The following is a 69,948-nucleotide window of genomic DNA, read 5'->3' as shown; positions in this document are numbered from 1 at the left end:
TCGTTGACTATCACTTAACACTTTGATTGCTACAAGATCTCGGCAGGCCTATTTGGATGTTGCTACCGTTTAACATTGCACAAAGGCCTTGTTCGGGGGCCCACAGCAAAATGTTCTCTTATAGCGAGAATCACACACATACATCAAAAGAAAGCTGAACTTGTCCACTTCAATTAAAAAAATACATTTTGATTTGACCATGTTCCATTCTGGAGATATTGACCTTTTTGCAACACCTGCATTTGCCTGGAAGTGGTTATCTTGAACAGCGAGCAGAGTTATGGATGGTTTAAAGTCAGAGACATTGACAGGCAGATATAAAATTGAACCCAATAAATATCCTATACATCCTATACACCGAATGAAAGCCCTGAATGTGTACTTTTACGAGGAAAACAGTAAACATTGATCCCATCTACAGTTAGACAGTAATTGGTTATTGAATGCAGCTTGTGCCCACCAGATAACTTCAGAGAAGACATGGACGTGAACTCCTCAATATTCACAAAATAAGGCCTATAGCGACATATAAATACTATATACCGTATGAAACAGAAGACTCTCTGCTTTCATAAGAAAAAAACTTCTACTGTAGTAATAATAAAAATCACACCCATGTGAAGTGAGTGGTGCAACTCTGTCCCATATTCTGTTCTCTGCTTATTCAATACAGCTCGCTATATACGGACTGAGGCAGAAAGTCATGTAAACCTTTTATTTACAGTTTGGTCTGTAAACTTCTACTGTAATAATAAAAATCACACCCCTGTGAAGTGAGCGTTGCAACTGTTCTGTACTTATTCACTACAGCTCGCTATATACGGACTGAGACAAAGTCATGTAAACCTTTTATTTACAGTTTGGTCTGTAAACTTCTACTGTAATAAAAATCACACCCCTGTGAAGTGAGCGGTGCAACTGTTCTCTACAGTTGGGTGCAACTGTAGAGAACAGTTGCACCGCTCACTTCACAGGGGTGTGATTTTTATTATTACAGTCCTACTCCTACAACTGGCTTTTGTGTGCAGAAAAAAATGAGCATGGTTGCTATGTTCAAAATAATTTCTGACGTAATTAAATCACACCCGGGTGAACTGGATGACCGTAGCAACCATGCTCATTTTCTCTGCACAAAAAAAGCCAGTTGTGAAATCACATCCAGGTGTGATTTCATTACGTCAGATCAGAGCTGATCAGGCTATATAATACCTTACCTTATATAATACCTCACATCGGACAAAAACTCCAGCTGAATCAACTTCATGGTCACAAATCATCACATCAGAAGACGAGTCTACCTAGCCAAAGATCTTTAACGTCGGACATTACGTCAGACCACAGCTGATCATGCTATATAAAACCTTACACCACTCAGTTCACACGGGTGTGATTTTTTTCTTATGAAAGCAGAGAGTCTTCTGTTTCATACGGTATATAGTATTTATATGTCGCTATAGGCCTTATTTTGTGAATATTGAGTTCGGGTCCATGTCTTCTCTGCAGTTATATCTGGTGGGCGCAATGTGCAATGTAACCAATTTATGACAAACTGTACATGGGATCAATGTTTACTCTTTTCCTCGTAAAAGTACACATTCAGGGCTTTCATTCGGTGTATAGGATGTATAGCATATTTATTGTGTTTATTGTTATATCTGCCTGTCAATGTCTGACTATAAACCTTCATAACTCTGCTTTCTTTAGAAGATGATGATGATGATTGCCTCATTGTCTTGATCGCAAAACATTGGGGGGGGGGGGGTTCATGGGCACATTGGGCAGCAAAAGTCTTGATCCGTACGGCTATAAAAAGTCCCATTCCACCGTTCGGTTCAGAACTATAGTATAACGGTGAGACGCGTTGTCATCATCAGCTGATTTTGTTTTTCAAGCTAGTGAAGTATATTTACTAACAAGAGAACATGCCTGGGCATGCAGGTTGGGGGCGATGGAGGAAAAAAAAAGATTCACCCGGCTGTGATGTCGACGACAACGGATCACAACACCACGGTTTAGGACGCGGAAAAGTTCGTTATACATTACACCCGGGTCGATTACGTCCCCGATGCGTTCATTGCGGTCTTATCACTACAATTATAATGAATAAAAAAGCGTTACAATCACACGTCCGAGCGATCTCCGATTATGACGGCTCTGCATGGCGATACGTGATCCACCAACGGCACACTGTCTGTTGTCGTGGCGGCCCCTCGATACTGTGTATGTTCGTAGTATTGTAGGCTCGGGGATCGTTTGGTCGCTACAGTGTAAAGAAGGAAACATGCATCTGTCCATGTGTGTTGCAGACGATATGCAATGCAATGCCGATCGGATCCGGTGCATATGTGTTTAGGCAGCGATCCGTTCATGTTTTTTTCCGAGAGACAGAGCCAGGACACTGGACAGAGCCCCCATCTCGCAAGGCCCTCCTCCTGCAGGAGAAACAGGAGGGGAGGGGGGAATCGAGTAATATAGTGTTGTGTGAAAGCCAATAGGTGGAGGAAAGCCTGGTGAGGAGAGGTTAGGTGAAATTTGATTCTTTTCACACACCGACTGGATCATTCCATGGGCGCGTCCATTTTACACTGGCTTAGTGGCTTCTACACGTAAAGCGGCCCGCCCTCCTGTTTTCAGGAGGGGAGGGTTTTTTTTTTTTTTTTTCTGATCACGTGAGCGGGACTAAGCAGCAATGATAGGGGGGTGGTTCTTCATTGTCCGGGTGGGTAAAAAGATGAATGAAAGTATGCTATAAAAAAGTGATTAAAACGTATGGATACGTGGTTCGCACCCGACGTTTGATTAATTGATAACGTACTGATACGCGATTCGCGTCGGCTGTGTTAATGGCCCATGCGTACCACCTGTTTTGAATGTGCACATAATGCAGGAGGCAGCAGGAGGTTGCTTTACTGATAACGAGCGCTTTCAAACTCTGATACTGAAAATAATCATCTGCAAGGAATTTCTTGACAGGAAGTAGCTCATTTTATTAAACAAAAACTTTACAGAAAGAGGATAATTCAAGCTTTCCCTACAGCTGTAATGTTGGTGACTTTGACGTTGTTTAATATAATTAGAGAGGACGTTTCTGTTCCCCCGTCTATGGGAAGTATCACCTAGGTAGCACCTTGCTGGCAAGATGGCTGCGGTCTGAATATGGCCAATAGTGAAGGCTAATAACCGGGCCATGTCATGCCCCGACAACCTTTTTCACTGACGAAAACAAAATAAAAACTAAGCCACCATGATACAAGTAGAGAAGCGATCCAGTGTATGGTGTACTCTTTGGCCTGCAGAGTGCAGTACACCAACCTCCAGTTCTAGGCTAAACAGAAGTTTTTTCATTAACAACTCTTATATATTAATGACAGTTCAATGTTGAAAATGAGTGGTATTCCTCTTTAATACAATATAACATACAATCTCACCTAGACACAGGATCCGACACACATTTTGAATTTCGCATAGCAGCATGTAGGCTACTTGATATTAGAGTGGGTGACAATATTATCACACGAAAAGATGAAATTACTTACCTAGGTTCCATCCTGGAGGCTAATCTTTCCGGTGATAAAATGGCCACCAACGTAATCAAAAAAGTCAATCAAAGAACAAGATTCCTTTACAGGATCTCCTCACTGGTCAATAAAAACACCTTGAAGACCTTAACAGGAGCCCTCGTACAAGGTTTATTTGACTATGCATGCACCTCTTGGTACCACAGCACCTCAAAGGCCCTTAAAACAAGGCTCCAGACCTCCCAAAACAAACTGGTCAGGCTCCTACTTGGCCTCACCCCCCGAACCCACCTCACCCCTGCCCACTTTGACAGGCTGGAATGGCTTAGGGTCGACGACAGAGTACAGCATCTTGCAATGGGTCTGGTCCACAAGATTCGATACACGACCAAGATACCCATGTACCTGTCTAAATACTTCCTTAATGTTAACGAAGTCCACACCCACAACACCAGAGGGAGTGCAACAAGCCATGTACAACCAGTTTTTGCACAAACAAGGGACTAAATTATTTTTGCTCCTATGCAATATGACCAACAGTCATTAGGACATGTGAATCCCTTGACTCCTTCAAAACCGCTCTCAAAGGGCACCTACGGACGGCTGCAATTCGAAACTGGCCCCCGTAAAATCTGAATCCCCCCCCCCCCCTTTTCCCCAACTGTATATGTTTCTTTTCCCTTTTTAGCTCCTTCATGATGAATTCCTGTTCTGTTCTTTGACTACATAGAAGTGTCTATTTGTACGTCTCTAAATGTTTTGATGAATTGAACATGGTGGACCCTCTTGTAAACAAGTGTAATGCTTAATTGGGTCGTCCATTCACAGTTAACAGTCTTTGTATTGAGTTTGTACTTGAAATGTACTGTAATTCTGCAAACTGTTAATAAATATTTCAATCAATCAATCAATCAATCAAAAGTTTGATTAATTAATCTACTTTATGAATGTTTTCACCCCAACAGGTGTGTAAAGTGCTTGTCCCCTTCAGTACTGAAGATATACACAACAAAGGAAGGCCCCACCAGAAGAATCTCAAAAAAGCTACTTAGTTACCAGTTGTGCTCTTTTTTTTTTGTTGTTACATTATTGTCATGATGCTCTGTGTTCTGTAACATGCATGCCCAAATATGGAGTGTTGTGAGGTCAGAACAGGCCAGCTCCATATATGGACCATGGGCAGAGGCCCGGTCCGGAGCCCAGGCCTTTTCGCGGCGGTTCTGGACAACCGTTGGTCTGACCGACTTGACACTGGGCACTGTGGTGGGAACGCATGTGTCGAATTTGAAGCCAGTGGGGCGAATGGTTTTCGAGTTACGTAGTTACCTTGCCATGATGTAACTCCAAATGTGGACAAGAAATCAAAAATAATTTCTCCAGTGATTAGAAATTGATAATTCAAAATATGCTCCTCATTGACTTACATTGTACGCTGAAACAGCTCTCAAAGTCACTCTTTTAGTACGTAAACAAACACAAACAAAGTTGTTTCAGACAATATAGAGCAACACCAAAACTCATGTGGTTTTATTTCTTCATAAAAATGGTAACTTCCTGTTGATTTTACTATATGAAGATCTGGATCCGGATCCATGGATCCAGTCCGGGTTTTCTTCTGAATAAAAATGGACAAATCAACAGGAAGTTACCATTTTTATGAAGAAATAAAACCACATGAGTTTTGGTGTTGCTCTATATTGTCTGAAACAACTTTGTTTGTGTTTGTTTACGTACTAAAAGAGTGACTTTGAGAGCTGTTTCAGCGTACAATGTAAGTCATAGATTGTGTTGTATTATGGTGTACATTGTTGATTTATATTTTTTGTAAATATATCTTGTACCCTCACATTTGTTGCCTCTCCTTTCTGCCGAACATTCGTGTGTGTGTGTGTGTGTGTGTGTGTGTGTGTGTGTGTGTGTGTGTGTGTGTGTGTGTGTGTGTGTGTGTGTGTGTGTGTGTGTGTGTGTGTGTGTGTGTGTGTGTGTGTGTGTGTGTGTGTGTGTGTGTGTGTGTGTGTGTGTGTGTGTGTGTGTGTGTGTCGTTTACAATATGTAGGCTATATAGGCTACTCCAGATGATCCGACCATCATACAAAATTATTATGCATATGCCATGTTAGCTACAGTTTAATTTTGAAGTAGGCTATTTATTTAAACGAGATGAAGAAAGTCCCCACTCGGGTCCAGTTTTAGGTGATAAGGTGACCACCACTTTCACTGAAAACTACAACATGACGTCACTGAGCTGCGGTGAAGAGCAAACCAGCGCTCTCCCCAGCCCCTCGCTCTAATTTGAGGAATTGTTGGCCATGGAGGTTAGGAGATAAGAGCACGGTGATCAGGGTGATGGACTACGAGCGCCGCCATCAAAAACACCTAGTCCAGCAGGAACGTCCGTCCGCTTTCCCCGATACTCTGACCCCAAACTGTAGTCAACAATGTCACTGTCCCGACCCCCTCTGTGTCTCCCCAGTCCCCTTATTATAATACACAACAACTTGAGTGATGTGACAAATGACAGCAGAACGTGTATCCACAGAAATCTGACAGTGTTGTTGGTTGGTTGACTCATAGATGTCTATGGGTTTGACTTTTTCCAGGGCCTCTCTTCTTGTCTTGGGAGTTCTTTGCTGACTGGGCACAGCCTGGTGCTTCCACCTGCTGTAACGCCACACTTCTTTCTGGCATGCATTCAAATTGTCTAAAATAAAACATTTCCTGTAAAATGTAATTGCGTTCTCTATCTTCGGACGATACAATCTCCATTCACTGTGTGGTGTTCCAGGTGGGTGTTCTGAGGTACCCAGTTGGATTATTGTTAGAAAGGAGGTAACTCTGCATGGCAAACATGGTCATGTATAGCAGTGGTTTTCAACCAGTAGTCCTTGAGGGGGTTCCAGGTGGTCCCCAGCTAAATGATGGAGAATTGGTAACCAAATGAATCCTAAAAATGTATTCTTATCAAAAGCGTAAAATAAACCAGACGGGTCCATTTGGTTTACTTTGACGATTTACTTTTCACGTTAAATTGTTAAACATCTACATTAGGCTACGTAATTTACACAATTGGGGAATGTAGAATAATTAATATTTTTATCAACGTTTGCCTGTTGTCCCATATACCAACATAAAACATGGAATTGTGGACAAACATTTCTGAGAGGCAAAATCTCTGGTTCAAATGCCGATTAATGGACCTTGACATGAAAAAGGTTGAAAATCACGGATGCATTATGTAGCGTTGTAGCCTATAGGAATATATAATACAGGTATACTGTGTAGATAGAGTATGGTGTATCAAGTAGGCCTATCTCAAACTCTCCTAAAGTTGGTGTGTCATAGACTTGGCCTCCAACTTCTCTGACAAACGTCTACTGCCATAGTTATGTCATTGTGTTAATATTATATAGCATACTGTACATTTAGTGTGATAGATAAGAGTGATACACTTTTTAGATTCTGTGCAAAACTATTCTCATCGTCTGTCGGTTTTTGTGTGCAGAATTCATTTCAAAGCACCTTGCATATTCAAGCTCACCCAATATGAAGAAGTCAGGCATAGATTTAATGTATTTATTAAACATGAAATGACCTTTCAAGGCACACCAGACCATAATGTCTGCAAATTGTTCTTCACGAATGTCTTACAAATAATTTGCGAACAGATAGTTTTAGTAAATGTTTTGTCTGTTTTATGTCTGCAATCATGAAAGCCAGATAGTTTGCAACAGGTAAGTAAAAAGTCTACATTAACAGAATGATGAATTGTAAAAGAGTTCCTTTTGATGAGGGCTGGTGTACAGAACAGACAACCAAGGATGCAGATTAATGTTTCAAATATAATGCTGTTCACAAAAAAGTGTTTCAAAAAAAGTTATTAAAAAAAGGAAAACACTGAACTCACTAGGCTTTAAGCATGGGAGTTAGTGATGATCTAGTAGTGTTTTGTCATTCATATATGAAAAAAGCTTACAGCAACTGGTATTTCCAGGTGGTCTCCCATCCAAATACTAACCAGGCCGGACCTGCTTAGCTTCCAAGATCAGATGAGATCGGGTATGTCCAGGGTCATCAGCAACAGCAGCAGAGGACGGTATGGCTCATGTACAGCAGATGGCAGTGGCCGCGTTCATGAAAAAGTTCACAGCACCTGGTATTCCCAGGCAGTCTCCCATCCAAGTACTAACCAGGCCCAACCTAACCTGACTCCGCCAGATGGGGCAGCAGAGAGTACACTGTGCCGAACCCTGCTTACCTTCCAAAATCAGACAAGATCAGGTGTGTTCAGGGTGGTATGGCCATAAGCCACTGCAAAAGTGGCCGGTACACAGTAAGGCTGATGTACAGCAGATGCGGCCATGTAGAGCCATTGAGCTCAATTTTCGTCCATGCAAAACTAGTTATGTAAAAAAAAAAATCAAAATAGTAAAGCAAAGGCAAAGAAGTTTAGTTCTTTGCCTTTGTTTTACTATTTTGATTTTTTTTTAATAGTTCAACTAGCCGATCTACATCAACACGTTGTGAGCTTGTAGAGTGGCTATTTTAACTATTCAAAAATAGTCTTCAAAATAGTAAAAAAAAAAAGGCAAAGAAGTTTAGGCATAAGGGGTTTAGCATGGACCAAAAAAAGAGCCCATAGTATTTTAACTTAAATAATGGGCTGTCTGGAGGTGTGAAGTTCACTCCTGTGGGGGAAGGAAGGGTGGCAGGGGTCATTAAGACCAAAGAGGAATAGGCAGAGAAGTATGCTGAAATTAATATTAGAAAATGTTTCAGATAAACAATTTATTTTGATTTTTATTTGAATCAAATATTTAGGAAAAGTCATGGACCTTCTGAGAGCTTCACAGACAAAGATAATCAACTTCAAAAACTCAAAATGGGTCAGAAAGACCTCACAGACACTCTAAGCTTACAGAACCTGGAATTCCCAGGCTGTCTCCCATCCATGTACTAACCAGGCCCGACCCTGCTTAGCTTCCAAGACCGGGCATGTTCAGGGTGGTATTGCCGTAAGCAACAGTCTGCTACAGTAGATGATGACACTTAATTTCTATGACAATAGAAACATTGTGAAAACAATAGAGAATCGCAGTCCTGCCCTCTTCATGACGACGAGCGGAAGAGGATTTCCAATTCATTTTCCCCAGCTGTTAGTAGATTTTTTGAGGAGGAAAAAAAGGGCAAAAGAAAGCTTCCAAGCTTAAAGACATAATTATGCATATAGAGATAACATGGAAGTTAGAAGCAGCTACTTTCTTCTATAGCTTCCTTGGTCTGAATAATGCATTATATTCTGCTCTTAACACCATATAATTATAGTAATAATCATAAAGACATTACATGCCATTTTAAATAAGTAGGTAGATTTTGAAAAGGTGTATCCTTGGAGGAAAATAGGGGTTGTTATTGTTGTTATTATTATTATTGTTGCTGTTGTTACCATGATATGACATTTAACATGGTATGAACTATAAACATTAATTATTGTTATTGTTGTTATTATTATTATTATTATTATTATTATTATTATTATTATTATGTAAAAAGTGGGTAGGTAAAGAAAAAGTCACGTTTTTTATATCAGACCTGGATTAAACAAGTGATAAATCCAGTGAATCACTGTGTGTATAGAATGACCCAAAGAATATAGAACAGAAACAGTTTCAACACCAAAACGTGTTATTTCTTCACTTCAACATTACAGAGCTGTAAACATGAACCATTCCACTAAATAAAAGCACGAGATTTAAGATTTATACAATATTTAAATGAGGACATTTCCTTCCAAATAGCCTAAGTGTGTTGATTTTGAAGCTCGGATATATAGGCCTATGATGACAATAGAAACACTGCAGAAACAGAACACAGTTGCTTTACATTATTTTCTGTATTTTCGTTATAGAGAATTCTTGCAAGTACTGGTTGAAGGTTGTTTATGAAATATATGCAATCACAAATGTACATTTCAAATGTTAACACATAAAAACATAGATATGGAATAAAAAATATGGAAGTATAGGAGAATGCACGTTGAATGAATGATTAATTAAACAAATATTATTATATTGTGGCGGGATTGTGTGTGTGTGTGTGTGTGTGTGTGTGTGTGTGTGTGTGTGTGTGTGTGTGTGTGTGTGTGTGTGTGTGTGTGTGTGTGTGTGTGTGTGTGTGTGTGTGTGTGTGTGTGTGTGCGTGCGTGCGTGCGTGCGTGCGTGTGAGAGAGAGAGAGAGAGAGTGACCGTCGCTGTTCATTCCCTGTGGTGCTGAAGCGTGCATTTGGCTGCTTTCCCCAACATGTATTTATAACTGACTAGCCAACATATAGACGTTTCCCTGAATCCACAGGATTCGGAGATAAAGTATAGCCTAATAGGTTTAATATCCAAACGAGCTTTCACAACCACACACTGGCCTAATTGAATCAAATGCACTGTCAGGGATGGATTGGAGTTTGGACACATGCGTTCTCTAATGTAGGGAATCTATTCTAGCGCCGATACTTATACTAATATGGTGGTCTCTGAACGGTGTGCATGACACAGGCTTCACTAGCACATTCAGTCCACACAATAACACACCCCAACAAACAAGCCAATATAATAAGATCTCATGAAGGCACTGTAACGTCAGTTCCAACTGTGAGTAGGTAGCCTATAGGCTATATTACAACAATGAATGTAGAAACACACTACATTGAACAGTGCAGGCGTGCGTCATGATGCACTCCAGTGCGTAAAAGATAGCCTATAGCGCTACACTTCAGATTATAAGCAATCAGTGTAGCCTACCTGATGTTGATCCATGTTGTGAAAAAAACATAATTAACTCCACGGTGTATTTTCGGAGCGATGGACCGCCAGAACGGATTTCAAACGAAATCTCTTTGACACAACATACAGGTCTCATTCACACAGGTTTAATAGTAGGCCTAAGTCATAGAAGAGGGTCCATAGAACTTATACTACTTGACCAACCAGAATCAAGCATTAATTCAACCGAGCAGTGAAACATGTGAAGCTTTTCTTGTTGACTGTTGTGTTGTTTAATGATTCTCACTGCTGCATATACGTCACTGCTACCCAAATTGCCAATTAACTTACTAGCCAATCAGAGGCCAATATTATTCCTTATGTAAATTTGGTGTTTCATCGTGGGTAAACTAACAATATTTGTTGGAAAAGGAGTTATAACAATCAATCAAATGGCTTTCCAAGTTCAAGTTAAATGTTTCCCTTTATCCAGAAACAACTATTTGCTTAGTGAATTATGATCATTGTTTTTGAGTCACACCATGACTGTACATGCTGTCCCAATGGGACCTGTATATAAACTGTGGACGTCCATGTGTTTATAGATTGGGAGGTGATGAAGACTGTAGACAGTCATCCTGCCAGTTGTTACAGCCCTGGGTCTGTTCTCCTGTTGACCCAGTATGACTCTGACAACCCTGGTCCTATCAGGTGTAAGGAGATCTGCTGGGACCCTGATGGGGAACAGCAACTGGTTGTGAAATTGACTGAGAAATAAATCTGATCCCATCTAATATTTTGTGAAATTAACAGAAAACTAAACTGATACAACCTTTAAAATGTACGTATTGATTTCCTACTCATGTTTGTTCATGAAGTTGTAGGCCTATATAGATGTCTTGTATTTTATATTTTATATTGGTTGAAAATTGTTTACATGAATGCAATCACAAATTTACATTGATCATTCCGTTGTGGCAAAGATATGTCGTGTGTGTGTGTGTGTGTGTGTGTGTGTGTGTGTGTGTGTGTGTGTGTGTGTGTGTGTGTGTGTGTGTGTGTGTCTGTGCGTGTGTGTGTTATCTGAGAAGCAGGCTAAGCTGCATAAAGGCATTGTCAGTTGGGTTATAAACAGCGTCAGTTTTTCACACCTACAGTAAAAATCACACCCGTGTGAACTGAGTGGTGCAACCCACCCCCCCCCCCCCCCCCCCCCCCCCCTCTCTCTCTCTCTCTGTAATTAACAGGCAACAGTGCAATACTATCTCTCTGTCTCTGTTTCTGGCACAACAGCGCCCCTACTGGTACTCATGACACTTGGAAAAATGCAATTAATTAAAAATGCAATTTGTTATATCTCCATATTTTAACTATGTATATATTCTCGTAAATGAATGCCCTACTTTCTCGCTCAAAGCTTTGATCTACACGTTTTGAGCCTGTAGATCTGTTATTTTAGTGGTAGGCCTAGTATGGTTGGCTAAATATAAAGGTGTCACTGGGGAATATATATTGTTTTAGGCAATATAAAAAATAGCACAAAATGTACCATTTATGATTTCTGATTGGGTGGGCAGCATTTTTAGAGAAATTTACACCCACCTGAACACGTTTGCCATCATTGCTGCTAACCCTAACCTGTCTTAAAGGGCCACTTCACCCTTTTTTAAAGGAATATTTCAGTTTTAAAAAACTGTCGGTCATTTTATCATCTCAGGCATTTGTGAATGCCTGCAGTTTGTAAGTTATTGATTGATGTAGATACAGTATTCGATATTCATTTTAGCTGCCCTGTAAACTTCCTATATACAAACCCATTGTAACTTAAAACTCAATTTTAATCATGATGGATTCATCAAACTGGGGTGTTCACAAAAAGCCTGAGTTGATGTATGAATTACAAAAAGTAATTTTGAAAGTGAAATATCCCTTTAAACATTGAAATACAATGCAGATGTGCAGAGATGTCATTGAATGTGAGGTATTCTTTTTAGGTATATGTTACTTTATTCATGAAAAACCAAAGGGGGTATAGTCTGGACTAGAGAGGTATTACTTAATTCTAATTCCAATATATTATTTTATTATTTATGGAAAAACGTCAGAGGTTTATAATCACCTAGAGATTATTCAGGCGAGTGAAAAACACAAGGGGTTATAGTCTTGCAAACTCCAGACATCAAAATGCAGTACATATTTAATTAAGCAAATTGCAAGAGCTATATAAACTGGGATGAATTAATTACTTACTAAGGTATTGCTCAGACAATTATAATGGGTATAACACAAATGATTAACACAGGTATTGTGGTCCATCTTGTTTTCTCCCACGGGGTAGAAAAGCCTGTTTAGAAGTAGAAAAAACGAGCACTCAATACAAAAATGCAGATTACCGGGTGCACGGCTCACGAAGAATCACTGTTAAAGAGAGAGACAGCCAGCACTCCAAAGTCCATTAATGGTAAATTTATTGCATATTGTGCAGCACGGACAATCACAACACGGACAATCACAACACGGACAATCACAACACGGACGCGTTTCGGCGTAAAGCCTTCCTCAGCGTGTATCTGAGTATCTCTGAATATCTCAGATACACACGGAGGAAGGCTTTACGCCGAAACGCGTAAGAAAAGCCTGTTAGCAGAAGATCTGAAGACCTCCTCACTCCATAGCCATATTGATAGATCCCTTGGTTCTCAGGCTTTTGATGATTCCTTCAGCTCTGGGGACGTTTATCTTCCTTTTTTCCCCTCTCTTTTTTTTTGTTTTCTGGGCTCTTATCTCATGACGTGATCTACAGGCAGGCTCATCGTGATTGGAAGCGTCATCTGCGTCATCAGCACTAAATAAAGAGTATAAGATCAGAGTTCCGTTGGCCTACAATATAGTTTATGATGAGTTTGATCATGGCTACAATTTCTTCACTGTATTATGATGAATTCCTGTTCTGTTCTTTGTCTATATAGAAGTGTCTATTTGTACGTCTCTAAATGTTTTTGATGAATTGAACATGGTGGACCCTATTGGAAACAAGTGTAATGCTTAATTGGGTCGTCCACTCACAGTTAACAGCCTTTGTATTGAGTTTGTGCTTGAAATGTACTGTAATTCTGCAAACTGTTAATAAATATTTCAATCAATCAATCAAAAATTATAAATTCTATTGATACATACAGTGTAACACATCTTCACCTGGATTCACCAGCCAGCTTAGCCAGCAGCTGATTGGCCTTCAGTATATTATCTGGCTCCTTCATGCGATAATGCTTTTCTGCCACTGTAACGGTATGGGTGAGGTAGTCGGCCACCAAAGACTTGTCTATGTCGCTCATACACTTGGTAGCAGTCTCAAAGACTGCGTGTCTCTTGGCTCGTAATTGACCGTCTTCCGGCTCTAAAATGAAAATTAAGAGAGGACATTTTAATAACATTTATCTCGACACAGCTCACCTGAAACAGCTGTTAACCCATGCTGAACGGGAACCCTTGTTGGTGTTTTAAGCATTATGTTATACTTTAGCTAGTGAAAAATAGCAGATCTACAAGCTCGTAGCAAGTGCCGTGCTACGAGCTTGTAGGTCTGCTATTTCTGAAAAATCGTGAAAATGTGGCCAAATCTTTGAATGTATATTCTTCCACAACGAACATTTTTAACTCAAATCTTTGCTTCTGGGGGTGCCTGGAACTACATATTTTCAGATGGGAGTCCACGGCCAAATACAGATAATTCTAGGGGTCCTTGACATGAAAAGGGTTGAGAACCACTGATCTAAATGGGTTAATAATAGATCATATCGGGGGTTCTCGTACTTGTTGTGCAGACGTTTCAGGTCACTGGTGGGATTGTGGATCTGCCTCCCTGTGGTGGAGATGAAGAAATAGTTTGCATCGCTGGCCTTCCGCTTGCGCTTCCTGTTGTCAGGCTTAGCGCTTAGGAGTATCGGCCTCACTTGGTTGAAGTAAATGTCAAACCACTGTTGGCGGAGAATTAAGAATTAAGATCAATGTCTCCCTTTGAACAGTTTTCGATTGGGTTCCGACAGGAAATCTGATGAACATACCAGCTCCTGCTTCGGTGACAGGGCAAACATGGAGACTTGTTGAGCTCCGTTCTTGTGGTCCTTTACTCCAATGATTGCATGGCCCGACTTGGTTGTCTTTCTGCCAATCCACTCCTCCACCTGCATAAAAAAAGTCACAATGGCAACTAGTAAGGTTGGGTGATATATGCCATACATTTGTGCTAGAAAAGTGCCAGTGTCAGGTTTCTATACGAACGTGACTGCACGTTGTCAATGAACAAACCAAGACGAGGCGACACGACTGTATTTCTGTTGCCATGCACCAATCTCACTCTCTCACTGACAAATAACTTGTTTAGGGTGCAGGCTATTACATATATTGGTCCGAGTGTCATGAATTAATTTCGTTTTTTTTCCTTCTCTATCTTGATCTTTTACCTGAGTCATAATGCATCAACATTTATCAATGTTTCCGGACTTTGCACTGCAGGCAGGTCTGTTCAGCAATATATTTGGCTTAATTGGCTATAGGCTAGTCCCAGCACAATTAAAATAAAGACTTCTTTAAAGATGGATTGGTCGTGGTCCCTCTAACTACGTATGCACGATTTTGTGTTGGTTACTTGGTTTACTGATAATCCATAATGCTCAAGATTGTGTTGGATAGGCATGGACTGCAGCCGTAGAGCAATAGGTGTATGCTGGAAGTCGGCATTTATTCATTTTGAAAACAGTAGCCTGGCCTGTAGTTGTTTAGTCTTTCAATTCATTTGTGACCAACTAGTCACTACCCAGGGCAAGGAAGGACACAACACAGGGCAGCTTCCTTAAGTTGAACGTTTATTCCTCCATGTGCAGGGAATTATACACAATAATATTAATACACAGGAGAGCAGATAGCTCTCCAGTCTCCACCATCCGGACAGAGGCTCTCCCCTGAGTGTTTGTGGAGATGACTGATTTATCCTGTTGTGCCTTGATCAAGTCCATGCACAACAGGTGCGCAGCCACACCCAGCTCTGAGTCCAGTTCTAGTTTGACTCAGGCCAGGTGTGACTGCTTAACTCAGTCATCCTCCCTCTAACATCATTATTTCATTAATAAGTTCACTCTCTCGTTTCATCCGGACGCATTAATAGCTGTGCATTATTGCTTGCTTGTTTGCTGGTGTGAATTTGGGGGAAGAAAAACGGAAAAAAAGCCGCCAGGTGGAAATGGGCATGGCAGCATGTCATGAGCCAAGAAATCAGGCAGTAATAAAACAGAGTGTGAAGAGACTGTTATAGGAGAGGGACGATTCACTTGCCTCCCAATTCGATACCATATCAATATCTAGGGTGCCAATTAAATTTATATTGCGATTTGATTTGATATTGCAATTTTTTCCAATTTGTCTCCTAAGTTACTTTGCTTTTACAGTACTAGAACGTTTGAAAATACATAAATAAATTATTATGAACTTTGCGATTCCATCCATGTTAATATCGTGGCCCACCCCTACTGTTATAGTGCCACCATAATCTGAACGATGTGGGCGTTCCTCCTTGGCCCACGGGGAGTGCAGTGCATGCAAGTTTCATGTGGATCGGTCCAGCGGTGCCTGATATCAGCTGTTCGCAGACACGGCCCGGGATGAAAACACATCATCGGATATAAATATCGCAATCAATAAAGAATAATATAGTAATACTCACAGTCATGCCCTTCACCACACCTGGTCGTTGGAGGTGTTTGAGGATCACCAGTGCCTCCAGATACTAGTAAAGCACGAAGGCACACTCAGCCACATGCAGGGTTGTGCTTTGCTCTGGGTAGACCTTTCCCAAAATGATCAAGAAGTCCTTCTTTGAAGCCCTCAGCACAGCAAGGCAGTCTTTTGGTGTCAATTTGTTTTCCTCTATCAACATGTTATACCTATATGAAAAACAAGATATACCATGTAATCACTTGAACCATAGTGTCCCTTTCCTCAGTGTCCTGGGGTGAAAATAGACAATCTACAAGCTCACAATGACCGGTTGAGAGCTTGCACATCAGCAATGCTTTGGCAAAGATATTCAGAGTACAGGAGGGGATGGTGCTTGCATAGTGGGTAAAAACTAGGGATGGAGCTCGATAACCGACACCCGGAAAAATACGATAACAAGCTTATTGAGTCCATGAAGTCATGTTTAAACAATCAAGACAAGAGGCGATCAAGAAATAAATGTAATCATCCATGCTGGCACAAACATGTCGGTCTAAAAGTGTATTGATACCTGCCAACCATCGCTGCTCGGGTAAACAAAATTACGCTTTAAAAGTGACGGTACACATATTAACCAGTTAACAGTTTCTGTAATATTATTTTATTGGTAAAAAGGTCAATTGCCTTCCATCTAGTAGGCCCTAGTAAAAGATACTAGTTCTCTTCAGAATGTATTGTCATCTCCCGTAGGCTCGATAAGAACCTGGCTCGATAAGCCTGATCGATAAGGTGAACGTTATCAATAAAAACTAATGAGTGGGGGGACTGGACTGCAGGAGAGAGAGAGTTTTCTTCGTGTGGACTTTTAAATTATTTTCCCAGAGTTTTGGCCAATTTGGCCAATTTTCAACAGCTCACAGCTAAATACAACCAATGATCGCATTTACAAATTGTATTTTCCGGGTAGACTATGTAAATCACTCCGGATGCTCGGTTGGGCACTTCTTGCATTGGTTTTACTGAGAATAAGGTTAGAAATAAGGTTTTTTCATAGAAGTGTATATTGTTACGTCTTTAAATGTTCTGATGAATTGAAAATGGAGGACCCTGATGTAAATACATCTTAGTGCCTTTTCTGGTTTTATCCCCAGTTTTTGTAATTATCTGTACTTTCGTTAAAATGTACCCATTCTACAGACTGTGAATACCATTTTTCAATCAATCAATCAGTTTAGATGAGGCTGAGCAGTTCTGCCGGCTGTACGCCGAGTTGGTAAAAAGGCGACCTCTCCAGTATTCGTGTAAACAAGTCAACTCACTTCTTTTTGGTGATCTCTTTGCTCACTTTCTTGGAGGAGCTATTCTGGAGAGCTCTGATGAAATGAATGAAGTGCTCATAGAGTGTCTCATTCTGAAGCCTCAGGTCGGTGGTGTACGTGTGGTACTTCAGGAATCTGTCCAAGGAAGTACAAATATTTGATGGTGTTATAAGTGATATTTCTGGTTAAATCTAAATGTTTTGTTAAGACATTCAAATGTTTAAATTCTGATAATAATTGCAATAAAGTGTTTGTTACATAAAAGGGGTCTTCCCGTCTCTCAAACGCTTTAATGAACAGAAAATACATTTTCAGGCCGGCATATGAATTTCACTTGCACTATATAAAGCGTGGGGTCGGCAAAAATAACCCCTGCTCTAAAGCAATCGTTATTGGAAGAAATTGCTATTTAAGACTTATAAAATAAAAAGAGATTAAGGTACAAAATATCAAAGATTAATCAAAGTCAATGAAGTTCATATACCATATTAACTGCAGGTCTCCCAAGTTATCACAAGAGGGGGCCAGTAATTCACACCAAATACTACCAACCTTTTCACGTTCTTGATGTAAGTCAGCTGAGTTTGATGTTTCAGTTTTGCATCATCGAGCTCACGGAGGTACTTTCTGGTCTTTTCCTTGTTCCTGACAAATTCAAGGAACACTTCCCGTGGGTTCATGTAATAAAGGAAACGGGCCACATTCTGAACCTGAAAATAAAAGCATGTTACATTGGTAGCTTCAGAAGCTGCAAGTCAGTCAGTTTGTAACTTTATGTCGCTGGCCTCCATTGGGACAACAGTAGGGCTGATATGGGAGTGGGGGTCCGTGCAACTAGGACTGAGGTGAGATGGATTATGCTAATATTCCTCACCTCCTGTTTATGATTAGACCTATCGATGTCCACCTTCAGGTATGTGCTGAAGCCCTTCAGCAGTGGATGTTCCAGAGAGTGCTTCTTGTACAGACCCTTTTCTGCCATCAGCTTCTTGGGCATGGTCTTCCACTTCACGTCCAGGCAACTGCAAGGTGATACGGTATCAGATGTCATGCACATGCTCCACAATCCACAACGAGCAAAACATGTGAACATCAGTGAAGTAGTAAAAGTGTCACTGCTGCTGAGAGGTGGAGCCAGGTCTGTGGAGTTCTCGCTGGACATCGGTCACCACCAGCATGCAACGGCGCTGCAGCTCCTCAATCATACTTGGTAAATGGTGCATTTATATAGCGCCTTTATCCAAGGCGCTTTACATAGATTGTGCATTACATTCACCCATTCACACACCGATGGCAGCGGAAACCATGCAAGGCAACTAGCACATCGGGAGCAATTAAGGGTTCAGTGTCTTGCTCAAGGACACTTCGACAGTAACTCTGGGGGAGCCCGGGTTCGAACTGGCAACCTTGCGGTTGCCATCCAGGCACTCTACCCCTGAGCCACCGCCGCCGCCGCCGCCATACTTGAAACAAACAATAAAAATAAATATTTGTATTAACAACATTATGAATAAATGAACTGATGCTGACCAAAGAACATGGTTAACATAATAACATTAGCATGTGATGTTATTACAAATATGGCCATCTGTGCACAAATCAAATATAATTAAAGACTAGATATATTAGATGGCCTCAAATGTGATTACAAGCCAGGATAATAAAGTGCTTTTGTTTTTGTTTTTTAAATACATTTTTATACCACAACATTTGCAACACATTTTTCACCCAGTGCCAATTGCCTAAACTGCAATCCTGGGCGCTACTCTCCCTCTGCCAACCTGGGGAGAGCCCTGAACTGAGCATGAGGAGTGAGCAGGCCGCTTCTTATTACGCATTTCCCAGGTAGGACGTAGTGAACACATTATTCCAACCAGTTCCTTTCCCCTCCATCAGGCAGCCCCTGACTAACCAGGGGGAGGCAGTATAGAGACCAGGATTACTGTATGTTTTTCGTGAGGGTACGTACCCTAGGATCCCAAAGTGGGGTCCGGGGACCCCAGGGGTCCTTGAGGGATTTCCAGGGGGTCCTCAGCTAAATGATAGTTTGGAACCAAATGGACTCTGAGAGTGTACAAATGGAAGAAAATGGACCCTAATGGGTCCATTTGGTTCCATTTGTACACTCTGAGTCAAATTAACATTGATTTTACAATATAAATTGGGGGTCCCAGAGATAGAAATGCCATTAAATGGGGTCTGTAGACTAATATGCATGTCAAACTGGGGGTCCTTTTTTATATAATTTTAATCCCACGATTTTGCAACCCATTTTTTCACCCAGTGTCAATTATCTAATGTAATCCTGGGCGTTACACTTCCTCTGCCAACCTGGGGGGGCAAGCAGACAAGCTTCCTTCTATGCATGAGGAGTCCAAGGTGCTTCTTTTCACCTGACAGGGGGGAATTTCCCCGGCCGGACGTAGCGCGTGGAAGGAACACGTTATTAGTTGTCAATAATTAGTGTCAATTTGGGGGTCCTTGACTTAAAGTTCGAGCCGGGTCCTTATCGAGCCCACTATCGAGCATATGCTATTATTTTGTGGAAAGACGGGAGACAATTAATTCTGAACAGAACCTTATTTGTATTGGCCAGTTGTGAGTTTGTATGCCAATAAACAGTTCTAAGGTGTATACACAGTCACATGCACACGCACGCACGCACACACACACACACACACCAAAAATAGCCAATCTACAACCTCACACCGCATCTGGTTGCACTGCGATGTGAGCTTGTAGCTCTGCCTTTTCGGCAACAATAGACTGAGAAGTTGCACATTGAATACGTCACGTATATGTGAGACTATTCAATCGATCCGCGGGAGATACAGTATTATAACTCTATGGCAGGGAGATTAGAGTTTCCCAAACGTATTATTATGAATTGGATTAATAACTTATGGCAACGTCTTACCGTGCTTGGGCAGCAAGCACGGTAAGCATAACATGCCTTGGATGGAAGAGCAGCAGCTGATGGCTCCCGTGTTGTTTCGACTCGGTGCAGACATGCAAACTGCAAAGGTATCACATTTGGGTTTAATACAATACATTATGGACAGATGTCTATGCATTGTCGAAATGCTCCCTTTCGTGCATGCAACAACTGTGGTAGGCTACATTATTACATTTAGCTCCCCTCTTGTCTTTACCAAACTTTCACGGCAAACAATGACGAACCACGCAACCACCCGTCGCGTCCCAGCCCCCTTTACAGCGAGCAGCCCATGACGTCAGCCGCTGCGGCTATACCCGATAACAGGCTCGACAAGCCAAACGCTTATTGATACTCGGACCGAACCGGGTTTGTAATGGACCCGATTTTTGGGCTCCATCCCTAGTGACAAGGACAATATCAGAAATGACTACAATTGAGCAGTGTTTCCCAAACTTTTAGCTTAGGACACAAAAGAGAAATTAGACGTTTGCCTGGGACAAAATACCAGATCTACAAGCTCACAAATACTTTTTTTGTATGTAGGAAGCTGTTAAAATGAGTCCACGACTCAAACATGGGTCCCGATCCACTGTCTGGTAGATAGAGCAGAGGAGAAATTACAGTTGCATTGTGGGAGAAGGAGATGGAACCCCCAGGTAAGAGGAGGAGGAGGAAGGCCATTGATAATTCAAAATATGCTCCACATGGACACTGGGCTCACTTACTTCCTGGACTACATGTCGTCTCAGTAAGACAGCCCTCCCCCTATCCACAAGGATTATGGGAATTGTAGTCCAGGAAGGAAGTGAGCCCAGTGTCGATGACATCAGAGACACTGGGCTCACTGCTAAAATCTAAAATATGTAAAACCACATATTACACACATAAAGACCCCCAGGAAAGTGTTCTACATCTTCTAAACGTCATTAACATATGTTTTTAGCAAAAAGGGCCAAGTGTCATTTTAACTTTTAAACTCAAGGACTTCCTCTTTCCATGTGTTGTGCGTTAGTAGTCCGACATACGTGGCCGGTTAAGACTCACCCGTGGCATCAAGTGACATCAAGGCCAAGAGAAACCTGTGGACGGCCATTGCCCAGTCCATGGCCCCCCTCCTGTCCCTGTGGCCTGCGGGACTGGACTGCAATAAGAAAAAGGTGGCATGATATCAGCAGCCAGGTACAAAAGAAGGCTATGCGAGTTAGAAATGCATGCCCCACCCAGATATGATGTGGGGTGAGACATTTTGTCTGTGTCCCTTATATGCCCAGATGGAGTTCTTTGTGCAGGCATGCCCAAACATGGAGTCTATGCAGACGTCAGAATGATGTCAGAACAGGCCAGCTTCATATATATATGGACACTGGGCAGGGGCCCTGTCCAGACCCGGGCAGAGGCCTTTTTGGGGCGGTTCTGGACAACCGTGGGTCCGACCGACTCAACACCAGCCACTGCACCCCCTGTGGTGGTGTGGAACGCGTGTGTCGAATTTGAAGTTATCGAGTTACGTGGATTACACACATACGTACAGACAGACAGAGACTTGGTGCATTTATACATGCTGTAGAAGATATGTAATGATTTTTATAATATGAAAACTCAGGGTTGTGTGTTCAATGACAATAAACAAAATATTGTGTTTATATCTTTGAACTGTGGAAGAAGCCTTCAGGTTTTGGTTCTAGTACAACTGAAGTTTTCATGGCCGTATGTTTTGTTAAAATGCTCAAATCTTTGTGTAGAATTTGACACCACCACAAGAGCTGAAGAGCATCTCTTGTCAGTCAACTAAATTGTATTTATTAATGATGTTATCAGGTTCTCTGTCTGATATTGTATCTCCTCGCTATTGTAAAAACATGCATGCAGCATGATTTGATTGGTAGACTCGTCTCTCTGTGTAAGAGAAGAGATAAGTCAACTAAAGGAATCATGGATCTCCATCCACGGAGGAGAGAAGCCATATTATTGTTCTGAATTACCACCTTGACAGCCACCAATCAAGCCAAATCAAATGGTACAGCAAGGCATATCCTGTGTGTGTGTGTGTGTGTGTGTGTGTGTGTGTGTGTGTGTGTGTGTGTGTGTGTGTGTGTGTGTGTGAGTGAATGATTCACTGCACAGACACGTGCGTTCAGGCTAAACTGACCATACCATAATATTGCCAAAATGAATGACAACAGCGATAACATTGGTTAACAAGTTTCCTTACCCTCAAACACTCAAATGGATGCTTTCATTGGGCCAGAAGGAAGGCCACAGACCTGGTCACCCCTTTTATGGCCACCTCTTAAAGGGATAGTTCAGATTGTTTTAACTTAAGCTGTATGAAATTCTTGCCATTCAAATAGTGGTTGCAACTGTAATAATTGATTGCCCGAGTCCTGTGGTGGGAGTTCTGCTCTGGTTTTGGTGAATATTAGCCTAAGTAGTTCCGGTCATTTTGTGGGGGGCACTGGGGCCACGCATTCAAATTAAATTAGTTAATATTAGCGCAACTTTCGTTCAACTTTGACCACTCTGTCTATCACATGGAACTATTTTTTGGGCGTAGTGATATGGACACAAAAAACATAGTTCTGTGTGATAGAGGGGTCAAAAAGGAACGAAAGTTGCACTAATATTTTAGAAATAGGTCAACAATCCAAATGACGTTAGTTTTGTGGATGAATTTACTTTTAATGCGTGGCCCCCTGTGCCACGCACAGGGGGGCCACGCATGATTATCACGCATGATTATCTTTGCCCATGAAGCTTTCAGAAGGTTATCCTTCCATGACTATCATCATCCATCATGGACAAGCACTGGGAATTGCCTACATTTAGTTTGACTCAGTTCCACGGATACATATTGTGAAAATAGCAAGCTTGAATTGAAGATACCCCACCCGGACCGGGTCCACTCAACCCACAGAGCCTATAGTCCCTCCACATACCTCCCAGTCCTGGCGGTCCTGGCTGTACTCCTGGTGAGAGCAGGAGTGGACATGGTGAGACATAGGAGGGGCCCGGACAGGAGGGGTGTCAACCGGGTAACCCACAGAGCCTAGTCCCTCACATGCCAGAATTGTGCCTCCCAGTCCCGGCAGAGTGGTTCCAGCGGATTGTGTGGCCGCCCTGGTCTTTCCCTAGTGGGTCTGATCGAGGGTAGCTACTGGGACGTAAGTCGGGACTTGATCACCCCGGCTGGGTCACCTGAGTGAAGGGTATGATGTTTGCGAGACCCTATGATGACCTTGAGATACATCACTGAGGATACGTCCCAGGTGCATTCAAGTGATGTATTTTCGTTCCACCTTCATTTAAATTGCAATGAATTGAGAAAGAGAGAGGATAGTTGTTTAGAGTTTACACTAGATGAAGTAGGAATGCTAAAGTTTAAACACCAAAGTATGTACAATTGAACAATGTAATTCATTAGTAAATAATACCCTGAATTGGTAGGCCTACTGTCATTGGTATTCACATACTCAATTTTTGTTATCATTGTCTAGCTAGCTGACCATTTAATTGCACAAAATATTCTAGGGCAAGGCTGGGATAATTCTCAGTGGGGTTGTCCATCCATAGCTTGTCTCTTGCTGCCCCCTTATGGTGAGCATGGGTAACTTGATTTTGCTGTAACTGTTATAATTGCAGTAGAAGTGTTGGCAGGGGCTTCTATCTGCATTTGATGTGTCATCATAGTTGAAGCCGATTTTTGTAGTAGGATTATCATCAAACTGGGGGTGGGAAAATTATTTGGGGTCTTCCCCAGATGATTATCATAATGTGCAACATTGTTTTCTCACTCAACAGCAAACAAACATACAGTACAACTGCAGAGTATCTGCACATTTTTAATGTGACACTTTGATGACTTGTTAAGTAGTTACATAAGAAACAGGCAAACATTGTGAAAATTGGGGTGGTACTGCAGGCTCCGCTTGCGGCTCGAATGGCCCTCCTAAAGGCCTAATCAAAGGTTTTTGGGCTTCCTCCTCACGGAGGATACAAGCTGGGGCGCTAACCCATACTGCTCCCGGGGTGCCGTCTACATTTCGGCTGACACCCGTCTCTCCGGTGGTCACCAGACTATACCTGGTTGTCACATAGTCTATTCCTATGAGTCACTAAATAGAATACCTCAGAACGAAAATACATCGCTTGGATGCACCTGGGACGTATCCTCAGTGATGTATCCCAAGGTCATCGGGGTTTCGGGTCTCGCAGACATCATACCCCTCACTCAGGTGACCCAGCCGGGGTGATCAAGTCCCGACTTACGTCCCAGTAGCGTGAAGTAAAACTAAAGTGCACTTAACCGCGGCGAGTCTGAAAACTGGTGAGTTCTCCGGTATCCGTCATACATACATGTCATATATATTCCATATACTGTACGCAGACATTAATCACCTAAACGCCCTCCCGGTAGCAGACTCACCGTGGCGCCATTCACAGTGGCAGTGCTGCATGCATGTGTGTATTGTGCTGGCTACTCAGTTTGTGCTCTATATGCATTTAAAAGTTATGGCAGAACATGTGTTTTAGTAAAATATCTCCACAAGCTTCACTCAGACCACTGCAATGATTACAAATGAATGGACCCCATTATTTTGTAAACTGAGTTAAATGAAGCTCCAGATTGTAGTATTAATTATCTCCATCTCTCTCTCTCTCTCTCTCTCTCTCTCTCTCTCTTGAACAAGGTGGACCCTCTTGTAAACAAGTGTAATGCTTTATTGCTTTATTGGATCATCCACTCACAGTTAACGGTCTTTGTATTGAGTTATGCTTGAAATGTACTGTAATTCTGCAAACTGTTAATAAATATTTCAATCAATTCAATCACTGTCTCTCTCTCTCTCTCTCTCTCTCTCTCTCTCTCTCTCTCTCTCTCTCTCTCTCCATCTCTCTCTCTCTCTCTCTCTCTCTCTCTCTCTCTCTCTAACCCTAACCCTGCGGCCTGCGTACTATGAACTGTTTTGAATGTGCACATAATTCAGGAGACGGCAGCACGATGTATTCATGAAAAAGACAAGAGTGCTTCCAATCACCTGATGTACATATGTAGCCTAAGCCTACCATAACCATTTGACTATAGGCTACATATAAGCCTAGCATTCCATCATCCATCTGTATATACAGTACAGCTGTAAAAAATAAATAAAAAAAGGTGTCTATGTCATCTTAACATAATGTGTTTCAAGTTTCAATACAATAGCTCAATGCCCTTTACTAACTTTATCAAACACTATGGCCACCCCTGCCTGGCGTAGACTCATGAGCAAAGTGATTTCTACAGAGATAGGATGCTTAACACATGTCTGGTGTGGCGGTGCCATGGTCAGAGTGACACACACACACACACACACACACGCACACGCGCACGCACGCACACACACGATATTCATACCAACTGCACACTTTTTCAGGAATACAAATAAAGTGCTGGCATTTCAAAAAAGATAACATAACGTTAAAATAGGCACAAAACATGCATGCATATTTGTCCTCAAACACGATTGTTTATTATTATGGCAATTAGGCCCCCTGTCACCCACTTGTGGGGTGGGACCCACAATTCCAAAACACATTTGAGCTTTACAATCGTTCTGACTTATTGTAGCCTTATTGTATCACGCCAATTAAGCTGACTGTACAAAACACCGGACCCTTAACCGTCTGACACTCGTACAAATTTAAACCAATGGACCATTATGAGTTAATTTGGTTATTATAGCCTATCAATCATTTATCTGGCATTGAGGCCCAGACTCCTCCATCATGTTGAGAAAACAACAGTGTTCTATAAGTTTACTCACCGTAGGCTATAGCCAGTAGCCCATAGCCTCAGCATCTTTCTGCACGTTGTGGGCTCTGAACATATCAGTCAGAGTCAGTTTATAACAAAGCTTATCATGTTCCCCTATCCCTCAGTCTTTCAGATACACCACTAGATGTAAATGGTGCTGGGGTCCATATCATCCATGATAACTTCATGTCGTCAATTCATCCATCCGCTCCTCTCTCCCACTCTCTGCTCTTCAACTGCACCACGATGGGGGAGGGGGGAGGGTTTCGTCCAAATCGCTGTCCTTTTGCTTTCTGTTTACAAGTCTGACGGTGGGCGGTTCTCAGCAGGCCAGCTCCGAGCTCACCCTTTCAATTGCACCATTATTTTTGTTTTGATTGCAGTTTCAACTTTTACCTTGGCAAATGATGTATGCCAATAAATAACGCCTATTTGGGAAGAGAGAGCGAGAGAGAGAGGGGCTGTGTGTGTGTGTGTGTGTGTGTGTGTGTGCGTGCGTGCGTGCACGCGTGCGTGCATGTGTACTATCTGTAGCTATACTTACTGCACATGTAAACAGAGCTACCTTTAAACACATCTTAAATCTGAGTTTTTGTATAGGCCCTACTAGCCTATTTAAATAGTCTTGAGAAAAAATGCTATTTGCCCCAAAGTGACTGCAAAAACATGCTATTTGTATTAAAACAAAGCTTTATACGGTGTATAACATGTGTATAACATGTGTATAACGGTGCAATGTGACATAGCTCTGTTTACAAAATGCTGCACCTCCTCCAACTGGAGTACTTTCCACATGTTCAACTGTTTTTATTGTATTTTGACACTTGCTCGTATGTTTTCTCCTGCCAATAAATTGAATTGTGTGTCTGTAAAGCAGGGTGAAGTAGGCTAAGTGAAGTCAAGGAACATGGAAGAGGTCTAAATAGGAGATAAATGTCAGCATCTGCCATCTAGTATGCAGAAAGAACAGAAAAAGAAAGAAAGAAAGAAAGAAAGAAAGAAAGAAAGAGAGACAACTTTCACCGAGCAGTGGATATTTCAGTCCAACTTATAGCCTTTTCAAAATCAGACTTGTCTGAACTGAGTGGTGCAGGTGCTGTACCGCACGCACGCACGCACGCACGCACGCACGCACGCACGCACGCACGCACACACACACACACACACACACACACACACACACACACACACACAGTCTCATTTATTATTACTAGTACAGACTTATTGATTAGTAGTAGCCTACCACTACCATGAGGAAGAGCCATTGCTGAAAGCGCACCCCCCACGCCTCCGCCTCCCAGTTCTTCTTCTGCCCCTTTTTCCATAAGGTGTCACGTTTTCCTTTTACTTTATTATACCTGATGTAAAGAAGCCTTAGTGCCTTTCTGGTTTTATCCTCGTAGCAGTATATATGTATTGACCTATTTGTTGTTTTCTTTGTTTGTTTGTCTGTGGTTGTTTTTTTTGGTTCATGAAAGGCACTAGGCCTATATAAATTCAACCTATTATTATTATTATTGTTATTATTATTATTATTATTATTATTATTATTATTATTATTATTATTATTATTATTATTATTATTATTATTATTATTGCTGATAAGAGCAACTTAGACGCACTTTGGGCACAATTTGTAATTTAACTTGCGTATTTCGATCTAGGTCAGGTCAGGTGTGTGGGTTTGATAGAACACAATGTTTCTCATTGTCTAAACACATATTCATTATTATTTATGTTATTAGGGTTAGGGCTTAGGGTTGACGACAGAGTACAGCATCTCGCAATGGGTCTGGTCTACAAGATTCGGCAAGATACAGCACCAAGATACCCATGTACCGGGCTAAATACTTCCTTAATGTCAACGAAGTCCACACCCATAACACCAGAGGAAGAGCAACAAACAAGGGACTAAATTATTTTCACTCCTATGCCACCAAAATGTGGAACGCCATCAAGACTTGCAAACCCCTTGACTCCTTCAAAACCACTCTCAAAGGGCACCTACGGACGGCCGCAATTCAAAACTGGCCCCTGTAAAACCTGAATCCCCCCCACCCCTTTTCCCCCTCACTGGATGCATGTTTGTTTCTTTCCTTTTTTTCCCCTCCCCTATGATGATTTCCTGTTTTTTTTGCTATATAGAGTATATTTGTACGTCTCTACAATTTACAGTTTACAATTTAGGCATTTAGCAGACGCTCTTAATCCAGAGCGACTTACATTAAGCAAGAACAAAAAGCATGGGAATACATCACATATGTAAAATGCATTTATCGCGAAACATGCGTAAGCTAAGAACGTGACTAGAACATATCTATATAATGACACTATAGCCTACATATAAACTATAACTAGAACATATCTATTTAATGACACTATACATATAAACTATACATATATGCTATACTATGCTGTACATATATACTATGAAGTGCTATGACTACATACAATGCAAAAATTGTGCTGTCTACATGACATGCTATAAGTCTGTTTCAAATGCTATATAAGTCTAAGAAGTGCTGTCTAAGGGGGGTAGGGTAAGTGCTATGGGCCATGATGGAGTCTGAAAAGGTGGGTTTTCAGACTACGGCGGAAGATCGGGAGTGATGCTGCAGTTCTGATTGCAACGGGAAGTGCATTCCACAGTTTTGGGGCCAGAAGGGAGAAGAGTTTGGGACGTGTGGAGCGTTGTCCCGGCGTTTTTAGTGAGGGTACTTCCAGTTTCCCTGCGTTGGCTAATCTGAGTGCGCGGGAGGGTTTGTAGGGTTCAATCATGCTGGCAAGATATGGGGGAGCCATACCTTTGGTTGCTTTAAATGCCAACATCAGAGTTTTGTATTCTGTGCGGGCAGCGACCGGGAGCCAGTGCAGGGAGCGGAGCAGGGGGGAGACATGTGAGAATTTTGGCTGGTTGAAGACCAAGCGAGCTGCGGCATTTTGGATCAGTTGGAGAGGCTTCAGTGCACATGCCGGTAGGCCAGTAAGGAGAGAGTTACAATAGTCAAGTTTTGACAGGACTGTTGTCTGGATTAGGAGCTGGGATGATTCCTGGGTGAGGAACGGTCTAATTCGTCGTATGTTATAGAGTGTGAACCTACAGGATCGAGTGACAGCTGTGATGTGAGTTTTGAACGAGAGCTGACTGTCCAGGACAACACCAAGGTTCCTGGCTGTTGGGACAGACGTTACCAGGGCGTTGTCTACGGAAATAGTTAGCTCCCGCATCGGGCAGGACTTAGCTGGGAAGAAGAGAAGCTCAGTCTTGTCTGGGTTCAGCTTGAGGTGGTTGGAGGACATCCACTGTGATATGTCAGCCAGGCAAGCAGTGATGCGTTCTTCCACCTGGGTGGCAGAGGGGGGGAAGGATAGAAACAGTTGTGTGTCATCGGCATAACAGTGATAGGATATATTGTGAGCAGAGATGATAGTGCCAAGGGATTTAGTGTACAGTGAGAAAAGGAGGGGACCAAGTACAGATCCCTGTGGGACCCCAGTTTGGAGGGTTCGGGGGGATGATAACAGACCTTTCCAGGAGACCTGGTAGGTCCGGTCTCTAATTGTTATGATGAATTGGACATGGTGGGCCCTATTGTAAACAAGTGTAATGCGTTATGGTGTCGTCCACATAGTTAACAGTTTTGTTTTGAGTTGTGCTTGAAATGTACTGTAATTCTCTAATCTGTTAATAAATTCATCAATCAATCAATCAATCAATCAATCAATCAATCAATCATCATGTAGGCCTACTTTTAAAATATTAATTTTAAATTTATTTTAACGGTTTACTTTATATAGGTAGATCATAAATGAAAGCCTTTAATATAGTCTTTATAGAGAGAGACAGACAGTAGTGAAGTAGGAAAGTGTTATTTATTTTTGTGAATGTCATGGTATGTGTTCATTCCCTTCTGGGAGCAGTAGATCAACGGCTCCATCTACTGGTAGAGTGAATTATCTACATCTAATAACAAACACACATGTGCGATTGGGTAACAGGTACAGTCGCCCCTTTTCCATCTCACCCCACTACTCTACCTAGCTGTAAATAACAAACATAATTCATGTTGGTGATTATATATAAAAGGTATTATCATATTAATTTATCATTGTTAAGTTCACTCTGTATATCAACGGGCATAATAGCTTGCTGATGCCATTACAAATCTTGGGCTACATGGAATAAATGTGTTTAATAAAACGAAATTAACTGCTAGAATGTCCTAAATTAACTTAATTAAGCAGTCACCGTCTCTGACTCATGTTATTCTTTAAGATATTTTTTTTGCGGCTTACGCCTTTTATTGTTTTGTTTTTTTGAAGGGACAGACAGTAGGCTGACAGGAAATGGGAGAGAGATGGGGGAAGACATGCAGTAAAGGCCGTGTCGGGCTCGGGAGTCGAACCCGCGGCACACTGCGACTGGATTACCAGTCGGGTGCCCAGACGGTTACGCCACCGCCTGGGCCATGTTATTCTTTCTTAATTTTACAGAGTAGGCTATAGAGATTGACTACTATACAATCAAATAAATCTGTATACAAGATAATTACAGATTTCAGAGAGGGAGGGAAATACAACTGTTAAGTACATTAACACATTTCGCGGGGCGAGTTGGTATCGGGGCGAAAGTCCGGACAAGTCGCCCCGTAAAACCGTTGTATTTTCGAGGTATATATATATATATAGGCTATATATATATTCCTCAGCCTAGTATGAAAGTCTGTGAAATATTTCACAGACTTTCCTACTGTAACAGGCCCAGGTCCCCAGCTAAATCTTTAACTCTAACAATTAGGCTACTGTACTTTTAGGCAGACATAGCAGAATAGTACAACAACAACTAATTTCAGTAACAATGGAGGAATGGAACACCTTTCCAGAATGGAATTTCCAGAACAATGGAAGGGGGTGAGCCAATCATTATCCATGCATCATTTTCATTTGACCAACAACAACAACCAACTGGTTCTAAATGTTCTCCAGAATGGAATTTCCAGAACAATGGAGGGGGTTGAGCCATTCATTATCCATGCATCATTTGACCAACAACAACAACTAAATGTTGGTTCTAAATGTTCTAATATGAGAAATAAGGTAAAATAAACATGAAATAAACATGGGGCGAGATATCCATGCTTTGGGGCGAGATTATTAGGGGCCGTCTTCACTTTTCGAAATTCCGGGGCGACCGTTCTTCACTTTTCGCGGGGGCGAGGTTGGAAAAGGGGCGAGCGTACCTGTTACCGTTTCATCCATCGCAGTGATCGCATACACCTGTGTGGCTTTTCTGCTTTTCTCCCATGTCAACATACTTCTTTCACCGACGTGAGTGAATTAACTTTTATATTGTTTAATCTTTATCTGGCTGTTCTCCTAAACTGTTTGACAAAAGTCACAAAGTTGTGGATTACTGTTTATTCTGTTAGTATCGTTGTTTAACAACATGCGACGAGCTTTAATTGTGCAGTATTGTGTAATGCTGTGTTGTTCAGTTGCTGAACACGGTGTTTTAATCATGTTTACATAAACTTGTTCGATTACGTTCGTTTACTTGGAGAGTATCTGTGTTTACAGACGTCATTCTGTACTATAGTAGCCATGGTTCACATGACGCTCGTACTGACCATCATGCCAGTCATGTTTCAGGGCTAGTACTATAGCTAAGCCTAGCTCTTAAAGACTTTTAAGAAAAAGTCATTATCCTTAAAGATAGCTCTGGTCCATACTGCTTGCTACCTTTTATAGGCTATGGACCATGAGCTAGCCTAAGCCTTTAATAGTTTGTACAACATTGTGTTTGATTCCTTAACATCAGCTGATGACATTTGATGTAGGCTACATTGCTGCCTGGTTTGTTTAATTTTGTTATTTACGTCGCTGTTAATGCATTGCCACAGCTAATTGCCTCAAAGCCACAAGTGGCTTAATTTTGTCTCATACATGGATTAGGCTACACATTTCCGATGAATTTGCACACACCCTTATATTATAGTAGGCTATGCTGATCTGCTAACTGTGAACTTACAGTTAATTGTTTACTTGATGCGGTATCTTATAGGCATATCAAATCTAGGCCTATAAGGCCTACATGTTTTTAGATGACCTGTTTAGACAGCTGCTGTAGTCTCATTGGTTCTACCTTTTCATATCAACAACCCCCAAATGAATATGTATTTGGTGAGGAGGGACCCCTAGCCGCAATTTGCAACTCTAGATTTATTTTTACAATGGGATGCATGAAATGAAATGATTACTATATTTACCCAGGGTATCTGGGCTAAGCTCAAGAACTTGTTTCCAGCCAGGCCCTGCTCATAGAACACATTTCATCGTAGTGGTTCAGTGTCTTGTTCAAGGGCACTTCAGCGGTGGTAATTGTAACGTGTCGGACCGCTGATTCGAACTGGCGACCTTCCGGTATCAAGACCGCTCCGCAATCCGTTCGGCCACCGCTGCCACGAGAGTTGCAATAGGCTACCCTCCATTGACTCTCCATTCATCCAATTTGCTTTTGTGATCTGCTTGTATTAAACAACGTTAAACTCACTAACATTGCAGCTCTAGGCCAAGCTTGAATTATTCTCTTTCAATCTACCATGCTTTTGTTTCATGAAGTCACCGTAGACATGTTATGAGCTACTTTCTGTCAAGAAATTCTCTGCAGGTGATTAAGTGTTGGAGTTTGGAAGCACTCGTTTTTATTAATGGGTCGCACTGCTGCCTCCTGCATTATGTGCAAATGCGAAACAGGTGGTATGTGGGGCCGTGGTACAGGTGGTTACTTCGACGAGTGCTTCCAAACTCCAAGACTTAGAAAAAAAATGATTCTGCAGAGAATTTCCTGACAGAAAGTAGCTCATAACATGTCTACGGTGGATTTTTATGAAACAAAAGCTTGACAGATTGAAAAATGATAATTCAAGCTTGGCCTGAGCTGCAATGTTGGTGAGTTTAACGTTGTTTAATACAAGCAGATCACAAAAGCAATTTGGATGAATGGGGAGTCAATGGAGGGTATTTCAACTCTAGATTCATCCCATTATAAAAAAATCACACCCGTGTGAAGTAAGTGGTGCAACTCTGTGTGGGGGTCCCAGGGGGGGGGGGACCCCCATCTAAGGGACCCCCATCTAATCGGACAAGGCCGATGTGTGGATATTCTGGTTAATTCAAGATGAACACAGCAAAGCAGCTTGGTTACAAGGTTGTAGTTTATTATTTTTGTGTGTGTGTGTGTGTGTGTGTGTGTGTGTGTGTGTGTGTGTGTGTGTGTGTGTGTGTGTGTGTGTGTGTGTGTGTGTGTGTGTGTGTGTGTGTGTGTGTGTGTGTGTGTGTGTGTGTGTGTGTGTGTGTGTGTGTGTGTGTGTGTGTGTGTGTGTGTGTGAGAATTATATTCTCGTAGGCTACTGCATTAGAACTCATTACACATACGGTGTGGCCAACAGATGGCAGTGCAGTACAGCACAGTGTAGCCACATGCAGTCCAGACTCCAGAGCAGCCCTGAGCGCGCACACACAGACTCATTCATTCATTCCAGTCACCACCTCCTCCTGTGTACTCTAATGCTCTAATCATTAGAGTCTAATGAACCACCCAAACCTGGAACTGTAATCGGTCATCCTGCCTAGTGTTTTGCTGAACTTTACAGTACAATCAGACTGAGTTAAGGCTCATATAGTCTGGATCTTCGGTGGTGAGGTGACCACCGAACTACAACATGACGTCACAAGCCGTGGTGAAGAGCAAACCACCGCCACCGCCCCCATGGCGGTTTTTACTCGCCACCACTCAACGTTATTTCAGCTCCGGTGGTCACCTCACCACCGAAAATCCAGACTATGAATGAGCCTTAACACACCCTACCTTAAGGATCCAATTGGAACTCCCTTAACCCTGGGGGTTCCTGGACCTCACATTGACACAGTGAGCCCAACATGCACAATATCTGACTCTGTTTGACCAGAATGGATTGGAACGGAGCCTTCATTAGTATCATGGGTAACACCCAAGTGGTCCAATTGAATTGGCTGATGTTTTCCAATTGTTTAATTGAGATCTCTGCACAGAGACAACTCTGGCTATGATTTAGGACTTGGCCTGACATGACCTTTACAATATATAATTTAGCTTTGGTCAAAATGTTCCAATAACGATACAACGTTCTAAAGGACTTTGATTTATTTACACACTGCAAGCAGCAGCAGACCCAAGGCTGACCTACACATAGCCCATATTGTCTCTGTCGGGTAGAAACCCCATATGTCCTGTTGGTCTGGAAGTTCCGGGGACCCACAAGGGACCCCCACACGGAGTTGCACCACTCAGTTCACACAGGTGTGATTTTTTTTTAATGTACAGATTTGGTGCTACTCGTGATGTCATACGGTAGGTACAGTATCTCCTAGCTCTGGTCCATAGCCCTAATGTCCTTTGCTGCCGTTGCATTAAGGCTCTGGCTCTGCCACTCTTTGCTTCTAGCCCCATGTATTTACGCTACAGACGAGAGGCTGGTCTACATTTATGCGAGTGTAGGAAGAGAACCGTTCCATAGCTCTAATGAAGGCATAAGTATCCCTCCCCTTCAGTTCCAAATCTGCATTCTTTGGAGACTGGGAGGGGGGAGGGCCTTGTTATAATGAGTCAAAGATGTGGTAGGGGAGTAGCTGGCAGGAGGGTGTGGTGGAGAAAGTAATTTGCATACACAGCGCCCCCACCACATCAGGGCATTGTGTTACTGCAGCTTTAAAGCCAGACCGAAATAGTCTCAAACCATTAGAAATAAACAGTTTTAAATGCATGCTGTAGTTCATTTAAAGGATCCCCATTACATCTCTGGCACTTTCTGGCTTCTGCAGTTTGCAGTGAAGGATACTCTTCTTGGGGTCAAAACATTCATACTTGGCAACCAAATTAAAACCTAAAATGAAATTCCACCATTACATACCGGTAATCAAAACAAAGAGGACTCTATTCTACGACTGTCTTCTACATTTTTAGAAACTCAACTTTGTCATGTCAATAATTGAGGGCATCAATTGTAACAACCACCAGGGGTCTACAACCAAACATTGAAGACCCCTGTAGAGTAGACGATAATGTTACCACAGTCCCTATACATTGTAATATTACATCTACAAGCTGGGCGTGTCCGATTAGATGGGGGTCCCTCCTCGCCAAATACATATTAATTTGGATTAGTTGATATGAAAAGGTTCTAAAACCTAAATGGGTCATCTAAAATCTGGCAAGCCATGACGCCTACTTTTAAATTAGTATACATTTAAAGCACCTGCGTTTGAAAATGCAACACCCCACTGTTTATTCCGGTTGGGAGAACTCTTTGAGCTTTCCCCCATGCTCCACCCCCCGGCACACATGTTTTTCAGTTGCTTCTGATATCCCACACACTCGAAACTATGGAAGCATAAAGCTGCCAAAATTCAAATGAAATGGCAAATACAAAAAGTCAATTGAAATAAGAGATTTTTTTTCATTTTCAGGTCATTAACGCATTTCTTGTGACGACAAATAAATCTAAAATGCAATAGCGTTCATTCTGCTCATTCTATGACACAATTGAAATTATAAATAAAAGATCATTTGATTTTCAAAAAATGCCCTGCTAATTAGTGGAAAATGAAAATGCGATGTGCTTTGCTTTTGCTTCATCTCCAAGTGTGCTCATTCTATGACCGAATGAAAAAGCAAAAGCAAATCATATTCAAATCGTACACATGCCAATTTGAAAATGAGAATGCAATGTTATTTGCTTTTTCTTCATAGAATGAGCACACCTGGAGATGAAATGTAAATGCTATTGCATTATATATTCTCTTAAATGCGTTCATTATCTGAAGGCATTTCTCTTATTTCATATGATTTTTTTTTTAATATTGTCCACTAATTAGCAGGGCATTTTTTGAAAATTGAAAATCAAATCATCTTTTATTTATAATTCTAATTGTGTCATAGAATGAGCACATCTGTAGATTAAATGTAAATGCTATTGCATTTTAGATTTATTTTTGTCTCAAGAAATGCGTTAATGACCTGAAAATAAAGACATTTGTCTTGTTTCAATTGACTTTCCGTATTTGCCATTTCATTCGAATTTTGGCAGCTTTATGTTCCATACACACGTGCATACAAATACAGTTTTCAATCCACATGGCCATATTGACAATAGAAATATTACATAATTATTATACATCTTGATTTGAAATGTAATCTAGATTGACAAGACATGTTGTTCTCTTTTGCACCAGTATACATCAATAGCCTAGAGATGTTGGATCCCTGCCATCCAGTCAAGGTCTTAGAGGGCCTCAACAGGCTACGACTCAACTGTTCCTTGTGTGATGTGATTTTGAGCTGTGGGGGACAGGAGTTCCCCTGCCATCGAGTCTTACTAGCCTCATTTAGCACCTACTTTGAGGTAAATGTACAACATACATTTAGCTGCTGTTGTTCAGGGAATGACCTTAATTTCTGACTTGGCTTCCACCTTAACCGAACTAACTTTACCTTTTCAACCTGCACAGGCTATGTTCAGATCTGTCCCGATGGAGTGCACACAGGAAAAGCTCCAAATCTGGTATATAGAACCTGAGGTGTTGGACACATTGTTGAACTACGCCTACACCTCGACAGTGTCCATCTCCTTGAAAAATGTGCAGGTAATGTATGATCTCTCTAGGTTGTCCTCAGACGAGCCTTCCATCGTCGCTTCCAGTCATCTCGGTTCTCCATACATCCGGCCAGCTCGTTGGTGCTTTGCGCTCCTGCATCATAAATCATATCATAAACCATATTCATTGTCTGTGTTTTTGTCCTGCATCTGTACTGCTTACACATAATGTTTTCTTTGGTCTAGGCCCTGCTGGCAGCATCCACCTTGTTGGATGTCACGGGTGTTCAAGAGGCCTGCCTTGACTACATGGAGCGTCACGTGGAGAAGGTACCACGACTGAATTAATATTTAGACGATAAACATGGCTAGTAGTTAACTTGTATTGCCATTCATATTCATTGACAGACAATTGCATCACATTGAAAAAGTGCTACAAGTCGTGTTTTTAACTTTAAAGCGTCACTATGTAACTATATAGCATATTATGTCAGTTACATAATAAATTATAAAGTTACATTCAGGACGGGAACACCTTTTTGGTGTTTGATGCATTGTTATACTTTAGCGCGGCTACGAGCTTGTAGAACTGCTATTTTGGAAAGATCTTGTAAATGTGGCGCAAATCATTGAATATGTATTCTTTGAGTGCTAATGTTTTAACTCAAATCTTTCTGGGGGGGGGGGGGGGGGGGGAGGGGGATTTTCAGATGGGTGTCGGCAGCCAATTTCATATAATTCCTAGGGGTCCTTGACATGACATAGTTTAAGCATCACTGACAGAGAAACATAAGTTTGTCATTAACCATTTTGTAGAATCTGCCTCAGGTCTAAATGGGTTAAGTAATAACAATCATTCTTCCATGAATGTATAGACTCAGGTGGGGTCCCTGCTAGGGGCTGCACTGTATTACCAGATGAATCGCCCAGGACGAAGTTCTTTGTCCTTTCTATTAGTAACGCCCGACGCTCAGGACGAAGTATTGTCCTAAAGACGAAGTTTATTGATACGAGAACAGATCGCCTGGCTGTATAGCCCAGGCGCGCCTGCTGGGCTCTCCTCGGTGACGCGCAAGACTGAGACGTCATCAAAAAACTCCCTCCTCTGTTTAGCTGATGAAAACGAAAATCTTAAAACGTTCATAAATCGCGATCTAAATCATCCCGTCTTTTTCTGAAAAAAGATCCTGTGTTAGACGGCGCTCCGCGGTCCAGTCGCTAGTCTCGATAGATTTATTCTTGTCTCCCGTTGTTGTCGAACGATTCTAAAGTGCTGTGGCTATTGTTAGCTGCTACACAACATCATGAACTTCCGGCCGGTCCGTCCGGAAAAGGCGTCCGTGTTTATAAATCGACTGGGCGCATGAATGTAATGGATTAAATAGTTCCGGGCAATTAAAGTGGTAATTACTATGTTGCGTAGGGGAGTCAATTACTTTCATCCTGGCATTATGCCAAGGCGGAACTGCCAGTCAAAAAGAGGACATCCTCGCCGGACATGCTTGCAGAGACTCTTGGGTATTGATGTCAAAGACGTTGGGCTGTCAATGTCATGCTATTTGTGTCCAAAGTGGCCACTGACACCCCAAACTCCATATTGCTGCTTTAAGTAATAATAAAACAAGCCCAAATTGATTAAATCAATTAATTACCATGGCTGCATTATTATTATCTGTGGGTCTGCTGCTGACGTTATGCCACTTTTTTGCTGCGCTCCGCTGTTATGCTCAAATTAGTGACCCTAATGACTAAGGCAACATGGCTGGAGACGAGGCAGCCAATCAGAACTGCTCGACTAGCCATGCCGTGCAGACGATGGGATGTTATGGGTTGTTGCCAGTGGTGGCAACTGTCGTGACAGAAATAAGCTAAGCAGCCTCCAAAAACCAAACCAGGCAAGCAACTGTGAATTAATCCACGTTAGGCTGGAAATATGCAGACTTTGCAACACTCAGCAGATAGACTAGTGGTGTCCGTCTACCGGTCGCAAGTTTCCCAGGTAAACACTAACCTGCCGCTTCTACGAAGCAGCTGGTAAAAACAGTACAAAACTGGGTGTCATTTGACGCCATCAACAAAAGTATCGCCCTATGGCACAGCGCTACCCACTCATAGACTCTGTCCAGATATTCAGCCACTGACATCCATCTCTTTAAAAATAAATACAAAATAGGATATTTTAATCAATAGTTTAAGTTCAAATGGGTTTGTATATCACATATGTAAATACGGAATGGAGCAACATACAGTAGAAACTGTCAGGTGTATTCACATAAGCCTGGATAGATGATAAAATTACAACGTCTTTAAAAAAAAGAAAAGCAAAATATCACTTTTTAAGGGAAATCCTACTATACCCCCCCCCCCCCCTTCCCCCCGTGTCATATAGGCTGGTCTAGCAAAGGGACACATGGATGGAATGAGTGAGATGTTTGTTGATCCCAACCATTCCAAAAAGGTCTTACTGGGCCTAAGAAGGCAGTGGCTCAAAGGAGCCTTGTGTGATGTTATTCTGTGCTGTGAGGGACAGTGGTTCCCCTGCCATCGTAGCGTACTGGCCTCCTTGAGCACTTATTTTGAGGTAAATACACACATTTATTGATCTGGTATTGATATGGGAATGTCATTCTTTGATCTGGTGTTGTTATAGGGGAATGACAATCAATCCTGCCTTGCTTTCATGTGAACTGGACATCATGCTATATCCAATATAACACAATGTACATAAAGGTCTAATAATCCTACCATTCACCTTTCCAACCTGCACAGGCTATGTTTACATCTGGGATGATGGAGTCCACACAGCACAAAGTGACCATCAGTGGCGTGAAACCTAAGATGCTAGGCCTGCTGGTGAACTATGCCTACATCTCGAAGGTCTCCATCTCCAAAGCAAATGTGCAGGTACTGTCTTAACATTTATTATTCTTTGTTAAGCACCGGTGTATGACAAAAATGCAGACACAAATGTGTTGTTTCTTTGGTGTATAGGCCCTGCTGGCAGCATCAAACTTTTTGGATGTCACAGCTGTTCGAGAGGCCTGCGGTGACTACTTGAAGCGTCACATAGACATACATAACTGTGTTGGGATTCACTGCCTTGCTGAGACCCACTCCTCTGCAGTGCTGGAGCAGCACAGCATGGATTACATCTTGGAGCACTTCAGTGACATCTACCGGCAGGTCAGTGATTCTTTGTCTGTTGCTGACTCGTCCTCCTTCCTTTTAATAACTTACTCAACCTGTTAGCACCACAGCAGTCACAAACCTGGGTAAAATATCATTCCATCAGTCATTTGTTATTTACACACACATGCACGCACACACACACACACACACACACACACACACTCTCTCTCTCTCTGATTTTGTTTCTGCCAATAGGAGGAGTTCTTGTCTCTCTCTGTGGAAAGACTGACGGCAATCCTTTCCAGTGACCATCTCAATGGTCAGGAGGACATGGTGTTTGAGGCTTCCATGGCGTGGTTGATGAAGTTACCTACACACGGGCAGAGCTTTGAAAGCAGAGCGCAGTCATTCTTTAAGGTAGCTGCATTCTACACTATAACAACCGACAAAAGTTCAGTTCGGCTTGGTCCCCCGAACCAAAGAAACGGTGGACAGACAAATGTAATTTCATACTGCTCGCACTCACGGCTTGCGCTGTTGGTGGTGAGTGGAAACTTGCTTAAGCAGTTTGTAGGCTGCACTACAGCCAGCACAGCACTGCTGAAAGTGGAATAGATAACTGAATTAACACAATAGATTTTGCGACACGCTGTGGGAATGGGAAATTTGTGACAGGTAATGAGATAATGCTCTTAGTTATTGTTTGTGATGGTATGCATGTCTATAGTTAGAAAATATGTGATAGCCTTCCACCAGTGTTAGCTTTATGGGTGCTGTCATGCATTTTATTTTGTAATACTAGGCACAAATGACATGGGTCAATATATGAAAACATACTACTTAACCCCCCAAAACTGATGCAAGGTTCAGAACTAGAAGGGGCAAGTTCAGAAGTCCTGAGCGTATCAGCAGCACTCTTGAAGTTGTTTCTATCAACTGGGCCAAAGACATTTGAACAGATACAGTACAGCAGTATCCTACCTGGACCAGGGGCGCCGGAGGGGGGTAAGAAGGGTCCTAATATCCCCGCACTATTGGGGGATGACTGGTCTAGTTTTATTTTTCCCGACCAACGCTGGTCTAGCACTGTTCCAATTTTGTTGTGCAATCGTCACTTTTATTGGCTGCATGCTTGCCTCGCTCTCGTTGCAATGACTATTCTGCAGTTGCTCTCTCAACTTGATCAAGGTGTCAGACAAGCTACAGTAATACACAAGACATTGTAGTTCTTTGTATGCTGGCTGCATGTGTGAAAGCAGCAGATTTTACAATTTACAAGTTATGTTGAGTCTGCTTCTTTTCACCTATCCGGGGTGAGTTTCCCCGGGTTGGATGTAGGACGTGGAAGGAACACGTTATTCCAACCAGTTCCTTTCCCCTCCATCAGGTGCCCATGCTGGCTAGGGGGAGGCAGTATAGAGACCAGAATTACTGCACATGTTTTGTGAGGGTACCTACTAGGGCATTCACTTCTAGTCATTTCCGTTGCCTAGTTTACTAGTCGACTAGTTGTTTAACTACCTATTTTTTTTGGGGAAATAAATATTTATTTAAAAACTGTGTACATTGGTGACTATAACTATAATCTACCTGATCTTGAGGCCTACACAATCGGGGAAAAAACGTTTTAATTTTTTTTCTTAACTAGTCAACTAGTACCAACAAGGTCGACTAGTGGATTTACTAGTCGACTGCCCTAGTACCTATACTACCCTAGGGGACACGGGGAGAACATGTAAACTCCACACAGAAAGGCCCTTTTGCCAACCCCACCTAGGGTATGGGCGCTGATGACGTGGAGGAGAGAACACAACCCCAGTGCCCACAGCGTCTCCAGCGGGAATCAAACCAGACCTTCTAGCTATGAGGCGACAGTGTTAACGACTGCGCAACCATGCCCACACATATTGCCATCTTATTGTCATTTTACATTCTTATTCATTCTTATTATGAATTCCAGTTCTTGTGACATGTTAATGACAGTTTTCACACATATAAATCATCAATAAAACGAACAATGAATGTTGAATCAAGTTGTTGTCTCCACCATGCCGAAGGCATGGGGAGAGAGTATGTTTTGCACTCCGTCCCTGGATGCCAACGATGAACCTCTGCCCCACATTTTCCAGAACGGCCTGTTATAGCGCCACCAGGAGGCCGCTTTGTGCAAAACAAGTTTTTGGACAGTACACCTACAGATTTTGTCCAAACATCACACAAATTGGTACACAGTCTCTCTAGAGCCATTCAACGAAACAGGTCTTTCAGATTTCTCAGACTCCATCCTGATTGGCTTCCAAAGTTCGCAGGAGTGCTCAGTTTCAAACAAAATGCTGCAAATCATGAACACATCGTGTGATTTCCGTGAAATTGTGCACGCACATTCCCACTAGGCCGAGGAAGAAATGCCACATGAACATTTTCAACTCAGCCTCATGGTGGCGCTATAACTGGCCGAAAAGTGTTTTTACCTCTAACTGCATGGATCTGTGGATAACTTTGTATGCCAACTCCCTAGAGGCCAAGGAAAAACCTTTGCCTGGAATATTTCACATCTGCTCTTTATAGCGCCACCAGGAGGCCGACATATGTAAAACACATTTTCTAATATTACTCCTACAAATTTTGCCAAACATCACACACACTGGTGGAGACCTGTGCCCGGAAGGGCACTTTTTCTAGTTTACATTTGTTCTTCTCCTAGACGCACACAACACAGACGTCTGGGATAGTTTCTGAAGTTATGCTGTGTCGAGGTTACAATATTAACGCATCTGTAGAGAAATATACTTTGTAGACGGGGGGAGTGACTAATGGCGGCTTTCAGAAACGGAAGCAGGTGTGATGCTAGGGGGAGGGGGTCGTCTACAGACTTCCGTTCGCCAAATCACCGCCCATCTCAAATGTTGTAATATAAGATGTATATAACACACAGAAAGCTATCACAGATGCAAGGCTATCACATTGTTCCTAGTACTAGGGGTGTATACCTTCCCAAACAACATTCTGATAATTATTCCTCCCAGTTGATACTGACGACAACACATTTGGGGGCCTGGCTCTCATTATATGGATATGTCTGTGGACTTCTAAATGCAACGCTCCTAGAATAGTGCCTGCTGTCTATACTACTGTACTATGTATGCTGCTTCTAATAATGTTGTTCACCCAATAGCAGGTTGTACTTAATAATTAGTGTGATCTAATGTGTTCTTTAAGGTCTTAGAGCACATCCGGCTGCCTCTTATCAGTCCCTCCTACCTCCGTCATGTGATCAAGTCTCTGGATGAGGTGAAAGAATACCAGGGCTGCCAGAGGTTCATCTCTGAGGCCACGGAGCGGCTGGCAGTGCCTTACTGTAACACGGCACGCGCACGCAGGACCACAGGTAAATACACATTTTCAGGTCTGGATAGCAATTTTATCCATTCAGGATAGAGAACACAGTCAGGATAGAGATTAAACAAGTGGTATTGTAAGTGATGACACAAAGAAATGAGCAGACAAAATTGGAACTGATAAATGGCTACTCTCTACTGAGCTGGAGAGACAGGGGGACCTTGATTGTTACTGAACAAACACTCTATAGCAATAATTGCTATCAGAATATCGTGATCTAGCCTTAAAGAAAATAGCACTTACCCTACCTTTAATTATACAGCTCATAGTGAAAATAGCAGTTAATAGTAAAAAATAGTAGATCTACAAGCTCACAACCCATCCCATTGCAATGTGTTGTGAACATATAATTTTTTTTTAAATCTTGGTGGTGCCAAACTGAAACTCCCATCTATTCTAAGGCCAACATGCCCCTGAGATGGTCCTCTTTTATTGAATTATTTTGGTGTCTCTTTGAACTATTAAATGCACACTACTCCTTCTTCCTGCTTGTTGAAGTGATTGTGACGGTGGGAGAAGAGAAGTACCGGACAATGAAGAAAGACACACTTAAGCTCTTTAATCCCCTGAATAAACAATGGAAGAATCTAGGATTTCTGCCCACGAAAGTAAGCGGGTATGGTGCCGTTATGTCAGGTGAGGACTGAGGAGTACCACTTGGACCCATAATGTTTCCAACTCTGTTTTGCCTCTGAATTGAGGTAGCAATGAAATTATACAACTGGTCGTTTCGAGGAAGCAATCTGATTGGTTGAAACAGCCCTCTAGCCGTGCCCTAAAGTTCCTAAACGAGCAAAAGGAACATCTAATCAAAACATAGAAATCCGCTGCTCTGTTCTCCCAGAGCGCGGCAGACTTGGATGATAGGCTAGTGAGTTTCTTGGGACATTAAGTGGTCGTACTGTCGTGGCTACATCTGTCATTCTTTTAGCGAGTATCTTAGTTTTAAGGGTAACTGTTGTATAATTGCAATATTACACTCTAGGATGTTCTTTACCGCCATTAATGCACTTCTGCACTGCAGCATCACAGGCATGCATTAATGATGGTAGAGAACACCCTCTCGTGTAATATTGCTTGCGCAATAAGGCTCTTGCAATACAATCCTGAATGGAAACACCTCAGATGCAAATAAGTCTTCATATTTTTTGCAAGAACACTTTTGCGCTGGAAGGGGGTGGATTTTGGCCTATATCGGAAAAAAAGGAAATGCGCAAATGGGGTATGGAAACACTTGCAGAAAAGGTTTTTAATTAGAAAGCATTGAACTCGCATTATATCGCTTTTGAACAGTTGGAAAATAAAATATAAAACTAGCTAAGCAACAAGCTATTTATGCTTAGATGATTTCTATTTATATTAGGATAAATGTGCGCGACTGTAAAGACGAAACAGAAGTGTGGAGGAGGCTCCACTTCCACTTTATATTTTGCTCATGATAGAGCTTCGACCGTTGCTCCAGACTGTATGATGGAAGCATTTGGAAATTGCGAGAGGCAACAGTCTGGCAACATGAGACTACTAACCCCCCTAATCCACACAGACCGAGTGGGATGGTTAGACGGTAACGTCATTGATTGATTGATTGATTGATTGATTGATTGTAGTGAATAGAAACAGCAACAGAATATAGTCAAACACTTAATCTAAAAGGGATCGCACAAAATAAGTCCTTGCAATCTTGTTTCCATTTTGGCCCTATGCAATCAATTCATAGACAATTCATGATGTTCACTGTCAGTTTTGATGTTGCTCTGAAGAATGTAACCAAATGGACTCCTAGGAATTTAACTCACTAAGCACTAAGTAGCTCTGGATAAAGACCAGTTGTAAATGGTTGTAAAATAAAGTAAGTTTCAGACTCTCTATTTAAGGGAACTGCAAGCTTACTCTATAGTGAAAATTAGAATAACTAAATGACACATTGCATTTCAATAATCACTTATGTCTGATTAAATAGTGAACATATCAGATCATAATATACACATAAAGCTCATCACAGGTTCAAAATGACCGACCCAGACCCTAATGGACCCCTGAAATTGTGTAGCCCAAAAGTGTAGCCCACATAAAAAAATAAAGACAGACCCGAGATGATGCGAGATAATACAGGTTTACATATCTGACCCATTATTTTATGGTACAATATGAAAGAGCATATCATATTGTATCTATTTTACCTTATTTTACAGGACGTTACGTGTTGTAAGCTTGTAGATCTGACTTTTTCCGCAGCACCTGTGTCGGCTGACGTCGTGACTGCACGTCAATGGACAAAATAAATAAGCTATATCATAGGCGGAGATGAAGTTGAAGCAGACAGTAGCCTAGTAGCCATGGCGATGTTGTTAGCATAGCTTGTCGTTAACACAGAGACCTCTGTCCTAGTAATGAATGACATCGGATGCCCAGGACGGAGATTGATCAAAAGACGGAGAATCAGAGTGCACCACTCTATAGTCTAGGAGCGTCTATTGGGCAACATTCAATGTCATTTCCGGTTGGGCTGTCATCCAAAGTGTCCCCCCTCCATTTTAATGGATGGGATTAAAAATCTAAAAACGTGAATAACTGAATTTAAATCAATGATTTCAATTCTAACGAAATATTATGTTTTTGACGGCCCATCGCGGTCCCGTCACGAGTCGCGTTAGAAGTAATCATGCCTTGGTTGGTCGGCGATCCTCCCGCAGGTGTTTTGGCAAGATGCTATGCTAGCTGCAAATCAAGATGTCTTGTCACCTTGAAAGCTGCAACCTTGTCACCTCTGAAGCTGCAAATCACTGGGCACACTGATTTACTGGTTCCAAATGACCCTGGGCTTTAAATGTGGCAACAAGCTGCTGCTGCTGCGCAGTGATGGGAACTTTCATTCATTTCATCGTTCAGTCGTTCAGTAAAAAGATCCGTTCATTTCGGTCATTCAGTTACTCCCGTAATGCTCCCGGATCTCCCGCACAGACCCAGCAGTCACTCGAACGAGTCGTTCAATCATGTTCCATACTCACCAGCCAGACACCACGTGATGTTTACCAGAGGCAGAAGGCATAATGACTCGGAGTGAATGGGAGGAGTGACTATTGTTGACATCACGGATCGTCTGACTGCCTCAATGGAACAGTTACCCTTAAAATCTATTCAGCTTCATTGTAACTAAGATATGCGACAGAAATTCATATGTTTTAGCAATTACGACCGCAAATGTCCGATGCCAACTGACAGTGCTACTACTAGCAAAGATTAAATTCCATCTCCCAGAGACAATATCCTATAGCCTGGAAGGACGATCGACCAATCAAGGTAGCGCACAGGGTGCCCCTCTGTGGATTTGTCCATACTAAAATGAATTGTGTATAACGTGCAGTATTACTTTCAAGTAGTACAAACTTACGCTAAGTTCAGTATAGGCATATTAAAATGTTTTATTTTAACAAGAAATAACTCAGTTTAACAGGTTTTTTTTCACATTTTTAATTCTTCTGTCCTTCCACCTTAGGCTGCACTCTGTATGTGGCCGGAGGACTTACAGGCTCTGCTGCTAAATGCACTGGGAAGATGTGGCGCTATGATTTTCACCTTAACTCATGGATGGAGATGGCTCCTATGAACCTGCCACGCTGGGGCTTCAGTAAGATTGTCAAACTGTGGCACGCACGTACACACGCAGGCAGGCAGGCAGGCAGGCAGGCAGGCAGATTTTAAATCACACACACACACACACAGAGAGAGAGGGAGAGAGATAGAGCCCAAAAGTTTGCTCCGATGCACGGTTTTGTCAACATTATTCAAGTGAAATGATTTGGTTATGGTTTATTTAACAGCAACATTGGGCTAATGCTACCATGTACGACACAGGACAGGGATTTACCCAAGGAATAATGGTTATATATTATCTATCGATACAGGCGACACGGCAGACAGACAGACAGACAGCAGTGCTGTGAGCAGTGTGCTCTCATTGGCTGTAATACAGGCCTTATCGGGGCGCAGTCGCAACCCAGTTCATACTGTATGATATCCAGTCGGCGACAGAGTCAAATATCAAACGTGCTAGATGTTCAGAAATGGTCGGGGAGGCGTCGGCGAGCGCTTTTATCGGCGCTGGATCTTCTCGCAGCTCCTTTCACACACAGCGAGCAAAACCTCGCCGATCAAAGCCCGATTTTACGTCAGATCGGGGGCCAAAAATGCTCCCGACAGCATAATCGGAGCAAATATCGGGCAGTGTGTACGAGCCATTAGACATACCAACAGTCCTACAGTCATTAGTCAGACAAACCCGTGCTGCAGGATCAAAATCACCTGTGCTGCAGGATCAAAATCACCTGTGCTGCAGGATCAAAATCACCTGTGCTGCGTGTTAAAAACACCCTCTTGGCGGGTTAAAACAAATCTGTGCTGCAGGTTAAAAATCTCATGGTTGTTGGTATGTCTAACTAAACACAAGTTTATTTTTCCCACATGGTCCATAGGCCTGCTGATGGCGGATGGATATTTGTTTGCACTGGGTGGCTCGGGTGTCGAGGGAGATGGGGTGGAGACTGCAATGTCAGTAGATCGATACGACCCAAAAGCCAACACCTGGGAGTTCACTAACAATATGCTTGGGCCATACTACAGGCCCACGCTGGTGGTCTCACTAGATGGACTGCTCTATTTTATTGGTATGTGTTTGGTAGAATATTGTATGTAAATTTGTAAAGCACACTGCATAACTGAAAATGCCCAAGGACTTTGGTATTATTACATATTCATCCTCCTACTGGCAATGTGTGTTTACCATGAGTGTTTCTGGGCCCTAGGTCGCAATGGAAATTATGCATACAGCCATCGAATGGATGAATGGTCAAAAATCCCTCCAATGCGAAATCCCCCAAATCCGTGCTATGAACGCTCTGCAGCTGCCTGCGGTCTCAACGGGAAGATCTACGTTATAGGTATCGTCAGGGGTTGTGAATTTGGGGTCTTTAAAATAGAACCTCCGGGTGAATAGACGTGGCATCTTATCACCAAGTCTCTGTATGTCTGTCTGTGTGTAATCCACGTAACTCGAGAACCGTTCGCCCCACCAACTTCAAATTAGACACACACGTTCCACACCACCACAGGGGGTGTAGTGGCCGGTCGGACCCACGGTTGTCCAGAACCGCCCCAAAAAGGCCTCTGCCCGGGCTCTGGACAGGACCCCTGCCCGGGGTCCATATAGACCTGGCCTGTTCTGACATCATTCTGACGTCTGCAAAGACTCCATATTTGGGCAGGCCTGAAAAAGAACTCCATATATGGGCATAAATGGGACACAGACATAATATCTGGGTGGGGCATGCATTTCCAACTTGCATCGTTCCAAGTAGGCCAGTGCCCAACGGGCACCGCTGTAGAGGCCCCACGGGCACCGCTCTAGTAAGCTAAATGCAGTGAGAGTCAATTCTGGCAGTAAATGAGTTAATACAATTTTTGTCGTGTTTGGGCAAGCCGGGGAATCTTGGTAGTGTGTGATGTGATGCCTTTAAGATTATCTGACAAGATTATCATGTATTGTGCGACGCTACGAGATTTAAAATGTGTTTATTCAGTGGATAATGTGAGAAGACGCAATGTGCAAGTGGAAGTACTGGAATTTGCCTTTTAAAGACCTGGCTTAACTAGCTCAGGTGTGCCTCATTCAGGCCAAATCTCACTTATCCACCTGGGACTGGGCAGGAGGGAGGAGTTTCTACAACACCTATTATTCATAATTTACCATGTTTGTAATCTGCTGTAGTTTTTAACCTGAACTGAACTTCCTAGGGTTTCATGCCCCTTTAAATGTGACCAAATGTTACTGAGGGGCTGCCATTGGGTTTTTTCATCTCTTATGAAAGCAGGGAATTATAGCTTCAAATTGACATATTGGTTGCTCAGTTTGACCCACCAGTTTTGGAGATATATATAGAGTAATGTCTTGTAGAGAAACGAGTTGAGAAAAACAGGCTTGAAAGGTTCACTTCTGTGTTCACTTCTAGGTGTACACCTAGCTACATGATTAAGCATTTATTTCATATTTACATGTCTATTTCAGCTCTGACATTTATTTCAGACATGCTCTGGTATGTGAAGAGTCTGCCTGTGCTGCATGATGGCAGTCCCTCAGTCAAATCTGGTCACATATTATATTATATTGTTATTATATTGTTTTGTTTTTTTAAGATTTTGTGTGTGTGTGTGTGTGTGTGCGTGTGTGCGTGCATGCGTGTGTGCATGCATGTTTTTTTGTTTGTGATACAGCTGCACCCTCTGGTGGCGGGCGGGTGGTGTTACAGCGTGACACACAGACAAGCTAGGCAGGCTTCTATAGTAATCGCTCATTGCATTCGCAACACTGCGTTCGCTATTCCATTGTATTGTATTGTATTGTATTGTATTGTATTAGTTAAGTTAAACAAATCATCCCCTATCCATGTGGTCTTAAATGGCAAATGAAGAGGGACAAAGTAATTGAAATAATAGACCTATATTCATTATACAAATAAGTATCACATCCTGATGAAACCTTACAGTGTGTCATTCGCGTCTCCAATCAATCATGCAGTCTGGAATCCACAATGACTTACTGTAGGACACCCAATTTCAAGACATAGTTGTGTGGTGTGCACAGCAATCTGACGCCTATGAAAGTGAATGCTGTGTGTGAGACATAACAATCGCTGTACTGTTAATTCTGTTTTATCTATAGGGGGTCTGGATTGTTCAATACCTTGGTCTTTAGTAAAGGAAAAAAAAACGATGGAGTGCTACAGTCCCCGGACAAACCAGTGGACTCTGTGTGCCCCCATGCAAGTGCGACGCCGGAAGCCTTTCATGGCTGCATTGGATGGAAAGCTATATGTGCTGGGAGGGCTGGACGCACACAACGAGTAAGAGGGTCATGAATGTTTGGGAAAAGGGGGCGTGTTGTCCACAACAGACAATTGTGTTCTAGCTTTCGGTCTCTCTTCATGCACTGTAGGCGCATCCCTAGCATCGAGCAGTACTGTGAAGAAACAGACTCATGGGAAACTGTGGGAGAGAAGCCCCCACATGATGACTTTGAGTTCAGCATGTGTGCCAGGCTGCGGGATGATCATGCACCCACAGAAGATGACATGATTACTACAGGGGTATGACAATTGTGGAAATGTATTAGATTTGAGTCATTTCTCATTTCCAGGTCTGGATCAGTATGGAAAAAAATAATAGCAAAACTATTTGCTGACTATTGCCCCAATTTGGCCGATAGCATTGCAAGTATGTTGCTTGACAAAATACACTCCTAGACAGAGCGTCCCTGTCACAGCAAGCAAAATAACTTTAAAAGTGTGAGGAAGGAATGCACTGCAGCAACTCGGACAGTTTAAGCCCTTATTTTATTCACAGGGTGCATAAGTAAAACTTTGTTTGCTTGCTACCTGTCCTGCCTCTGAGATGCACCAGATTAGCCTGCCACAGGCTTGGGGTGCGGTTGGAACTCCCTTTTACTTTAAAAGCACATAGCTGTAAAACGAAACAAAAAACATTATTGAGCCTGATGAATTGAAACCTGTTACCCATAGAAAGGTGTTACAGGAGACCTTGCAGACTACAGCCCAAATCAAACTTTGTTGAACAACGGTGTCATGCACGTACAAGCTCACAATGCGTTGCGTATAATAATAATTTTAATTTATGGTTATAGTATGTTTGCATGTATGTTTTCCTTCTCTCAAGCACCCATTGGAAGTGGACTACTACTACACTAGTAGTAGTGAGGAGGACAGTGATGGAGAAGAAGAAGAAGAAGAAGAAGTCTTCTTCTTCTTAGAAGAGGTATGGGATGATAGTAAAGTAGTAAAGTAACCATAACCCTGGTGTTCCTAATTAACCACTAAACATGTGATTTTCACCCGGACATTATATTTTTTGTAATTTTCATAATGTTGCTGATGTCTGAGGTGGGTGGGTCTTTCAGTACCTTCATGATGCGACAGTGACATCATAGAAGGTAGGTTTGTTTTCCTGCCCACATCCCTGTTTCTTTTGTTTTCCTCCTACGGCCAGGTGTTCGGGTGAATTTCGTTTAGTGATATTGTCACAGAGAAAAATCCCATACACCCACAATGGACTATTTGTTTTTCTTCACTGGACCATTCTCTCATGTCCCAGGAATGGGTGGACCAAAGGAGAAGTTCCTAGCTCCATTTATTTTCTTTTTTCTAATATATTTTAAAAATAATATGCATGTTTTTCAACAATTGATGATATATCGCTTTTTTGTGAAATGTCATAATGAAATATTAACCCATTTAGGCCTGACGTCGAAATTAAAAAAAATAAGTTTTCTGAAAGAATATATTCAAAGATCTGTGCCGCATTTTCACGATTTTTCAAAAATAGCAGACCTACAAGCTAAATAGCTAAAGTATAACATAATTCTTAGTTAAAACACCAAAAGGGGTTCCCGCCCAGAATGGGTTAAAGAAGAGTACCTCCCTCAAGTTGCCATGTATTGCTGTACTACTTTTTATGAGAACTATCTTTTATGGAATATTTTACATTGGGTAAATATGTGGGATACCGGAGAACTCGCCAGTTAAAATAAAATACACTAAATCGTGGCGAGTTGGTAAACTGGCGAGTTCTCCGGATACCAATATGTGTATAGTGTTCTAGGGTTAATTATTGCAATTATTTATTTTTTATTTATTTTTATTATTATTTTTGAATGGGTGGAAAGTGGAACTCTATATAATGCCTAAGTGGTTTACAATTGTATTACATTGTCTCTTATTCTCATTTGTCTATTATTCTTTAAAGCCGGAGAGTGAAGATGATGTTGATGAAGACGACGATTCTGGTAAATAATGCTCTTCGTTGTTTGAAAACATGTATGAGAACTACTGGACCTCCTGCTTTTATGTGAATGGAGAACAGACTTTATTGTCATGACTTTACAACTTTGATCAGTTACACACTAGTATGAAAGTGATTTTGATTGAGGAAATCAACATTAATAGCCCTGGCATCATTTTTTGGATGTGTGATGTCACCTTTTCCATTGATGATGACAGTTAATGCAGGATCAGTGGGTTAGAATGTGGTCATATTGATGTACCTGTATGTGTTGTGGCTTTTAGACTCTGTGGTCAAGACCAAGGCGGAGGATGAGGAAGAAGGTGAGTTGTTGCAATAGCTTTGACAGAATAATATGCATAACTAACTAACCTGTATGTGAGTAAACTCCTGAGGTGCAAAGATACAAAAAAGAATAACTGATCCTGTTTCAGTCACAACTTAACTGGCTTATGGCCAGCCTAATTAACAGTGGATTGTGCCTTCTGCCTGCACTATTCATATGTTTAATTCGTCATTTTAATGCCAATAGAAAGATCTGTGATATACACACTACATCTCATTCTCACACAGCAATCCTATAGTATTATACCCAGTCCTGATGCCGATTTTGACCAAATAGAGCGAATCTGGCGATGTCACTTCCGGTTTAAGGAACAATAACATCCGGTACTAGCTTTGGACTGTGCAGCACTATCAGATGTCCGGGATGCTAAGCGATCATCGTTGATTTTAATAACTATGTCAAATTAAGCTCTAATCAAGCCCAAAATATCGCATTTTACGCAGCGATGCACATAAAGACCGTGCGCGTGCGTGATCGACCGTGCACGCGTGGATTTCGGCCCGTTTTAGGTAGATTACATCGGCCGTTAGCCAAACAAGCTAAAAGTTGCTACATTTTGTTATATTAAGCTCCCGATTACAGGGGATTAAACAATTACGTCAATTACGTCAGTGGCCATAAGGGATTTATGAACGACTACACTGAGTCTGCATTGTCCGTATCCCTTTTCTTTAATTTATATTTGATAAAAATGACAATGCTTGAGTGCCATCAAGCAGTGATCAAAGTGCTTGAGTCATCAAGCAGTGAAGATCAGAATCAGCTTTAATGTCACATCACAAGTTTACAAGTAAATAAATCGGTAAAGAAGATGATTTTGTGGTCCTCACTTCTGTTGAAACAGAAAAATATAAAAGGAAATATCCTGAGATCCTTATTTCCTGTGATTGCCCTGAATACTTTGTACTGTCTACCCCATCTGAATAGCTTATGTGAGCATAATAAATAATAGCAGAATCATAAATTACTATCCAAAATAAATCACAGTTTCACAAACAGACATGGGCTATTTCCTATTTTAGTCTCATGTTCCCCAGCCCAGCATGCTGGGGTTCATATGGTTACTGCTATGATCATAATGATGTTTTCATATTTGTCAAAGTGCACTCATTTCATATTTCTGGATAATATTTGAGATGCACGATATTGAAATGATGACCGATATCCAATCTCTGATTATTTGCAGGGTCATATCGGCCGATATGGTGGACAACCTACACAATAGATATGGCGTGCGAGGAAGCCCTCCAGCGACAGGGTTGGGGTATGTTATCCCGGGGGACTCTGGAGGCAGTTGCTGCAGGGGCACTGACAGGCCCGTAGGGCAGCAGCCACGGCTGTGACTGAGGCTAATGGCTACACACTGTAGGAGTTTTAAAGTTGTCGGCGAGTCATCAGATCGCAAACTTTGATCGTTTTTTTATTCCAATTCATTTTGACATCTCTCACACGTGCAGGATACCGTGATACAAGCGCGATACCGACACGCATCTCTCTCTCTCTCTCTCTCTCTGCGTGCATGCCACACACACAGGAATAGTGCAGGCTAAGGCTACACAGGGCGAAATGTTTGTGATAGCGTATAGCGAGACTATGTCTTACACACACAGCGCACAAGGTCCAAAAGTTTGCTCTGCACTGTTGATTCCGATGCGGTTTTATCAACATCATTCAAGTGAAATGCAACATTGCGCTACCAATATGTACAACACAGCGATTTACCCAAGGAATAAAGGTTATATATATTATCATGATCATCTATCGATACAGTCGACAGACAGACAGATCGACAGACAGTGTCAGTAATATGGCCTTCTCGGGACGCGGTCGCAACCCAGTTCATACTGTACGATGTCCAGTCCGTGAGAGAGCCAAATATCAAACCTGCTAGATATTCAGAAATTGTCGGGAAGGCGTCGGCGAGCGCTTTTATCGGCGCTACAGTATATCTTATCGCAGAGCCGTTCACACACAGCGAGCAAAACCTTGGCGATCAAAGCCCGACAGCATAATCAGAGCAAATATTGGGCAGTGTGTACGAGCCATAAGCAGCGGGTGTGGGAGGAGAAGGAGGCTTTGTTTTTGGAAAAATAATTTATGATTTATTACTTCAATTATACAGTTTTAAATACTATTTATATCATATCTTTACACCAGTGGTTCTCAAAGTCTGGTCTGGGGACCCCCAGGGGTACTTGAGGAAGTTCCAGGCGGTCCACAGCAAAACAGTTTTACCACTTTTAACCCCATTTTATACTTTGAAAATAGCCAATCTACAATCTCCCATTGCCCATTTTGAGCTTGTAGATCGGCTATTTTCGAAACCGTTAAATGATAAATCTTGAAAAAATGTCCCTAGCAGAAAATATTTTCATGTGGGGGTCTGTGGAATGCATGCCAATGTGGGGGTCTGCGGAATGCATGCCAATGTGGGGGTCCTTGACAGGACCATGTTTGGGAAGCACTGCTTTAGAGTTTTTGACAGGCCTTAAAATTTCAATCCAACCCAAACAGACCGGTTGAGTTGCAGCCAAGCCCTCCCTCTTAGTTTAGGTATTTCTGTGTGTGATGTTCTGTGATTTCTGTGCAGCAATCACACACAGAGGTAACTGCAGGCAGGGCCATGGCGTCATGCTAAAACATGCCCCCTGGGAAAAACACTTGAACACTTCAAAGAGTGAGTGCCCCATGCCTTATATGGGGATTGGTGGGGTGGCTCCCTATGGTAATTAGGATGAACTGGCACACCCCTTCTAGTTACGAGGATTGGGATTCATCGTCATAAGAACATTCTGCCTTTTAAGAACGTTTCATGAATCTGACTTGACCTCACTTAGGAATTAACTTAGGAAGAAATGTCAGAGGAAAAGTTTGGAACTTTTTGGTGCATGAGGCTGCACTCTTAATAACTAATAATTGTATTAATTGTGTCCTCAAATTTGAGGACGAAATGTCTGTGCTGTGATTGGCTGAGCATTGCATAACAAGTGTGCCACATTAGCCAATATAAAATCTAAGTGGCAGAGGGGGAGAGATGTCATTAGACATCGCGCAACACTCTCCTCGTAACGTGATAGCCCCCTTCTCCTCTGTGGCTGGAGCAATTGATCTGAATTCGCACACAGGCATTGACAACAAAATCCTGGGGAGTGTGGTTGCCTATATATAAGCAGTATAATGTGACGTCACCGTATATTGTCCAAATGACTGCAAAGTGTAGTCCGGGAGCCGTGGGGGTGAACGTGGTTTCGTCAGATAATGTTGTTTTTTTTCTCAACTGACTCTTGTAGCTTGGGGTCACCTGAGTCTTAACACTCATTCACTGCCAGATGAAATACATAAATGATAGTCCCCCTGCCAGCTTTTTTTCATATTTCCTTTACCTTGTAAGTAGTCAAAAAACAACATCTACTGAAAACGACAAAACAAACTTGGGTTGAAACACGACCGTGTAAGTAAACTATGCACACCTCAAAACTAAAAGGTTTTTATGTTCATAGGAGCTCCTAAAAGGAAGGCGAAATCCAAGAAGGCCAAGGAGGTCAAGTCTCATGGTGATTCTGATTCTTCTTCTGAAGGTAAGACTGGATGTAGGCGTCTCATTTAGTTAGAACTGAGATACAGGAACTGAGATACAAGGCCCTATCTTGCGCAGAGCCTCATGCTATTAGGCTTTTTTCTTAATTTTCCTTTAAATTATATAAAATCGATCTGCATTATGACTTGTGAGCTTGTGTGTGTGTGTGTGTGTGTGTGTGTGTGTGTGTGTGTGTGTGTGTGTGTGTGTGTGTGTGTGTGTGTGTGTGTGTGTGTGTGTGTGTGTGTGTGTGTGTGTGTGTGTGTGTGTGTGTGTGTGTGTGTGTGTGTGTGTGTGTGTGTGTGTGTGTGTGTGTGTGTGTGTGTGTGTGTGTGTGTGTGTGTGTGTGTGTGTGTGTGTGTGTGTGTGTGTGTGTGTGTGTGTGTGTGTGTGTGTGTGCGTGCGCGTGTGCGCGCGCGCGCGCTCCTGGATGCCAACGATGAACCTCTTTTTCCAGAACGGCCTGTTATAGCGCCACCAAGGCCCACTTTTAAAAAAACACACTTTTTTTTATATTACACCTCCAGATTCTGTCCAAAAATCCCGCAAATCGTTACACACTATCTCTATAATCTCTATACAGTATGTGTTCAAGACGGATCTATCCGATATTTCATATTCCATCCTAATTGGCTAACATTGGCTTTCAAAGTTTGCAGGATTGGCCCGTTTTGAACAAAAAGCCTCAAATCATGAACGCAGCGTGCAATTTACGTGAAATCTTTCACAGACGTTCCTATAGCCTGAGCCATTGGCCTGTTATAGCACCACCAACAGGTGGATTTTCGCAAAAGACATTTTTGGAACAAAATGCCTCAAATCATCCAATTGCCATCCAAGGCGTAAGAAGAAATGGCACCCTTTTCACATTGGCCTATTATAGCGCCACCAGGAGGCCACAACCTGACCTGCCCTGGTGGAGACCTGTGCCCCGAGGGGCACTTTATCTACCGTAGTTACAAAATGATCTCGGCAAGGAGAACAAACAGCTGTGATCATCGTTGCATAGGCAAAGTATGTGTGCGGTGCCAGCGTTTTTTGTTATGCGGTTATGGAGGAAATTGTTAACCCTTTGTAACCCTCTCGTCTGCCTGCAGCGGACATAGAGAGTCACTACGAGAAACCCAAGAAGAAGAGGAGAAGGACCAAGACTTCCAGTCTGCGACTAGAGAAGAAGAAGAACAAGAAGGTGAACATATGCCAGGTATGTACACACTACACATATACATCATGAGGGTTCATTTAAAGGTCAAAGTGATAACTTTTGTATGTACATGAATAATATAAACACTATATAAAAAAAAATCACACACAAAGATTAGCATTGTGAAATAACTTTAATATTTTTGTCGGGTCCGAAGTTATTGTTTTTGTTTACGTTGTAAGCTGATGGCTGCCATTATCCATGTGCTTCCATTTTTGTTGGGAACCGTACTTTCCCCCCTAAAGGAACGCTTGGAGGCAGCTGCCACCAGTTTTGTTGACTAACACTAAGACTAAAAGACTTAAGATTTTGATATGTTGTTGATTAAGACTAGACGATTTCAGATGAGTAAAATAGGACTAAAACTAAAGCGTGTATTATGCAAAAGACTAAATCAGAATTAGCTGTCAAAATGAACACTTAACGCTACCATATTGCAGCGTTGCAAACTGCATTGCTGCCTTACAGAACAGATGTGAGTCAAGCAAGAAACCTCATGCAACAGAGGTGTTCATCTAGTGGCTGAAGGTTGTCTAGTGCATAACGCCACCACAGCTTTAAATGGAATGGCACCAGCAGTGCTGATTGCCATTCCAGTGCTGATTGCCATTCCAGTGCTGATTGCCATTCCAGTGCTGATTGCCATTCCAGTGCTGATTGCCATTCCAGTGCTGATTGCCATTGCAGCCAAGGAGCTCACCGCTCCTTGGCTGCAGGGCCAGATTAACACCTGAGGGCCCCTGGGCGCTGAAGCTGGAAGGGCCCCCCTACACATGCGCGTGTGTAAAATTTTGGGACAGTTTTATGCTATTATGTTGGCCTATTCCCGGTCGCCTACCCCGTCCCAGAGTGACAGTCAAGCACATTATTTTTATTTGACCCACATAGTAAACAAATGGGTGAGAGAATCCGCCAGTGTATTTCAGTGTTTTTACCTTTTTGTTTTTGTCGAGCCACCTGACGCGCTATGCATGCAGAATGAAAACAAAGCAATGCTGGATAGTGGACATCACGTCTTTTATTCCACCAGAATCACCTCTCCACCTGACCTCACACAGCCCAGTGGGCCCACCCACCTTGAACAGCCGGTCTAAACAGCGCCTATCCCCATGATGTTACACCACTGGCCCTGTCTCTAGTATCATCTCAATCACTGTTGATTTTGTCGACTAAAGTAACATGTCCATTGTATCCACATGTAGATTGGCCACGCAGCTAACTAAGTATAAATCAGATGTTGCGATGCCATCACAGCCTGCCAACATACATTCTAGTCTACTAAATCAACTGTAGATTTAGTTGACTAAGGCCACTTTTACATCGCAACGGATCCAGAGAAAACGGCAAAGTCCTGTTGCGTTCTCACATTTTATTCAGCCTTTACAATAAATGGAATAGTATTCAAATGACTATGTCCCGTCTCGTCCATACTTTACTGTGTCTTAACAGTATTATCCTACAAACATAATTCACCTGGATAACAACAATTTGCTGTATAACATTGTCACTCTTCCAACCCAAGGGTACTTGAAATATCTTCCCCCCCTGCATCCCCCTGAGCAATGGGTTGGGACTTCTGGGTCTAAAACATTTATATTGCAGTCAATGTATAGAAAATGTTTCATTATGTTGTATTTTGTCTCCCTGCTCTTCTATTGAGACATTTGGATCGTGTCAAAGGTCATGTCTCACCCAGACACAGGATCTGACACACATTTTGACCCCATGTCAGAGATTATATGTATCCCCTGAGCAAGCGTTGCTAAATAACTTTGCACAGGAAACCGGGTTAAAATCCAGGGTAGAAGAGGAAAGTTACAAAGTTACATGCAGCTTTAAGAGTTTGCAAACGCTAACTCGAATGCACTGTCAGAGACGCCATAGCAGCATATTGTTGATATTGGTTTGATTAATGAATGTATGAATGGTTTCACTCCTACAGGTGTGTGATGTCATGGTCCCGTTCGGTGGAGAAGAGGAACACAATAGAGGCAAAAAACACAGGAAAAACCTCAGTAAGGAACTCTCTCATTTCACCTGCATGACACACACTTCTGTGCTGACTGCCGAAGCAGAAAACCTGCAACACTCCAATTTAGGGTGAATTATTGTAGGTGCAAGGCTCAAAGATACTCAATTAAAAGAAGGAATGCCAGCATTCATTGAATGTCCTTTTTCACATGTTCACAACGCTGAGGAAGGTTCAAGGTTTTTATTAATGTCCCAGAAGGGCAATTGTGTTTACAGCAACAGTAGTGGTTTCTGACATACAAATACAAAACAATACAGGACAACAACAGACAAGAGACACCATAGCATAACCGGAGGTCTGGTCGCATCTAGTGTAGGTAGGAGAATAAGAGATAAGAAAGCAAAAAAAGTGCTTAAGATATAATATATAAAGTGCTGCATAAAGTGCATCTTTCAGCATCATCATCATCACACCACATGACCACTGGCAGCATTGACTGCACGGATCGAGGCAGGGACAAAGGAGTGCTTATATCTGTTGTTTTTTACAACGGGGGCCCCCAGACGACGGCCCGATGGCAACAGCGTGTACTCTGACTCGAGTGGGTGGGCATTATCCTGCCTAATGGCCCTGGCCTTCATGAGCAGCTGTCTATTGTAAAAAGGATCGAGGCTCCAACTGAATGCCAGTAATTTTGGAGGCAGTTTTCACAATAAAATATTTTTTCTCTTTAATGGCGAGGTTGCCATACCAACAGATGATAGAGAAGGAGATAATAGAATGTACATAGGCACTGTAAAACAGTTTAATCAGGTCTCTGTCGACATTAAACCTGGCTAGTTTCCTTAGGCAAAAAAGGCGTTGCTGGCCCTTTTTACACAGCATGTCGGTGTTTATATCGAATTTCAGTTTGCTGTCAATGATCGTACCCAGGTATTTATAGCTGGGCACGATTTCCACTGGCTGGCCACAGATATCGGTGTTCTGGGTGGGATGGGGACCACGTCTGAAATCAATACAGAGCTCTTTTGTTTTTGAGATGTTTAATTCAAGGAACGCATCATTGCAACAGGACAAGAAGTCCTCTGTGACCTGGCCATGCCCAACCTTGTCATTGTCGAGAAGGCTGACAATGACTGAGTCGTCCGCGTACTTTATGATAAAGTGGTTGTCGTGATTACTGCGACAGTCATCAGTGTATAAAATAAACAGAAATGCAGAAAGAACACAGCCCTGTGGCGAACCAGTGGAGGTGGGCAAAAGGCTAGACACTGTGTCATTCACCCTTACACATTGAGATCTGTTGGTTAGAAAGTCGAGGATCCAACCTACCAGACATGGGTCCACACTGAAGGTGTTCATTAATTTCTCAACCAGAACATGGGGCTGGATCGTGTTGAACGCAGAGGAGAAATCAATAAAAAGTAACCTGGCATGCTTTTTACTGCCCTCAAGATGCTTGAAAACTAGGTTGAGAAGAGTGGCTGTTGCGTCCTGGACGCATCTGCCTTCCCTATAAGCAAACTGAAAAGGGTCAAGAAGGCTCTTAGTTTTAGCCACAAGCTCTGACTTGACGAGCCTCTCAAACTGTTTCATGACCAGGGAAGTAAGAGCCACGGGTCTGAAATCGTTGAGTATTTTAGGATTGCTGCTCTTGGCTATGGGTACAACGGTGGACCGTTTCCAAAGGGAGGGTACTCTCTGCTGGCTAAGAGATAATTTAAAGATAGAATTAAAAATAGGACCTAATTGTTCAGCACAGGTATTTAGAAGGCGACCACCAATGTGGTCCGGGCCTGAACCTTTACGAGGGTTGCATTTTTTGAAAGTTAATTACATCCTGCTCATCAAAGAAAGAACTGGAGGGGGGGGCAGACAGAAGTCTATTTCTGATCTCCGAGTGGTTTTCACTAAAGTTGTGAGTATCAAATCTGACATCTACATTTACATGCAGACATTCATTCGGAATGAATGGATTCATTCCAGTCATCAGAATAAAAATGCTCATGTAAACACCTCAATTGGAATAGAATATCCCATTCCGAATGAATTTTCATTCCGGTCTGGAGGGGTGGTATATACCGTTTGAATCGGTATAGATCACCATATAAACACTTTATTCCGAATGCTACTGGGAGTTTAGAATACATGTATTATTTTACACATGTCTGCCCTTAGTAGACTATAGTGCTTTATGCCCATGTCCATGCAGGGATGGCCATTTGGAGACATTTTATGTGCGCAGAAATGTGCTATTTTACCCATTAGAAAAATACAAATACACCAATTTTTTTCCCCATAATAAAATGCGCTATTTACGTAAAAACCCATCGGCGAATTACAGTGCCATTGCCAATTGCAGTGTATGGGTGTATGGATGCTGTGTTTTTTAGTTCTGGGTTGTTTTGGGTGGAGGACGCGTAAAAATATATTTTTATTTTATTTTATCAGATAATAGCTGTTAGTGTTTGTCGGTTATTCATTTCTTAAGGGATAACGGTTATGGGTTGGCCATCTCTATAGTCCAAAGTTATATTCCGAATGAATGCTTTGGTCATGTAAACAATTGAGGAATAGGAATACTTGTAATCAGGTTCCATGTAAACAGTTGGGTATGAATCTCTGTTCGGAATGAATTCATTCATTCTGAATACATTTTGTGCATGTAACTGAGGCCATTGAGGTTCTGAGCCAGTTGCTGGTCACAGTTGTGATTGGCTAGTATAACCTTTTTCCTGCCGTTTACTTTCAGCCCTGTTATGGTTTTCATACCATCCCAGGCCGAGCCTAGGTTATTTGCTCTAAGTTGGCCTTCGATTGTTTTCCTTGTGTGTGTGCACACACACACACACGAATTGTTGATTTAGAACTTTAGACATTCAATATTCGTATTTATTTCTTTCACAACTTAAACCCAATTTTACTTAATTTGTAACAACATGGTAGTCCAGTTCTTTCTAGATTGGGGCCAAAGGTAGTAAAATAAAAAAACCTTTAGGCCTATTTGGCAGAAATGTAAACAGTACAGAGTATAGTCAAACAACATTCATAATCATGACATTAAGAATAACAGAATTCAAACCATCACCAAAAAAAAGACGCGTACAGGTTGGGGGGGAAAAGGGCTTATAAAGACGTGGGTGGGTAGTCGCTTGACTAAGGGAGGAGCGATCATTTCCTCTCCCTTTGGCTGAAAGGTCGATTTTCAGGCTTGTTTTAAAGGATGCCAGTGATTTGCATTTTTTGAGGGAAGGTCAGGGCATTCCATGGGTGGCAGTGCTGCAGAAGGAGAATTTACCCATGTTTGTTTTGTAAGTGGGTGGTACCAGATTGTTGTTCTAGCTCCCTCTAGTATTGTAGTACATGCCCCCAAAAAGGCATGCGGGACCCCTCGGCCCCCAAAACATGTGCTTCTGCTTTGGTTGTTCTCATGCCAATACCCAAAGTCTGGCATCATGTCTGGATTATATATTTTCGGCTACGAGGTTTGGTGTAGAGGGACAAGTATAGCAGACCAGTTTAATGAAAGTAACGGTTAAATTGCTAAATGTCATCTGTTACGACCTTATATGGAGTCTAGAGGCCTAAGGAGTAACACATATAGCTAGCAAGGAACCAAACCAGAGTAACCAAATAATAATTCACATTTATTGTAAATAATGGATCTTTACAGTAGGGAGAGCATAATCTTCAGGGTGGCCAAAGCCAACACAACAAACAAAAGCCCCGCCCTACCTGAAAAGGAAATCCTAAAACTACACCAAACAAATTACAGGTCTATGCTCCCTGACTAAATAAAAACAGAGACAAAAGAAAATGGCAGCACACCCTTACCAGCTTCCCTTTTGATTTGGATTGAAACTCAAGAAATGTTTTGACATACTGCAATTGATTTCTTAACTACAACATATCTTAGCTATTGTCTGTACTTTAAGCACACAGTAAGTAAAGTTACCTCATTAAGCACACAGCAGAATATGGCAAGGACACAGCCTACAGACTCAACAGGAATGAAATGCTAGCTACACAAAGGTTTCAGCACATGGAGGTGACGGATGGCAAATGGGCTGAAGTGGTGTTCATCACAGGTTTATATAATGACTGGGAATGATGAGATGAGGCCCAGGTGTGCCTCCAAACAAGCCACTCCTCCAATCTTCACTCCACCCTCCAAACACCATGTAGGGCACATAAATCACAAAAATCACTCAGGAGAGTTAACACACAATATGAGGCCACATAGGGCCGTAACATCATCTATCTAGATTGCTAGATAGATGAAATCTTTTCATTTCTGGCCTTTTGGAGGGGGGGGGGGGATCTTACATCTGGTACAAGCTTAGACCCGCCACATGTGCATGCACGCATAGTGTTGGTGTTCTAGGCAAAACAAGGTATTTATTAAATTATAAGTCACTGCTCACATTATACAATACGCTAATATTACCATATCTATCTTATTGTGTGGGGGTCTGGGGAAAGGAAACCTCCAGCCACTTGTCATAATACAAAAGAGAGCCATAAGAATAGTGCATAAGGTAGGGTATTATGATCATACAAACAAACTGTTTTTAAAGGTCTAATACATTGAAGTGTATTGATTTAGTTGAACTTAAAACAGCTCTTATCATTTATAAAGTAAGAAATAGACTAATTCCCAAGACTATCTTGTCGTATTTCAAGGATAGGGAAGGGGGGTATGAGTTGAGAGGAGACTTAAATTTCCAACAACCCAGTGCCAAGACCACTCGGAAGAGTATGTGTATCTCTGTCCGAGGGGTTAAGATCTGGAATGGCCTACCAGAGGAAGTCAAACACAGTAGTAACTTTTCCAAATTCAAAAAATTGCTCAAGCGAATCCTTTTGGCCAAATACAGCATACTATAGTGACGGCCACACAGCCACGGTCACGGCCACACAGCCAACTCAAGGTACGGCCACGGAGCCGACTTGGGGACCCAACGCAGCTCCTCCAAGGAAAACAAACAAATTAACGGAGCTGAACGTGAATCCCCCCCACCGCCCACCCCCTTTTTTTCCCCTCACTGTATATGTTTCTTTTCCCTTTTTACCTCCTTTATGATGAATTCCTGTTCTGTCTATAGAAGTGTCTATTTGTACGTCTCTAAATGTTTTGATGATTTGAACATGGTGGACCCTATTGGAAACAAGTGTAATGCTTAATTGGGTCGTCCACTCAGTTAATCCTTTGTATTGAGTTTGTGCTTGAAATGTACTGTAATTCTGCAAACTGTTAATAAATTCTTCAATCAATCAATCAAATTACGTATATTGTGGATGTTGACGTTATTGTATAATCAACTGATACATTTTGTACAGGTATTGATGGTGATGGTAGTATTGATAGTCATTAGTGCTGTCATTAATAATTAATTTATATTATTGTAATTGTTAACATTAAAAATGTGAACAAAATGACATTACTCAGCAACAACATAAATGATAATGATTATTGGTAATGAGGGTAATGTGATAAGGATAAGGATAATAACAACTAGAAAAGGATCGCTGCAAGCAGCGATAAGGCCGGACCAAGCAGGAAGGCAATAAGAATAATATGCACAAGAAACATGGAAGACTAAACTTGAGAAAAAGACCATGGAATTGTGACAGGGTCGTTTTTTTATAGTGGGGGGGCAGGTACAGGTTCTTGAAGACTCATACACAGAGTTGGCAGTGCCCAGATTTGAACCCATGACTTTGTGTTGCAAAGGCAAGAGCTCTACCTACCGAGCTAACAAGCAAAATCATTCAGTGTTTTTGTAGCAAGTTGCACAAGGATAACTAATGATAAAGGTGGGTATAAAGATTTATGAATTGACTGTGTATAAACCAGAAAATATACCAGATTCGGATGAGGAGCTCAATGAGTGAAAACCAATGAAATGAGTCTGAAACAGGGATTAAAGGTTAACTGAAAAATGATTAAACTTCAGAGAAAATAAACAGCTTTGAACATTCATGAAAAACAAACAAATGGGGCCCACTTTAAGTTGTTGACTTGAAAAGTCCCAGTTCAGTTCCTATTCAGTTCAGGGAAAGCAGTCTCTTTCTCCAATTTGGAGAACCAGATTACCACATTTGTGGGTGAAGGGGGGTTCAGAGTTCCGGGTCGGCTCGCCAGGTCTGGGTACCATCCGGTACCAGAACCATCCATGCAAGGGAATCCTTTCAGGACACAAAAAACCTGAACTGAAAGGCCAGGTGTCCAAATCAGTCTGTTTCAAAATCACTGTTGTAGACATCAAATAATCTATCAAGTCATGAGTAAAGAACCTGATTTGATCAGGATCAAGTTCTTTATACATGTTTCTCACTAAACAAATCAGTTTCATTGTTACGGCCCTTTAAACTTGGCTCAACCAAGGGCTAATATAAAAGGACACAAAGTCAGATCAAAAGTTTACAAAGATATTACACATTTATTTAAAATCCTGCATTGCAAAACAGGGACTGATTGACAAGAATACATACGACCAGCCCATCTGAAACTTAACTAATAACAGCAACAAAAAGGGAACACAACTGTTCAGTTTGGGTGTTTGGGAGACAATGAGCTGCTGGCCACAGGTCCACTTATATAGCCTGCAACTAATCAAGAACAGCTGACTAAGGGTGTGGCAGCCAATCTCAGGTGATTGACAGGTGAGGCACTTTAGACCAGCAGAGGTCAGCAAAGCCACAGGCACTACAACAGAACTAAGTAAAGACACAATTTCACAAAATGGCAATTTTCATTGGCTCATAAAACCTTAATTTTTTCACTTAAAAAAACGTACTATACTTTCCCATGTCCGTATAGGTCCAAAGTTCATGTGTAGAAGTTTTCGTGCATTTTGATCAAAGATCCTGGGAGGAGATGCATTTGAATTGATTTTCATATAATTCAAAATGGCGGGTGATCTAGAGGTCAGAGGTCAAAAGTAACAGCGCGGAACTTGTTCGGCATGAGGAGACGCATATGTGTGTCGAGGTTTCATTGCCGACGGTCAAACGGTTCATGAGCTATGCCTGGTCATGCAATATGACCAGTTTGCATTTTCAATATAGCGCCACCCTTTGGCCAATGGTTGTGGGCTTCGCATCCTCACCGTTTGGCATGGCCCTCTACCATATCTCCAAATTTCGCGAAAACCGACTGCACGGTTCAGCCAGAACTGCTACTTTTGGCGGAAGAAAAGAAATTTCAAAAAAGGACCAAGTTCTTTCAGAACTGCTTGGTCCTTTAATAATGTGTAATCTAATGGTTATATAGTGCTATGTAACTAATATGGTTCCTGGTGGATCTCTACGGTGACACTGGGGGGGGTTGTAGGGTGGAATTCTCGTATCTGACTTTTGTTTTGTGAATCTGTTAATGTTAATGTAATGAGTATTACGAATCATGTTCTGTTGTAAGTAGGATAGGCATTTAAAAGCTTTTAGCTTCTGCCTACTCCTTTTGATCATCTTCATGTTTTGTTTTGTTTTTGTAACTGCTTCCATTCATTGTCTTTAAATATTGCATCTGAAACTGAAGGATGATCAAATAAACTAAACTAAACTAAACGCATGTGTTTTTGTCATGCGCTGAATGGACAAAATGGTTGTTAACCCGTTGTAACCCTCTCGTCTGCCTGCAGCGAACAGAGAGAGTCACAAGGAACCCGAGGAGGGACGCAAGAAGAGGAAGATTCCTCCACCCGCCAGACCCTCATCCACCAAGAAGAGACGGCAGAAATAAATGTCTCGCACTCACTCACTCACTCACTCACTCACTCACACACACACACACACACACACACACACACACACACACACACACACACACACACACACACACACTGTCAAGCATGGCAGATTTGACCCCTCCTTTCTTCTCCCAGCCATTTGTTTTTTCACTCGTATTACACACCATGCATGCGCACACACGCAAGCAAATTAAAAATATATACATATATTAAGTAACTGTTTAATTAATAGAAAAATAACACTTTACACCTTATTCGGCCTTTCTCTCAATTTATTTTTTTGGTAGATTCATTCTAAAATAAATGCTGTTTTTTGTTGGCCATGACCGATTACGGAGTTTATAGTTAGAGATATTCAAAGTCCAGCTGCCGTCCAGCCTCTCCCACCCCTCACTGGGGAAACTTCCGGGAGGAAAACAGAAAAGGGGTGACTTGTCCTGTTACCCTCAGAGTTACTACAGGGGGTCCACCAAATATGTGTTATTTTGACTTTGTATGTATAATAACTTCAACCCTAGCTTCCCAATTGTGAGGGGAGCATTTGCCATCTAAGACATTGTTTAAGTAATAGAGATAGAAAAAGAAGACTTTACACCTTCTTATTCCTCCTTTTTGTTTGTTCCGAGTAGATGGACTTCATTCTTGAAGAAAACAAATCCTGTTTTTGTAATAAAAATGTAAAGTGTTGTAGACTACTCTTTGGGAATGTTTTGATTGATGTTGTCTTCATAGTCCTTTGTGGTGAACAACACATTTGGGAAATGTTGTCAAGCTATTAGTGGGGCAAAGTTTTTTTTTTTTTTTTACTTAATAGTATCAATTTTAAGTAATAGTATCAATACTGTATTGTAGATATACTCACTGTTACACAAGTAGAAGTACCATATTGAAAATGTACTTGAGTAAACAAAATATAATGTAGCCTACTTTAACCTACAAATGCCTTCTAAGGCCTCTTTCAGACGGCAACGGCAAAGTCCTGTTGCGTTCTTATTTTTTATTGACCCTTTACACGAGAACGCACACTTTATGAAAACTGCTTTCTACTAAGCACTGAGTAACACACAGGCTGACAGGCAGCACAGAGTCATGGAGGCAGCGCACGCCATGGGATGGTTATATCTTTGAGTGGTGCAACCACTCCCTTACGGAGCTATGTGTGTGCGTGGGTGGCTGGGTGGGTGCCTGGCTGGGTATGAGCACGAAAACAGCATGGCTGTTGTTCACCACCTGTCCTAACCTAATACACACGCACATATTAACTGTATGATTTTGGGTGTGCCAGTACAGTACGGTAACTCATTTCTCAACCGTTTCGGACACGGGGCGGCTCGCCGGAATCGGGCCGGCACCCTGGGTGCGTTCCTATGGGTCAGTACAGTGACAGTACAGTACAGTAGAGGGTACAGTAGAGGGACCCCCACACGGTAACTGTCATTTCTCAACCGTTTCGGACGCGGGCGGCTTGCCGGAATCGGGCCGGCAAGGTCTGCCTTGGTCTGGAACTGCCTGGGTCACACCCCGAAGACTCTCGTCTAAAATAAACAATACTTTATTTTGCCGATTTCTATGAACACCGTTCTCGTGTAAAGGGGGTGTAGTCCAGGATCACTGGAACTATCTAGGAGAGAAATCGGAGTATTTTAGAATGTATTGGTCTCGTATGTCAGTGCGACATTCAGACATGACATTCCTCAATACAACAGCTGTCAGTATAAAGGGTGAAAAGTACAGCTGAGCTCACACAACCCTGGGGAGCACCAACATTAGTTTAGTGCCGAGGAGAGGGCTGTGTTCACCTTCACCCTCTGCACTCTGATAGTAAGAAAATAAGCATACCAGTGAATTAAGTATGGATTCAGTTCCAACTGTACCATTTTTGACACTAGTATATCAGACTGTATTATATTGAAAGCTGAAGAAAAGTCTAAGAATAGCACCATTGCATGATTCTTATTTGACTTATCTAGGTGTTTTGTAATTAAGTGGACCAGTGTGACAACCGCATCCTCTGTACCGCAATCCTTTTTATAAGCAAACTGACAGGGGTTGAATTTATCTTTTGTTATACTAACAAGATGTTGTAACAGTATTCTTTCAAGTGATTTCATAATCACTGAAGTGAGAGCTGTGGGTCTATAATCCTTATGTTCTTTTGGACATTGGATTTTGGGTAGTGGCCTTCCAAGACAAGGGCAATTGTTTTTTGTTTTAATATAATTAGGCCTATGTTTTTATTGGGTGATTGAGTTGTTACATACATTCTTGAATACATGATCGTAGTCAAGGAAGAACAAGGAATGGTTTTACGTAACAATAGAATTATTAAACATTACGTATTTCAGTAAAGTTATGGCTTCACCCACCCAATGGTTTTTTCATTGTCTCCACCAGGCCGAAGGCATGGGGATAGAGTATGTTTTGCACTGTGTGTGTGTGTGTGTGTGTGTGTGTGTGTGTGTGTGTGTGTGCGCGTGCAGATCTACAAGCTCATAGCGCGGCTCTGAGTGCCCTGCTACGAGCTTGTAGATCTGCTATTTTTTGGAAAGTCGTATAAATGTGCCGCAAATCTTTGAATATAATATATTATTTCAGATGTTTTTAACTCAAATAGTTGCTTCTGGGGAGGGTCCCTGGAACAATATATTTTCATATGGGGGTCGGCGGCCAATTACATATAATATTTGGGGTCCTTGACATGAAATATTGAGAACCAACATGAGATTTTTCAGTTTTCTGAAAATTGTCATGATTTAGAAGACATTTTTTTAATTTCGACGTCAGGCCTAAATGGGTTAACCCGGTCGATGCCAAATTTTGAACACACACACTCCCTGGATGCCAATGATGAACCTCAGCCCCTAATTATCCAAAACGGCCTGTTATAGCGCCACCAGGAGGCCGACTTTTGTAAACAATTTTTTTGTTATATTACTCCTCCAGCTTCTGTCCAAAAATCCTGCAAATCGTTACACAGTATCTCTATAGTCATGTGTTCAAGACAGACTGTCCGATATTTCATATTCTATCCTAATTGGCTAACATTGGCTTTCAAAGTT

At 42.0% G+C, this 69,948-nt stretch overlaps 2 protein-coding genes across 5 annotated transcripts; one reads left to right on the top strand and one right to left on the bottom strand.

Annotated features, from left to right (window-relative positions):
- Positions 1 to 12,880: 12,880 nt before the first annotated feature.
- On the bottom strand, positions 12,881 to 22,477 carry LOC306916591 (uncharacterized protein). Of its 2 annotated transcripts, none has more exons than XM_079494526.1 (10): positions 22,452 to 22,477; positions 21,284 to 21,380; positions 18,176 to 18,323; positions 17,854 to 18,011; positions 17,302 to 17,436; positions 15,990 to 16,209; positions 14,335 to 14,454; positions 14,084 to 14,247; positions 13,448 to 13,667; positions 12,881 to 13,115 (listed from the first exon to the last, which is right to left on the bottom strand). In XM_079494526.1, exons 3-6 carry the CDS (start codon positions 18,296 to 18,298, stop codon positions 16,053 to 16,055), a joined length of 573 nt encoding a protein of 190 aa, XP_079350652.1. In that variant the 5' UTR covers positions 18,299 to 18,323; positions 21,284 to 21,380; positions 22,452 to 22,477; the 3' UTR covers positions 12,881 to 13,115; positions 13,448 to 13,667; positions 14,084 to 14,247; positions 14,335 to 14,454; positions 15,990 to 16,052. The 2 variants fall into 2 exon arrangements, with proteins under 2 accessions (XP_079350652.1, XP_079350651.1); XM_079494525.1 differs by having other exon boundaries at positions 13,466 to 13,667.
- Positions 22,478 to 31,254: 8,777 nt separating this feature from the next.
- LOC306916253 (kelch-like protein 23) lies at positions 31,255 to 67,579 on the top strand. Of its 3 annotated transcripts, XM_079494070.1 has the most exons (23): positions 31,255 to 31,361; positions 36,303 to 36,472; positions 36,579 to 36,713; positions 36,911 to 36,994; positions 39,054 to 39,245; positions 39,434 to 39,568; positions 39,656 to 39,847; positions 40,049 to 40,210; positions 43,013 to 43,181; positions 43,691 to 43,828; positions 46,689 to 46,820; positions 47,665 to 47,856; positions 47,995 to 48,129; positions 49,908 to 50,088; positions 50,181 to 50,331; positions 50,918 to 51,016; positions 52,004 to 52,043; positions 52,324 to 52,362; positions 53,572 to 53,649; positions 55,886 to 55,963; positions 57,060 to 57,166; positions 59,109 to 59,181; positions 66,782 to 67,579. In XM_079494070.1, exons 1-23 carry the CDS (start codon positions 31,337 to 31,339, stop codon positions 66,880 to 66,882), a joined length of 2,808 nt encoding a protein of 935 aa, XP_079350196.1. In that variant the 5' UTR covers positions 31,255 to 31,336; the 3' UTR covers positions 66,883 to 67,579. The 3 variants fall into 3 exon arrangements, with proteins under 3 accessions (XP_079350196.1, XP_079350198.1, XP_079350197.1); XM_079494072.1 differs by lacking the exon at positions 43,691 to 43,828; XM_079494071.1 differs by lacking the exon at positions 55,886 to 55,963.
- Positions 67,580 to 69,948: the final 2,369 nt, after the last annotated feature.

This window comes from Electrona antarctica (genome assembly GCF_951216825.1).
Source record: "Electrona antarctica genome assembly, chromosome: 23".
In the NCBI taxonomy this organism is placed as follows: domain Eukaryota; kingdom Metazoa; phylum Chordata; class Actinopteri; order Myctophiformes; family Myctophidae; genus Electrona; species Electrona antarctica.
The sequence above is the reverse complement of the archived record's forward strand: the minus strand, read 5'-3'. Positions and strand labels throughout refer to the sequence as shown.

Excerpts from the sequence above, each read along its gene's own strand:
- LOC306916253 (XM_079494070.1), top strand. The coding sequence starts at position 31,337 with ATGTCAACATACTTCTTTCACCGAC. Across the intron at positions 36,473-36,578 it reads CATTTAGCACCTACTTTGAG|GCTATGTTCAGATCTGTCCC; the intron begins GTAAATGTACAA and ends CAACCTGCACAG. Across the intron at positions 55,964-57,059 it reads TTCTGATTCTTCTTCTGAAG|CGGACATAGAGAGTCACTAC; the intron begins GTAAGACTGGAT and ends GTCTGCCTGCAG.
- LOC306916591 (XM_079494526.1), bottom strand. The coding sequence starts at position 18,298 with ATGCCCAAGAAGCTGATGGCAGAAAAGGGTCTGTACAAGAAGCACTCT. Across the intron at positions 18,012-18,175 it reads GGTCTAATCATAAACAGGAG|GTTCAGAATGTGGCCCGTTT; the intron begins GTGAGGAATATT and ends TTTTATTTTCAG. Across the intron at positions 17,437-17,853 it reads TACATCAAGAACGTGAAAAG|ATTCCTGAAGTACCACACGT; the intron begins GTTGGTAGTATT and ends TTCCTTGGACAG.